The following is a 72,089-nucleotide window of genomic DNA, read 5'->3' on the forward strand; positions in this document are numbered from 1 at the left end:
TCTTGGATCAGCTGCTGGTGCTGGGTGACCATCTGCTGGAGGAGTTGCTGTAGCTGCTGCTGCTGAGTTGGCCGTTCTGTTGCATCATCCATTTCAATGGTTGCTACATGTCCATACTGCTGGGGAGGCTTTGTTTTTTTAAAGTCCTGACCTGCTCCCTTCCACAGGGGTTAGCCTGATGCCTGTATTCACCAGCAAATTTGTAAATGAACTGTTTAGATAGTGCTTACTTGTGGCCAATCGGGCATGACTTCCCCTCTCAAAGTCCCTGAAAGAGGAAAAGAAATAAAGAAATGGAAAAAGATGGGGTGGGGGAAGCAAAAGTAATACATATATTTCAAAAGCAAAAATAATAAATAATTGTTTTAAAGTTTTATTTAACTCATTTAGGTTCCTCCATTGTATTGGGTATCTCAGGCAGAAAAGGAGAGCTGGAAGGGAGGAAATAACCAATCCTGACTTCAGAGCTGACCAAGCGGCTAAAGGATCTTCAGGCAGTTTGGAGCCCTGAGGAGAAAGGGGAACATGCCAGCATGTTAATTATTACATTTTAAACACTGACTTGTGCCATATATATGTGGAAAGGTAAATTCCCTGGTGCATACCATAAAAGTACAGGAAAAGGTACAGTAAATTGTATTTTATTTTGAAAATCACTTTAAATCTACACATGCATAGTCACAAACCTCCCTTTCACCAACCCCCTTTGTCACAAACCACCATGCAACCTGCCCATCTCCTGCACTTAATTAGCCCTTCTTTGACACTCAGCTTCCACAGCCTGCACTCACATGACCCCTCCAGTCAACAAGAGTAGCATATAAGAGGCTTAAAGACCTTATCTCCCTCTCACACACAAACAACCATACACAAACTGTCTAGAGACATATAAAGTTGACTTTAAGGGCTCGATCTTAAAAGCTGTGATAAAGGGGGGAGGGATAGCTCAGTGGTTTGAGCATTGGCCTGCTAAACCCAGAGTTGTGAGTTCAATCCTTGAGGGGCCGAATTAGGGATCTGGGGCAAAAACTGGGATTGGTCCTGCTTTCAGCAGGAGATTGGACTAGATGACCTCCTGAGGTCCCTTCCAACCCTGATATTCTATGAAATCCTGGAGGTGCAGAGTGCCCATTGTGAAGTTAATAGTAATGGAAGGTATTAACTACTTCTGAGGAGCTGATTAGCACCTTACAGGATCAGGTCCTAAATCCACTCTTCTCTGGAAGGAAATAGATCTGGACTCTTGGTTTCACAGATCCAAGCTGGTTTTGATTTGATTCTTATCTGCTTCTTCAAGCCCTTCCAGGGCTGTTCCTCCAATAGTTCTTCTTCTGCACAGTATACACTAAGGGTATCTGTACACTGAAATATGAGGTGTGATTAAAGGACAGGTAGATATATCCACACTAGCTTGATCTGTGCTAGCATGACTAAAAATAGCAGTATTGACATGGCATCACAAGTTTCCACACAAGCTATTTATGTGAGTATGTACTACAGTAGCTCCTCATTTAACGTTGTAGTTATGTTCCTGAAAAATGCGACTTTAAGTGAAACGATGTTAAGCGAATCCAATTTCCCCACAAGAATTGATGTAAATGGGGGGGTTAGGTTCCAGGGAAATTTTTTTTTGCCAGACAAAAGACATTATATACATTTTAAATCATTTTAAACAAGCAATTTAATATAGGTATAAGTTTTAAACAAACAATTTAATACTATAATCATCACTGCTAAGAATGAAGCTTGGTTGAGGTGGTGGAGTCAGAAAGTGGAAGAGGATGGATTGTCCGGCTGCTCCTCTTGCTGTTCTTGCAAGCACAGGCACTGACTTTGCCAGGGGCAGGGGGCTCAACCCTTGGCCCATCCAGTCCACCCCTTCCCTCAAGCCCCCACCCTTGACCTGCCTCTTCTCCCCCTTTACTTCACACTCTGCATCCTTGCTCCTCCCCACTCCCTTCTGAATGCTGCAAGCCAGCTGATTGCTGTGGGCAAGAGGCAGGGGAGGGAGAGAGGGGGGAGGCATGCCGAGTACTTGCTCCCCCCCCCCCCTGCCCGGGGCAATCAGCTGGTTTGCGGGACAGGAGGGAGGGAGGAGGAGTGAGGACTTGGCATGCAGGCTCCCCCTCCCTTCCCTGCCACCTGCCCGGGGCAATCAGTTGGTTAGCATTGTTCAGGAGGCAGGGCCTGTGCGCCGAGTCCTCGCTTCTCCCTCCTCCCCCGCAAGCCAGCTGATTGCTGTGGGCAGGAGGCGGGAGGGAGGAGGGGAAAGGCGCTGATCCACGGGGTCTGCCGGGGGGCAGGAGGCACTGTGGGGATGGGGGTGGGGCGAAGGGAGGCTGTCAGCTGTGGAGAAAGCAGGCAGCCAAACAACGTAAGAGTGGAGCATTGCATGACTTTAAATGAGCATGTTCCCTAACTGATCAGCAACAAAACAACGTTAACCGGGGCGACGTTAAGTGAGGAGTTACTGTACTCAGAGTCCCCAGTGGGCTTCTACAGCCTGCACTGAAGTCCATGCTACCGTATCTACACTGCTCTTTTTAGCTGTGCTAGAGCAGGTAAAGCTAGGACATGCTGCAATCAGAGGTTGGATTACAGTGCAGACATACCCTAGGGCTATGTCTACACTATGAGCTAGGGGTGCGATTCCCCTGCTGTTCGTGTATACATACTCCTACTAGCTCTCATCAAATTAGCATGGATACAATTAGCAGTGCAGCCATGGTAGCACTGGTAGCAGCAGTGGAGGCACCGCTGAGCCACGCCAAGTACAAACCTACCTGAAACCAGTACGTATGCAGCATGGCTCGCCTGGGCCTCCACTGCCCCTACCAGCGCTACTATGGCTACACAGCTCTTTGTACTTCTCTTAGCTCTATGAGAGCTAGCGCAAGTATGGGTACATGAACAGGAGGAGAATCACAACCCTACCTTGTAGAGTAGACCTACCCTCGAGGCTAAGATCCTGTGCTATGCTTCTAGGAGGCACAGAAGGTACAGCCCAAGGGTTGGGAAGCACTAACTTTGTGCCCTCCCAGTGATGGGCAGTTGCAGGGACCCAGTTATGCCCTTGGAATAATTTAGGCAGCCTTGGGGTACTTAAGTCATAAGAACAAAATTTGAACAGTCTGTATATGTCAGTCGAACCCTAAAAAACACCCAAACTCCAAATGAACAAACAAAAAGCATATAGTATTCACAAAAATTGTAAAGGAGCACAGAAAGTCAAGAGGAAGAGACAAAAACAGTGGCGAGAAGAACTTTATCTGGGGATACACTTTGGAATAATACATTTCAAAGATTTACTGGACTATAAAATAAAGGGGGGACAACTCCTTAGTTATCCATCACTTAGGTGACAAAGTGAATGTTGTGTGAATGTTGGATCCTCCTGTCACAAAGGCTGGAGATGCTGGTAGCTTAATGTCTCAAAAAAGCTGAAAAAGCTATTTAGGCAAAGATTGTGGCTTGCTAAAGTTAAGGCTTGAACATTGAAAAGCACAATTTATATTGTTTTTTATGTAACCAGACCCATCTCTTTTCTCTTGCTTAGTATCACTTAAATCTATGTTCTTTATCAATAAGCTTATTCTCAGTTTTATTATAAACCATTTCAGCGCTATTATACCGAAGTAAAGTAGGAGTTCTGAGCTAAAATTTAATAGCTTCTATGAGAGTCCAGTGAGAGAGACTGGACATTGCAGAGCGATGTCTCTGGGGTACATGGGAATGGGAGTTCATGGACTGTTATCTGCAACGCAAGGTTAAGACTCGCAGCGTCCTGAGGAGTTTGCTGGTGAGGCAGACAGACTGGTGTGGCAAGAGCTGACACACAGTTGAAGCCCCAGCAAAACTGATTCTTGCTGAGGCACAGAAGTAACGCAGTGATGTAAGGCTCTGGGTGCCCTGAGGAGAGTGTCACACTGACATAATCCAGTGACCCTTTCAATGTATTTTTATTTGTTTGATCTTCAGAAAGAACTCCCTTGTAAAACTGACAACTCTAAATGTAATTATGACATGTCCTGGAACAATACATTGTATAATTATAGAACCTGGCATCATGCAGTAAAGTACAAGTAAGTCTGTATCAAATACCAGTATAACATTAGCATTTTCTCTATCAGTCTGTACTTTGCATATAGGATAAGTAAATGTAGTCTATGTTGCTATAGTTGCTCAATTGAAATAATGGCCTAATTTACCAAGTAGCTGATGTGAAAAGAGAAAGAAGATGAATGTTATTGTTAGTGCATTCTTCAGATAGAGACTGGCATCATAGGAATCAGTGCCCATTCTGCATTAATTCTACAACATATTTTGACGGTTCACGTTTTGCCTCTGGTTATTTGCTTTTTTTCTACTGACATTTATTTTGTATTTGATTTATTGTTTTGTTCCCCTCCCTCACAATGGTCTTAATTTAAAGATATAAGGTAACATTTCCAAAGCTCCTACCCAATGTAGGAGCCTAAGTCCCATTTTAAAAAGTTTCTTAGGGCCATATTTTTAAAGTAATGTAGGTGCCTAAAATGCAGATAGGCTCCTAGTGGGATTTTCAAAAGTGTCCATGTGCTCAGCACATTTTGAAATCAATGGGAGTTAGGAACCTAGCCAACCTATCTACATCTTTAGATGCCTAAATAGCATGGAATGTCTGGCCTTAAGTACCTAAATTACTTTTGGAAATAAGACATAGGAAGGGGAAATGGGCAAAGTTTTTTGCATTTAAGCATGTCTGAGGTCCTGCAAATTAGAGCCTCTAATTTAAATGGGGGGTAAGGATGATGGAGGGCTGCCTTTTGGTAATTCTGCCGCTCAACTGTGATTTATAAGGCCATGATCCTGCAGTCAGATCTGCTAGGATAGATACCTGTTCCTGTTTGGATCCACTGTAGCTTTCAAGAAGTGTAAAGCTCTATACTAGTGAATATGATTGTGGAGCAGGGGGTCTAAGGTTGTAATTCCATCCTGGGGTTTTGGCAGGGGTGCTGGAACAATTTGTATAGTAGGGGTGCTGAGAGCCATTGAACCAAGCTATAAACCCTGTCTGTAATGGCAACCACTTCAATCCAAGGAGGAATGCAGCACCCCTAGGACCCCTGGTTCTAGCACTTATGGGTTCCGGTGATGTTATAATCCATAAAAGTGAAGCTAGAGTGAATTCTTAGTGTTACTAGTAAACCCCAAGGCCAAATGGTAGCCTCTATTCATAAATCTTTATTGCAAGAGTACATTATTTCATTAGAGATGGACCCAATTGCCATGGTTTCCTTGCCTACTTTCAGCTCGTGCTGTTAATTTTAATCCTTGACTCATTAATTTTTGGTGCTCTTTTGAGGCTTGCTCATTTTCTCTTTTTAAAAATTGTATTTATTAGTTTGGTTGCCTATTTTTCTTTTTTGTTTTAAAGTCATTATTTGATTCTTGTTTACTTTCCCTTTTTTGTTTTGTATCCTTTCTCTCTCTTTTTTGTGTGTGAACAGCCCATGCTAATTTTTAATTAATGCTTTTCCTTGCAGCAATAGCTCACCACACAGCTTCTATGTCTCTCATATAGCAGCCCAATCTGTAACTGCAGTATGGGAGTCTTAAGGATCCATGCTTCTAAGAGAGGGGAAGACTGGAGTAGCATGGAAGTGTTAGCTCTCCTTGCAGATGCTCTGAGATCTATGGGAATGGTAATGGCTTTCACAATGGTCTTCAAGTCTTTCCCCTTCATGCAGTTATAAATCATACCCTGCTGAGGGGTAAAGGCAACAGCTGCTCTGTGAGGTCCTGTCTACACTAGAAATTAGGACCCATAATCCTCCAGTTTGCAGCTCCACTGATAGTAGTAATGTTGGAGGCTGTAGTGTAGACAGGACTGAGGCATTTTTACCATCATGTTGTCTAATCCAGAGTCCTGTTTACAATACAGCCTATGCCATTGTTCCTGCCACTGAAGCTGTAGTGGTGATCAGTTATGGATCCTAAATTTACCAGTGTAGACGTGGCCTTTGTTCATGATTACTGAGTTTTGGAGGACTTTTGCCTTTCAGATGGGTTTTGCAGGGATCAGCTGCAGTGACTATTGAGAATCCCAAATGTCACCTCTGCTGAGTGCGATAAGGAGTTTTGCTTCCCAGTCCCTGTACTGGAGAAGCAGGGTGAGATTTTCTCACAAGCCTATTGCCTCCTGCTTACTCAGTCTTTTAAGATTTAGTTTTATAATGATAGTTTGTAACACTGGTCTAGCTTGTTCCTGTACTGTCATCTTCCCAGACATCAGGCCAGGAGGACATTACAGATACTAACCTCTTGAACCATTCAGTTATCTATTTAGATCTTTCATTGACAAGCAATTTTTTTCTGAAATAGGAACAGGACAAGTTTAGACCCTCCAACTTATTATTAATGCTTTTTAGTAACAATATCTAGCAATGCATTCATGCCACTTTTAATTTTCAAAGCATTGTACAAACAATAACCTAATTAAATTAAATTCCTTAATTTAGTAGTTAAGACCTTGTATAAACCACATTTGACATTCAGCTTCCATTAAATCTCTTGCTGACAGATGCTTTAATTGATCTAGATTTGGCAAAGGCTCTGGGCCAAATTCACTCATTGCCTAGAAACTAGAAGAAATCAGTCCCCAGCAGCAGAAAGTCCACAGGAGTGGATGTGTAACTGCAAGCTGTCTCCATTGCCACTTTAGGACATGGAGCAGGCCAGCACCATCCACACAGTGAGGATGTAAGGCCAGGCCAGATTGCAGATGTACTGAAATGGTTTATAGAAATTTTAGAGTTGACTTCCCCTGTAGCAGAAATTTCGGGGATGGGTCAGCAGAAGTACCTCAGCCTGCTCTCTCCTTGGTGAATTCCACCTTTTTGTACCGGCTGAATCATAGAATATCAGGGTTGGAAGGGACCTCAGGAGGTCATCTAGTCCAACCCCCTGCTCAAAGCAGGACCAATCCCCAATTTTTGGCCCAGATCCCTAAATGGCCCCCTCAAGGATTGAACTCACAACTGGGTTTAGCAGGCCAATGCTCAAACCACTGAGCTATCCCTCACCCCCAATTGGGATAGCTCAGTGGTTTGGGCATTGGCCTGCTAAACCCAGAATTGCGAGTTCAATCCTTAAGGGGGCCATTTAGGGATCTGGGCCAAAAATTGGGGATTGGACTAGATGACCTCCTGAGGTCCCTTCCAACCCTGATATTCTATTAAATGAACCTGATCCAGTATATGAATATATTATAGCTGTGCTTTTGAAAAGGCAAAACTTGAAAATGTTCCCATCTTTTCACTATATTTGCATTTATCTATGATTAGTTTATTGTGAGATACAACCCAACTGTACCTCTTAACCCAACATACAGTTTAAAATTAATAATCTCTTAAAAAACAGATAATGTTTATTTTGTCTTCCCTCTCAGTAAGTAAAATGACATTCACTGTGCCTTGAACCAACATCCCTCATCTATTCAGTATGAGAAGTAGTTTAGAAATTATATAATTATGTAACCTTGTAAACAGTCTTGTTCAAATGGCATTCTGCCTACTTTTACAGAGGAGCAGTCAGCAACTGGACTGACACTAAGGACTGATTTCATGACAACTTGGCAACTCTTGACAATGGCTAGAACACATTAACTGCTTTTTGCTGGAAAATGCCAGTTAAGGGGTTTGGGATTTTTGTTTTGTTTTTCTGTTTAAAGTTTATGCAGTGCAGAACCTTTATTAGCATAGTACTTGTTTACATTTATTTTGCATTTACCTCTGTGCCAAGGAGTTCTATTTTATTATACTTAATTCCGGACACCCTTCTCTGATGGTTTTCAATTGCAAGGAGTGTTGCCTTGTAGTCAAGGGCTTAGGCCCTTTGACATACTGAGGACAGTTTTGGTAAGGGAGTCCAGGCTTCCCCATTCCTTCAGAGTCCAGCCCAGCCCAGGGCCCTGTGAGGGTGACAAAAGTGTCTGACACCCAGGAACACCTAAGGCTGCCCTCCCTGAGACACCTTCTACCACCCCACTATTGTCAAAAATTCACAGTTTGCAACAGAAAAACATGAAGGTGATCAGCTCAGTGCTTGGCACCTCTTTGCAGCTGGGCATGGCAGCTCTCTCCCTCTTGGGGCAGCAGCTGCCTCTTCTTGTGTCTTGACCCTCCAGCTAGGTCAGTTCAAAGTCTTTCCCCTTAAGCGGTAGTCCATAAACAAAACACAAGGAATCAACTCAAATAAACTGGGCTAGTAGGTGAGAGGGGGGAATGTCTCTCTCTCCAGGTATAACAGAAGCAGGCCCTCCCTTTCCTCAGGAAGGGACCTTCAGACAATCATTGAGGGAAAGATCCTGCTTTTTTTCAGGAGCTGCAAGGTAGAGGTACCTTCTCTTCCCTGGGCTGCCCAAAAATGAACTGTTCTGCTCCCTTTTAACTCCTTCCCTCGTGTGTGCATCTCTTGCAGGTGTGGCAGGGTAGGGCAAGGACAAAGCAGCACCTTAACCCTTTGTTGCCCAGTGTGGGGTTTGTATAACGCATCACACTCCCTCTACCTCAAGATAAAACCTGGGGACCCAGGGCCATTGGGATGTTCCCCCACTCCTGGGAGAAAACATCAGCATTTTGGTGAACTTTTCTGACTCTATACTGAATTTGGAAAATCATCATCTGGAACCTGTTAGACCAGTTGACTGATATGCATGCTAATTCTTGAATTCAATCTGCTAGTTGGATTGTCCGTTTCTCTAGACGGCAGACAAGCTGCATCTGCGTACTTATGGGGGATGTGTCATGAATGCTGGTCCATTGTCCCCCACACTGATTCATTGTCCCCCATTTCACCATCTGTGGAAGGCATGCTGGCACCAGAGGAAGCTGGTTTTTGCTGTGCTCGTAGTACATGTGATCAAGTACTGGCACTTACAACTTTAATCGAAAATAGATTCTAACATAAACTGAAGACTGGTTCAGTTTTCCTTGACCTGACTGCAGCATACAATATGGTTTGGCATATGGGTCTTTTGATTAAATTGTCTACAACTATGCCAAGTTGGTTAGTATGTGCAATGGCTCTCTTTCTGAGAAATCACCATCTCTGTGCACATATTGGTGATAGAACAAATGCTTGGAGACACCAGAAGAATGACCTCCTGCAAGGATCATATTGTCTCCAACATTATTCAACTTATATTCAAATGGCCTACCATATACTGGGTCTCACAAGTTTGTTTATGCAGATGACATATGCCTCGGCATTCAGCCACACTCCTTTGAAGTACTGGACAGAGTTCTGAATGCAGTATGGTGACTATGGCTGATTATTGTTGTCTGTGGCACCTGATACCAAGTGGAAGTAAGACTGTGTTGAGCGTCCTCCATTTCCATCATGCACAAGTGGGCAGAGAACTGGAAGTCTTCTTCCCTTGAATATCGTTGATAAGAACACTGTGGCTTGGCTTGACCAGATTATATATGCCAAGTAATACTGAATTCGGAAAGAATAGGGCTGGAGAGACAGGTACTAACACATAAGCTGAGCATTTGTGTCCTTCATGGCATTTAACAACCTCAAGGGGGCATGGTCGATGACAAGCTTGAATGGGTAACATCGCTGAGAGTCCACAACCAATTTAACAGTGAGACCTTCCTTTTCTATTACAGAATCTGCCTGTTCCGAGGGAAACAGCTTGAGCTCAAGCAGAGTACTGGGAATTCCTCTCCATTTATTTCCTGGGACAAGACGGCACCGAGTCCCACTTCTGAAGCGTCAATTTATAAAATGAATTATTTTGTGAAGTTCGGACTGAACAAGACAGGCTCTTTACACAGGAATTCTTTTACTTTCTGAAAGACCTTTTTGCAGGCCTTGGACCAATATACTTTCTTGAGGCTACTATGCTTAACTAGGTCTGTGAGAAGTGCTGTGATCATTGAAACCCCTGGCACAAATCACTGGTAGTAGCCTGTGAGCCCCCCAAACCTTTTGACTTACTTCTTCTTGATGGGGCATGGAAATGCTTTGAGGGTCTGGAATTTATACATGAGGGGTTGGACTTGGCCTTTCCCTAAGTATATCCCAGGTAGGTGATTTCTTCCCTCCTAATCTTGGGGTTTGTCATGAGCCTAGCCTGCCAGAGGGACCATAAGATGGCAGCAACATGTGTGAGACATTCCTCCAACTCTCGACAGTAGATGACCACATCATCTAATTAGGCAGCTGCATATGAGCCATGTGGTTGCAGAACTCGTTCTTTGAGCTGTTGAAATGTTGCTGGGGCACCATGGAGGCCAAAAGGCATAGTCTGAAACTGATAGAGGGCAAATGGTGTGGATAAAGCAGTCTTCTCATGTGATTCTGGTGTGAGCGTGATCTGCCAGTACCCCTTTGTTAGGTCTAACATGGTGATATACCAGGCCTCGCCCAGCCAATCTAATAGTTTGTCTATTCAGGGCATGTAGGCATCAAATTTGGAGATCTCATTGATATTTGTGAAACCTATGCAAAACTGGATGGTGCCATCCAGCTTTGGGACTAAGACAACCAGGCTTTGTCAATGTGAGATTCTTCAGGGATGCCCAGCTCCAACATCACCTGGACGTCTTGCTTCATGGCCCCTCACATTTTTTTGGAGAGTGGCTGGGGGGTTCTCCCAGACAAGCTGCCTGGGTTCCATTTGAATGTGATGGCGCATTAGATGTGTCTGCCTCAGCCCGGAGGAGAAAACTGTTGAGAATTTTTTTATGAGGTTTCTCATCTGGGCCCTCTGTTCTGGGCAGAAGTGTTCCCCCATCTGTACAGGGTCTGGGGCTAGTGTGGGGGGCACTTGAGGCCCCAGTTCTGGCTTAGTGGGTCAAGGGGCAAGAAATAAGCCTTCTCGCTCCTTCAATTATTTTTAGAAGGTGAACCTAATATATCTGTGGGGGTTTCCTCTTGTTGGGCTGCCTAATCTCACAGTTAACTGGCACGACTTGGTGAACCACTTCATTGGGTTCTTGCCATTTCTCAGGTAACTTGGACTCCAGATTTGGGAGAAGAAGGAGTACCAAATCACTTAATTTAAATACATGCACACATGCCCCTTTGTTGTGGGTTCGCTCCTGGGTCTGTTGAGCATCGAGGAGTTTTTCTTTGACAGAGGCTCCGAGGGTTTCAAGCCTTTCCCAGAGCTTCAGCACATACTGTAAGACATTCTCAGTCCAAGAAGCCTGCCCTTCACACATCTCTCAGACCAGGTCGTGAATTCCCCAGGGTTGTCTCCCATACAAGAGTTCAAATGGGGAGAACCTAATAGATAACTGGGGGACTTCCCAAATAGAGGGGAGGGGATCAGCTGATTCCAATGACAGAGGTCCTCAGGCATAAACCGTTTTTAAACATCTCCTTCAGGGTCTAGTTGAATGATTCAACCAGACCATTAGTCTGTGGGTGATAGACCAATGTGCAGAAATTCTTTATTTTTAGAAGATCACAGACCTGTTTCAGCAGCCTTGATCCATGAGGATCTCCTTTGGTACCTCTACTCAAGCAAAGACTTTCTGCAGTTCTGCAGCAATCGTCTTTAGAGTGGTGTTGCACAGTGGGATTGTTTCAGGATAGAAGGTAGCATAATCGACTATTATGAATATGTGTTTGTACCCCTCTGCACGTCTTTTCAAGGGGCCAATGAGGTCTATTCCAATCCTTTTAAAGGGGATGTTGACGATGGGGTGGGGGATGAGAGTGGTTCTTCCCTCCCCCGCCCCCATTGGTCCTACTAGTTGGCATTCAGGGCAGGAAATGCACAACTTAACAACTTTCTGGTGCACTCAGGCCAAAAGAAGTTATCTAGGCTGCCTTATTCCAACAGGGGGAGGCCTAATCCAGAGCTTCTCCAGTAAGCAAACTGATCACTAGTCCTACCCTGCGATACATTCAATGGCAGTGCTGGAAAAGGAGACAGCATTGGTTAAGGAACTCCCTGAAGTCAAGGAGGTCCCCATCAAAATGTTCAGTACTGCAGAGCTCAGTTTGAAGGGCAGTGGCTTAGCCCAGGCCTGAAATACAGAAATTTCCCCCTGGGACCATGCTAGCTGCTCATGGAGTGTCTGATTTTCCACTAGGAGCTGCACCACTTGGGACTGCAGCAGATGGTTCTCAGTTTGATGTTGCATGACCCGCTCCTGGAGATCCAGTACCTTATGGGGTCTGGTGGGTGATGGTAGACCTGCCCCTTCCATATTCCTGTTAAAGGGTTCCCACAGAGGGGGTCGGAAGCGGGTCTGGAAAAACAGATAGAACCCTGGCCAGGATTCTGAAATACTTCTTTTGGCCCAGGATTCACCAAAAATTAAAGATTTCTGCAAATCCTGCCCCAAATGCCAACTAATAGGACCTAAAGGAGTCCTCTTTGTCAGCATCCCATTTGAAAGGGTCAGGATGGACATCATTGGGCCCTTAGAAAAAAGTGCAGCTAGGTAAAAGCACGTATTTGTTATAGTTTGATTTTACACTAACTGCTATCCTGGGGCAATCCCACTGTGCAAACCCAATTAAAAGACTATTTCAGTTGAACTGCTAAAAGGCTTTCTCAGAGTAGGAGTACCTAAGAAAATCCTCACTGGTCAAGGAACTGTTGACCTGAATTTATGGGCAGGTTTATTATGACTCACCACTGATCTGATCAGAAGACATTTAAGGTTCTTGTCCCAATTCAGGCTACAGGGATAGAGAACACATAGAGTTCACACATCGTGAGAGGACTCTTGGAGTGTATGGCAAGGACACTTATACTGAGGATAATACCAACTTGTTAAGGTCTTTATTAAAATGAATGAAAGAAGAATTAACGTTACAAAACACAGAGTCACCAAGAAATAATACAATTCTATGATCCTTGGTGGTAAATATCTATTCTAAAAGACTACTTAAGCTAGCATACTCACACCCTTCCCTGAAGACCTGGTGGTAGGAGACAGAGGACCAGCCTCATCTCTGGCATGCCCGAGGAACTGATGGTCCAGGCTTCCCAAATTGGTAGGGACTAGGTTCGAGTGTTGAGTAGCTAGCCTGTATTGCGAAGCTGAGTTGATAGCTTGACAGAAGATAGGAAAAAGCGACTACCCTGCATGGTTGTTTGCTCTCTTATAGGGTCCCGGTACTGCCCACTGCCAGAATCTAGGCCCAACCTACCATGCCCAAATCTTATTTCCTCACCCACATAAATCTTTGGGTACACTTACTCTATAGGTTAACATATTATGACATTGTAAGAGGGTGCTGGCCAGGAGGTCCTGAGCCAGCCCTCTGTTAGCCCAGCTCCAATTAAGAAGCATTAATTGGAGCTGGCTGAATATGCCTTGCCTAATTGATAGAAGAGAAGCACCTGCGGGCATCATTAGCCAGGGGCTATATAGGGCTGGCAGGAAGGAAGCAAAGGGGGGGAAGAAAGGAAAGGGAGGAGCCAAGGGCTGTGTGTCCCTACTTGCTGGAGAAGCTAGCTGTCCCCAAGGTTGCTAGTTTGGAGTGGTCTGTAAATAGAAGCTGGTGGGAACTGACACTGTAAATAAAAGGCACTGGTGACTGCACCCAGAAGAGGTCTCTGGCTGATTTGTGGGTGTAGGGGTCCCATAGTGTGAAGGCAAACAGGAAGATCCCCTTACATGTGGGGGCTTGTCTGGGATTTGAGAGTCAGTGAATGTGGTTGGCAGCCCAGATATGGAGAAGACCCTGCAATGGCTGTTCAAACAGCAGGAGCAGATGCAGCAGGCCCTGCAAAGTTTTCAGTCCCACCAGGCTGAGAGACAGGCCTTACTGACCTGGCAAGCAAAGCAACAGCAGAGTCTGTGAGAGTTCATACAGGAGCAGACCGGCATGCAACAGCAGCTCCTGCAAAGAGTGGTGAGTTCTGCAGGAGGGGATGCCACCCAGCTGCTAAGCTGGGGACTCTGTAAAATGAGCCCAGTGGATGATCCGGATGCCTTTCTCAGGACCTTTGAGCGGATAGCCACGTGCACCAGGTGGGAGAGGGCAACCTGGGCCCTCTGACTGGCTCCATACCTAACGGGAGAGGCACAAGCAGCCTATATGGCCTTGAGCAACGAACAAGCCCAGAACTATAAGGCAGTGAGGGTGGCCATTCTAGACCGGGTGGGCCTGTCAACAGAGTGGTACTGCCAAAAGTTCTGGGTGACCTGATGGATGGTGGCTGTGGGCATATGCCCAGAGACTAATGGACTGGGCCACTCGCTGGCTGAGGCTGGATACGTGCATGGTGGGTGAAACAATGGACACGTTGGTCCTACAACAATTGCTGCAGAGCGTCGCCAAGAACATCCGTGTCTGGGTGAGGCGTCACCAGCCTGTCACTGTCGAGGCAGTGGTCAGGTTAATGGAGGAATATATCGAGGCAGAGGGCCCCCAGAGGGAGCACTGACCCTGTAAAGACAAGGAGTCAGGGAACAAAGAGGCAGAACCTTTTTCTGGGCAAGGCCCAGAAAGAAAGGGGGAGCTCTGAGGAGCGTCCAAAAGGCCGGCCAAGCTTGTTTGCTGGCAGCGTGGGAGACCTGGACACACAAAACGTAACTGCCTTGATATGGAGTGTGGGTGGGCTGAGTTTTGTGGCTGGACTCTAGCTGGGGGGCAGAAAGGGGGGCAGAAACTGTCCACCATCCAGTGAGGATTGGGAGGAACACCCAAACAGGCCTGATAGATACCGTGTCAGCCTGTTTGCTTGTACAGAGGGGGCTGGTGAAGCCGCACTGGCTGATCGCGGGGGCAAGGCTGGCCCTCGAGTGTATTCATGGGGACAAGAGGTCCTGCCCGGTGGCCCAGGTGCCCCTAGAAGTGAGGGGCCACTTCAAATGGAAGCGGCTTGGGGTGCTGAAGGGGCTACCATACCCAGTGGTGTTAGGTAGGGACTGGGGCCCACTACCTAGGAAGAAGCGGCGAGGTGCCCTGAAGGAGGAGGCAGATATCCCTAGACCAAGGATCCCAAGTGGGAAAGATGAGCAAAGTCCCAGAAATAGCAAAGAAGAGAACCCTAGACAACAGAGCCCAGATCAATCAGACCTGCAGGAAGGGTGTACAGGGGAGCCGGCCAACCTCAGCCCCTTGTAAGATGAGAGGGGGCAATTGGAACACTCCACAACACCACTCCCCGGGGAGGGGACCCAGAACCAGCAGGGTGGTGTAGGGGAAACGGAGGCACAGAGGGTCCTTCAGGATGGTGGGATGGATTCTGACCCCCTTCCAAAAATAAAGGCAGTACAGGGGATGGGACACCTGCAGGGGTGCGACTGCTGTGACGACCTGCAGGCAGAGGTGGAACTATGGGGGCAGCCACCCCCCGAGCAATGTACGTTTTGTGGGTGGGAGATGGAAAAAACCCCAGGGGAGGATGCCGGGCATCGCCTGGCCAAGAGTGGGGAACTTCCCTGGAGGACCCCCCCGGGCAGAGGGGCTGAGGTCGACCGGACCTGGCGGTTCATAAGGGGGGAGGCCACGCCTAATTGATAGAAGGGAAGCACCTGCGAGCCTCATTAGCCAAGGGCTATATAGGGCTGGCAGGAAGGAAGTGAAGGGGGGAGAGAAAGGAAAGGGAGGAGCCAAGGGCTGTGTGTCCCTGCTTGCTGGAGAAGCTAGCTGTCCCCCAGGTTGCTAGTTTGGAGCAGTCTGTAAATAGACGGTGGGAGCTGACACTGTAAATAAAAGGCACTGGTGACTGCACCCAGAAGAGGTCTCTGGCTGATTTGTGGGCGCAGGGGTCCCATAGTGCAAGGGCAAACTGGAAGACCTCCCTACAGACATAGACTCATACGTATTAGTATTGATTATCTCATTCCTGAAACCGTTAACCGTGGCCTAACTCAGGACTACCATGTCCTTTGGTGTGTGCCCTGTCGTTACCAGTCTGCTCCAGACCAAAGGTAAACAGATTCAGTTCTTTGTTTAGTTCCCCGAAGTAGAGGGGGGGAACCAGTAGTCCATTTATCTATGCCAAAGGTTGCAAACACTCAGACTAACTTGCTCTAGCTAATCATACAGGATACAGGCCTGTAGATTACATGCATTACAGCCAACTATTATGGCTAAATCTCATTAACAACAAACTGGCATTCAACATAAACAAAACCCAAGAAAATACTATGATTCACTAATAATAAGATAACAAAATAATATGAATCAAACCAAAAGAAAACATATTGTGCAATAAAACAAGCTAGTAAGTTGGCCTTATGGGCTACAGCACCAACCTTACATCTTAGGGGCTGAAAGAAGTATGCAATCTACTAAAAATCAAGTCTTTATGTCCATCTGTCTATCACCCACCAATGGATGGTCTGGTTGGACAATTCAACCAGACCCTGAAAAGAATGTTAAAAAAAAATATTCCTCAGGATCCCTGACATTGGATCAGCTGATCCCTCCCCTGTTATTTGAGAAGTTCCCCAGTCATCTAGTGGATTCTCCCCATTTGAACTCTTACGTGAGAGACAATGCCAGGAAATACTTGACCTGATCCAAGAGATGTGGGAAGAACAGTCTCCTAGGATGAAGAATGTGATAAAGTATATTCTGAAACTTCAGGAGAGGCTCGAAACCCTAGGGTCCTTTGCCACAGAAAACCTCCTTAGTGGATACTTCTTTCATTGCATACTTCTTTCAGCCCCTAAAATGTAAGGTTGGTGCTGTAGCCCATAAGGCCAAATTTACTAGCTTGTTTTATTGCACAATATGTTTTCTTTTGGTTTGATTCATATTATTTTGTTATCGTATCTTATTATTAGTGAATCATAGTGTTTTCTTGGGTTTTGTTTATGTTGAATGCCAGTTTGTTGTTCATGAGATTTAGCCATAATAGTTGGCTGTAATGCATGTAACCTACAGGCCCAAGAGAGAACCTATAACAAAAGGACGTATAGGTGCATGTTTAAGCTGGGAGATCGGGTTCTTCTTCTACTTCCAAGTGTATAGTCTAAGTTACTTGCCCTAAATGGCAAGCCCATACAAAGTCGTACCCCAAGTTGGGCCAGTAAACTACAAAATCAGGCAGCCCAATAAGAGGAAACTAACCTAGATCTACCACGTTAACCTTCTGAAGCCATGGAAGGAGCAAGAGAGGTTATTTATTGCTCCTTATCCCCCTGAGCCAGACCCAGTCCCCAAGTGTCCACTTCATTGGACCCAGACCCTATACAGATGCGGGAACACCTCTACCCAGAACAGAAAGCCTAAGTGAGAAGCCTTGTAAAAGTTTTCTCAACAGTGTTTGTCTCCCAGCCAGGGTGGAATCATCTCATGCAACACCATATCCAAACAGAACCAGTACCTTGTCCAGGAGAACCTATGGTCACTCCCTTCAAGAATGTGGGAGGCCATGAGGCAAGAGGTCCATGTGATGTTGGAAACAGGGGGCATTGAAGAATCCTGCAACAAATGGTGAAGTCTGGTTGTATTGGTCCCAAAGCCAGGTGGTACTATCCAGTTTTGCATAGGCTTCAGAAAAGTCAAGCCATCTCCAAATTCGATTTTTACCCATGCCCCGAACGGAAGAATTACTAGACCAGCTAGGTGAGGCCTGATATATCACGTTAGACCTAACCAAGCGATATGGCAGCTCCCATTCACGTCAGAATCACAAGAGAAACCTGCCTTTGCCATGTCGTTTGGTCGCTATCATTTTAATACTATGCCCTTTGGCTCCATGGTGCCCCAGAGATATTACAATGGCTCACAGATGCTGCTTGACTGAAATATACTGTGTGGTCTGTTTGTTTGGGGGACCATGTGCTGACCATGTATGTGCTGAGCCTAGTGACCTGCTAGGCAAGGCTGAGAGCTTCTTAAGGAGGCTTTGATCCTAAAACCCTTTAGCACCCATCAACTCTTAACCAGGGGGCAGGGCTACTCAGGAAGACCAGGGGTTTAAAAAGCCTGCTCCTAAGCGACCAGAGGAGCTAGGGAACAGGAGCGGCTAACCAGGGAAATTTTGCGAGGGACTTTACAGGGGGACTGTGAGTGGGGGCTAGATACACTTACCATTCTTTAAACTTAAAGCCAAAAACACCCCCTGATAAAAACAAAACAACAACAAAAGAACAAGCTTCAGGAGTAAAAAGATAATGCAGGCGGAAGTCCAACAACAGAGTAGGGGCTATCCAGTTTATTGCACCAAATGCAGCATATATGATTACCTGTGGGCAGGTGGCTTATGCGTGCATTCGGTGCAAGGAGCTCCTAGCCCTCAGAGACCATGTACAGGCTTTGGATACTAAAGTGCCTGAACTGGAGGAGCTAAGGGAGACAGAGCAGTACGTAGATGAGACTTTCCAGGACACAGTAGAATGGTCCCACACCTGGTCTGACAGCCTCTGTGCTGTTGAGGAGGATGTCAGTTCAGGGAAGGAGGATGTCATAAACATACAGCTAAGGGTAGCCTAGAATTTCTCCTTACCTGTAAGAGGCTAAGAAGCTCAAACAGCCTGGTTGGCACCTGACCAACAGGACCAATGGGGAAAGAAGATACTTGCAAATCTTGTGGGGGAGGAGGGGGGGAAGGTTTTGTTGTGCTCTTTGTTTTGTGTGGGGGTTCTCTCTTGGGACTGAGAGGGGCCAGATAGAAATCCATCTTCTCCAACCCATCCCACTCCAAGTCTCCAATATTGCAACCAGTATAGGTAAGCCAGGCAAGGCGGATTAGTTTATCTTTTGTTAACTTGTGAATTTTTCCTGTGCTAAGAGGGAGGTTTATTCCTGTTTTCTGTAACTTTAAGGTTTTGCCCAGAGGGGAATCCTCTGTGTTTTGAATCTGAATACCCTGTAAAGTATTTTCCATCCTGATTTTACGGGGATGATTTTTACCTTTCTTCTTTTTTTTTTTTAAATAAAATCCTTCTCTTAAGAACCTGACTGATTTTTCCATAGTTCCAAGACCAAGGAGTTTGGATCTTTGATCATTTTGTAATCAATTGCTTAGGATATGATTCTCAAGCCTCTGCAGGAAAGGGGGTGTAAGGGCTTGCAGGGATTGCTGGGGGAAGAGGAACTCCAAGTGGTCCTTTTCCCTGGTTCTTTGTTAAATCACTTGGTGGTGGTAGTGTTACTTAAACCCAGGGTACAAGGGAGAATTTGTGCCTGGGGAGTTTTTAACCTAAGCTGGTACAAATAAGCTTAGGGGGTCTTTCATGCAGGTCCCCACGTCTGTACCCTAGAGTTCAGAGTGGGGAGGGAACCCTGACAGAGGACATCCAACAGGAGCAGAGGGAAATGATCCCATACTGGGGACCCTCCTTCCAGATGATGTTGTGGTATCCTCTCGCACTGAGGATACCTCTCCAGTGGAGGGAACTCCAGTTATTAGGAAGAGCTATGTATTAGTAATGGGCGATTTGATCATTAGAAACATAGATAGCTGGGTTTGCGATGACCAGGAGAACTGCATGGTGACTTGCCTGCCTGGTGCAAAGGTTGCGGATCTCTCGAGGCATCTAGATAGACTTATGTGTAGTGCTGGGGAGGAGCCAGGGTTCATGGTTCATGTAGGTACCAGTGACATAGGGAAGGATAGGAGAGAGGTCCTGGAGGCCAAATTTAGGCTGCTAGGTAAGAGATTGAAATCCAGGACCTCGATAGTAGCATTCTCTGAAATGCTTCCAGTTCCACACACAGGGCCAATTAGATAGGCAGAACTGCAGGGTCTCAATGTGTGGATGAGATGATGGTATAGGGAGGAGGAGTTTAGATTTATTAGGAACTGGGGAAACTTTTGAGAAAGCGGGAGCCTATACAGGAAGGATGGGCTCCACTTAAACCAAAATGGAACCAGATTTCTGGCACTTAAAATTAAAAAGGTCATAGAGCAATTTTTAAACTAAGGGCTGGGGGAAAGCCAACAGGTGCGGAGGAGCATGTGGTTCAGAGAGAGACATCCCTTAGGGGAGGATCTATTAATGGAGATCTCAATGTCCTAGTAAGGAGGAGAGTATGGAAGATGATAAAATACAGGTAGGATCTGATGAAAAACAGTCAAATGAAAAAAAGTCCCATTCAATTATGTCATGTAATGGCAGACAGCTAAAAAGTGACAAGTTTTTAAACTGTTTAAATACCAATGCTAAAAGCCTAAATAATAAGATGGGTGAACTAGAGTGTCTCATATTAAATGAAGCTATTGACATAACAGGCATCACAGAAACTTGGTAGAATGAGGATAATCAATGGGACACAGTAAAACCAGGGTACAAAATATACTGGAAGGAGAGAACAGGTCGTGCTGGTGTGGGAGTGGCACTATATGTGAAAGAAAGCATAGATTCAAAAGAAGTAAAAATCTTAAATGAACCAAACTGTACCATAGAATCTCTATGGATAGTAATTCCATGCTTGAATAATTAGAATATAGCTGTAGGGATATATTACTGACCACCTGACCAGGATGGTGATAGTGACGTGAAATGCTCAGAGAGATTAGCGAGACTATTAAAATTAATAACTCAATAAAAATGGGGGATTTCAACTATCCCCATATTGACTGGGTACATGTCACCTCAGGACGGGATGCAGAGATAAAGTTTCTTGACACCTGAAATGACTGCTTCTTGGAGCAGCTGGTCCTGGAACCCACAAGAGGAGAGGCAATTCTTGATTTAGACCTAAGTGGAACACAAGATCTGGTCCAAGAGGTGAATATAGCTGGACTGCTTGGTAATAGTGACCATAATATAATGAAATTTAACATCCCTGTGGCAGGGAAAACACAACAGCAACCCAACACTGTAGCATTTAATTTCAGAAAGGGGAACTACACAAAAATGAGGAGGTTAGTTAAACAGAAATTAAAAGGTAAAGTGCCAAAAGTAAAATCCCTACAAGCTTTTTAAAGACACCATAATAGAGGCGCAACAGAAATGTATACCCCAAATTAAAAAACATAGTAACAGAACCAAAAAGGTGCCAATGTGGGTACACAACTGTCAAGGTTCCTTCCCCACTCTAAACTCTAGGGTACAGATGTGGGGACCTGCATGAAAACCCCCCAAGCTTACTTTTACCAGCTTAGGTTAAAACTTCCCCAAGGTACAAACTATTTTACCTTTTGCCCTTGGACTTCCACTGTCACCACCAAACGTCTGACTGGGTTTATTTTTGAGAAAGCGTTGTTTGGAAACGTCTTTCCCCCCAAAATCCTCCCAACCCTTGCACCCCACTTCCTGGGGAAGGTTTGGTAAAAATCCTCACCAATTTGCATAGGTGACCACAGACCCAAACCCTTGGATCTTAAGAACAAGGAAAAAAACATTCAGTTCTTACAAGAAGAATTTTAATAGAAGAAACAGTAAAAAAGAATCACCTCTGTAAAATCAGGATGGTAAATACCTTACAAGGTAATTAGATTCAAAACACAGAGAATTCCTCTAGACAAAACCTTAAGTTACAAAAAGACACAAAGACAGGAATATCCATTCTATTCAGCACATCTTATTTTCTCAGTTATTTAAAGAAATCATAATCTAACCCATATCTAGCTAGACTACTTACTAAGTTCTAAGACTCCATTCCTGTTCTGTCCCCAGCAAAAGCATCACACAGACAGACTCTTTGTTTCTCCCTCCCTCCAGCTTTTGAAAGTATCTTGTCTCCTCATTGGTCATATGCCAGCGAGGTTATCCTAGCTTCTTAACCCTTTACAGGTGAAAGGGTTTTTCCTCTGGCTAGGAGGATTTTAAAGGTGTTTACCCTTCCCTGTATATTTATGGCAACAACAAAGTAAAAGAAACAGTGGGAGGCAAAAAGGCATCCTTTAAAAAGTGGAAGTAAATCTTAGTGAGGAAAATAGAAAGAAGCATGAACTCTGGCAACTGAAGTGTAAAAATGTAATTAGGAAGGCCAAAAAAGAATTTGAAGGACAGCTAGCAACAATTTTTTTTCAGTGTGCAGCAGCAGTCAAAAAAAGCGAACAGAATGTTGGGCATCATTAAGAAAGGGATAGATAATAAGACAGAAAATATCATACTGCCCCATATAAATCCATGGTACGCCCACATCTTGAATACTATGTGCAGATGTGGTCGCCCCATCTCACAAAAAGATATAGTGGAAAAGGTGCAGAAAAGGGTAACAAAAATGATTAGGGGTATTAAATGGCTTCCTTATCAGGAGAGATTAATAAGGCTGGGACTTTTCAGCTTAGAAAAGAGATGGCTAAGGGGGAGGGGATATACTTGTGGTCTACAAAATCATGACTGTTGTGGAGAAAGTAAAAAAGGAAGTGTTATTTACTCCTTCTTATAACACAAAAACTAGGGGTCACCAAATTAAATTAATAGGCAGCAGATTTAAAACAAATGAAAGGAAGTATTTTTTCACACAATGCACAGTCAACCTATGGAACTCCTTGCCAGAGGATGTTGTGAAGGCCAAGACTATAACATGGTTATAAGATAAAAAAGAACTAGATAAATTCATGGAGATATAGATCCATCAACGGCTATTAGCCAGGATGGGCAGGGATGGTGTCCCTAGCCTATGTTTGCCAGAAGCTGGGAATTGGGGATGGATCACTTGAAGATTACAGGTTTTGTTCATTCCTTCTGGGGAAACTGGCATTGGCCACTGTTGGAAAACAGGACACCGGGCTAGATGGACCTTTGGTCGGACCCAATCTGGCCCATCTTAATGTTCTTTCTCTCTCTGTGACTCCTGAGCACTGGCGCTAGGAACTGACAGCGCTGCAAGGGCACAGGGTGCTACCGGACAGCTGCGGCAGGCCTATTAGTCTTGACACAGACCAAGTCCGCACGCCCACTGCAACAACCTCTGCATGGCAACCAGGGCACCACGCCCCTCAGTCAGGTGGCTTCTCCGCGGCATCTAATGGCCTGGGCAGATTGACCGGAGCGTAGCTGCGCTCACGCCCGGCGACTCCCACGGAGCTCGCCTTGGGTTGTTCCAGGGGCAGAGCAGGAGCCCGCGGGGCCGGCCGGGGAGCTCCCACCCTCCCTGGGGCGCTTTCCCCTAAGGTCGGGCCTGGCCCGCCGCTGGGGCGCAGCGCTAGAACCCCAGCTTCGCCCTGCCCCCTGACGCTCTCGGGCGCGCGACCGGAAGTGGCAGCTGACCCGGAAGTGGCGGCGGCGCAGGGCGATGGCGGAGAAGTTCGACTCGCTGGAGGAGCAGCTGGAGAAGTTCGTGGAGAACATCCGGCAGCTCGGCATCATCGTCAGCGACTTCCAGCCCAGCAGCCAGGCCGGGCTCAACCAGAAGCTGTGAGACCCCCGCCGCGCCCGCCCCCGGCTCAGTGGCCCCTGCGCTGGGCGGCTGGGGGTCTCCCCGGCGGCCGAGCGCTGCGCAGCAGCGCCGGCCCCTTGCAGGCGCCGTGGGGCCTTATGGGAAGCGGGCGTGGGGACACTCGCCGGACGAGCGCCGGCCTTAACCACTTGTGGGTGGGGAGGCCTGCGGTGCCTCCTCGCCTGCAGGCGCTGTCTCGCCTAGGAATAGTCAGGACGGGTCTGTCGGTGCTGGACCAGTGTCCACATGTCAAGTAACGCCTGTCACGTGGCGTGGTGATCAGCAGGGAGCAGGTCTCTAACGTGCAGTTGCATTGGTGTGTGAAGAGCAATACTTAGGTTTAAATAAACTGTAAACTAAACTCTGAAGCATGGTCTATTAGCATGATTCAACAGGATGGAGTGGTGCCAAGTGTGCAGCCTGACGGGAAAATATACTGATTTCCAAACCTGTTTGTAGTAGGGTCAAATCTGGGACATGTGATTGCAACAATAATGATCTATTTTGTGAGTGTCCTGTGAGGATTAATTATTTTAATTTACCTGTTTGGAAGGGACTCATATACTCAGGATGGTGTGCTGTGTACCAAAGACCTAGGTTTAGAAGTGCATTAGGAATCCAGGGCTGTACATGGAAAAGGTGCCATGAGAACCTCCAGAGAACCTTTTCATTCCCTTGTTTATTCTTGCAGCCTCTTGTAGGTAGCAACCCAATAGCAGTGAGATCAGTTATACTTTGAAGCTGAGAAAATATAGAAGGGTGTTTGTAACTAATTTGGGTCTGGTTTTATAGCCACATGATTTTTCTCTTCCCAGGAATTTTATGGTTACCGGCTTGCAAGATATTGACAAGTGCCGACAGCAACTTCACGATATAAGCGTACCTTTAGAGGTTTTTGAGTAAGTAACTTTACATCTAGGGAGCAACCTCCACACATCATCAAATTGAAGAGACAGTTAATCTTGTAGTGTGAGACATTTCCACTGCAGTTTTTATGTTTTGTTTAATTTGACTTTAGAAATATTCCTAAAGAATCTGAAGGAAAAAGAGTAAGACAAATTATGAATTATCCATCTATTTTCACGTCTGTTTATTTTGTCATTAATGTTTGCATAAATTGCATAACTCAAGGCTGGGAAAGAGCTTATCTAATTCAGTTACTTGGTACTGTGTATAGCTTTCCATCTCACTCTGGTTCTTTATTCAGGATTCAAATCTTGCTTTAGATTACAAGTGAAAACTAGTTTGGTTTTTATCAGAGCCCCTGTTTTTGTACGCCATAATCACTGCATATATTTACATAATTGGCAGTCAGTTGTTAATTTTGCATTCACCTGTTATACTCTTACTGATCTAGTTTTGGGCCAAAGTTTAATGGCAGAGCTATGTGAATCAACTTATACTGCTCAGTGAGTTAGCACGTTAGTCATTCAATTTCATGAATTCTAAATTACCTCAAATGTGACAAGCTGAGAAATGTGTATAGTATTGCTACTTGTAGATGGCTAAACCAGGTGGTTTCAAAACTTTCTTATAGTTCAGTCTATATTTTAATAGTTTGAGACAATATCTTTCAATTTATTTTCAATCACATAACATCCTTGTGGCAACTATAGTAATTGTTTCTGTGACATAGTAAAATTGGGGAAATACTAATGCCTTTTTAGCACTTTCTAATAAAGTAAATGTGTGACCTTTTTAAAAGAAGATAATTTGAATATTTGGTTTTTTTCATCTCCCCACTTCTGTCTACTCAGTTCTTCCCTTGATGTTCTAGCTGCTTTATTCCTTTCTCCCTGTATACCACTTTGCTACGGTTGTCACATCACTTTGCTTTGCTCTCACTGCTGGTCCATTTGCTGATGGTGACTCCTGTTTCTTCTCCAGCTTTCATGTACTTACTGGTGGTCTGGAGAGAGTTAGCTAGTCACATGGTGCTGATTCCCAGCACATTCTACAATCCTCTAGGCTCTTCACAAGGAAAAGTCTGGACACTTAGAAGCAGCCGGCCATTGAAAACCAGCACCAGATGTTTTCAGATCACTGGCAGGTGCTCCTTGGATCACAGTTTGGGAGCTGCTGGCCTAATCCACATATTAGAATGCATGCTTCAGATGGAGGAACACAAAGCATACTTGTATATCCCTTTCTTTTACTCAGTGTAATTGAGCTTCTCATTGCTGTATTTAGTGAAGATAAGGAATATCTTAACCTACATGATACACTTACATGGCATCTTTCATATTTCCAGATACATAGATCAAGGCCGTAATCCCCAGCTTTACACTAAAGAGTGTTTGGAAAGGGCTTTGGCTAAAAATGAACAAGTAAAAGGCAAAATTGACACTATGAAGGTAAGATGAGTATAATGTATAATGAGTATAATTTGGGGGGAGGGATAGCTCAGTGGTTTGAGCATTGGCCTGCTAAATCCAGGGTTGTGAGTTCAATCCTTGAGGGGGCTGTTTAGGGATCTGGGGCAAAAATTGGGGATTGGTCCTGCTTTGAGCAGGGGGTTGGACTAGATGACCTCCTGAGGTCCCTTCCAACCCTGATATTCTATGATTCTATGATGTATTAAAAATATAATTGTGTTCTTTATAATAAGGATAGGAACCATATTTAAGTATTTGTAAGCCTTGTCGTCTTTTTGGAATGATTATCAGATTTTCTTCATTAAATGGGTTGCACTGCGGCTTATTTCCAGTCTATTTGTCTTAACTGATAATGTTGCAGCTTGTCTTGTAGTTATGGTCTCTAATTCTATGGTAAGGTTAAATACAAAATCAAACTTTCATTTCTATAGCCATAACACACATCTAATCTAATCTTCTTTATACAGTCTGTTCATAGAGCTGCCACCTCGCTTTGATATCTAATGATGGAAAGTGTGCTGTGTAAGAGCTAGTTGGTTTTGTTACAACTGCTATTCCATAGGTACTGAATGTATAATTTCCTAAGCATGGCTATGGTGTGCAAATTCACCATAAAACAGTTCTAAGAATAGAAAAACATGGAGGATACTTTCTAATTATCTCTTTCTAATAAAGTAAGATGCTTTCTGTTATTTGATAGTTACCCTTGTGTGACCTAAACAGTTCCCCAAAATTCAGGGTTCTGTGGGTTGTATTGGTCAGGAGGAGAAACTGTTGATTGAGCTTGGTATCTTCAATGCATTCCTGCTTATTTACAAAAAATTCAGAGAGTCATGTTTCCCTGAACATAGCAGGAGTCAAACAGGAGAGAGTTTCTTTGCTCACAGTTCCAAGCCTCTTTCAACCAGCACTCAGCATAAAAATATCTCTAGGCTTTTATCATGCTCCCAGGCAAGCCTTTGTCCTTGACTTTCTGCTCTTTCACTGATTTTTTTGTATTCTTGCTGCTTCCCTGTCTCATACACCGCTGCTAAAGCAATATTCAGTGAAGCCTCTCCATCCACATGTGCCTTGCATGTGTCCGTGTTTTGGCTGGAGGCTGCTATTGTTCCACCTTTCTGGTTTCATAAGAGTTTGAATATTTTCCTACTTCTCGTGAGTGAAGGGCAGTTTAACCACACCAGTTTCAACAAGGTTTAACCCAACCCATAACAGTATTTTCCCCTTGTGTGATGCTAAAGGGATTAAATCAAAGTTTAAAAAAAAAAAACCAAACCCACTCTTAAACCCACGAGTGGAGGACACTTAATTAACTTTTAGTAGTAACAGCAGTCTGCACTTATTCCCCTTAAATAAAAGCATTGTTATGTTTTCCAAATCTTGTTTGGCCTCATTGCCTTTGGAACACTGATGTGTGGATAATAGTTATAGATGTATAACAAGAAACTGTTGTACCTAACAGTAAAATACATCTTTTGTGAATTTTATCATCTTCAGTATGAGATGAGGCACACAGTGGCAGATGATATTAAATGGAAGTTCAAGTTGATGTTAGTTAAAATGTGTTTGCCTGAATTAGTAGTTTCTTTTCAATAAGATCGTGGGCATCCTGTTACATAATGTTTAATCAGCCTTAGGAATTCATTACTGAAAGATACTGAGACAGTTTAGCAAGATTCAGAAAAAATCTGCAGCTGAAGATTAGCTAGATTTAAATACGCACAGAGGACAGCAGCATGCGTGCTACAAGACATAAATTGATCTCCAGGTTTCAGTGGTCTGTGTTCATCCTTGTGATGTAGCCTTACATACTTGGCTAAGTGCATTATTCTTTTTATTCCTTCTGAAGTGCTGGGTGTAAGATGCTCTTTTTGGGTAGAATATCAGGCTTGGTGGACCTATTGTGATCTAGCATAATAGTTTTATGTTTAACTATACAAGTCGTATTTCTGATGGAGAGGGTGTGACTGGAGCATGCTGTATGCTGGCTATATCCAGTTATTGGACACCATAGTACAAATTAGAGAAGCTCCTAGGTTGCTCTAATCTGGTTTCAGGGTTGGGGTAAAGATTCAGGAAGCCATAATTGGTTGGTTCTCAGCATCTTTCCCTCCCTTACTAGAGATTTCCTACCCTTGTTCTGTGATTGTGTGAGGGAAGGAAATCCGCTATGCTTTGCTAGGTGCTTCCCTGGTCTCAGGCAGTATCAATCAAACTTCTATTGTTTTCTCCCTGAAGCTCCCACAGCCTGGCAGGGAAGTCAGAACTATTCTCTCCTTCCCCTGTGGTGCACCAAGCGGATGAGTTGCTGAGCTGTTGCATCAGGGAAGGGACAGCAGTTGCTCAGAGGAACTTGGCTCACATCAGAGTTGCTCTTGAGGCTTCAAGAGAAGAGCTAGGAAGCACTGGGGGAAATGGTGGAAAGGGGGCTGATTAGGCTTCTTAGTTTACAAACTTCAGGACATGGTTCAGCACACTTTCAATTAAGTAAGTGCCAGTTTTCTTCTTTAAAATGATAGACTTGAGGGCCACAAATTGGACACCACTGTGCCAGAGCTTATCAAGAGTCTAGTTTCCTTACCTTTCTTGAAAGAGTTTGATTGCTAGTTTAGTTTATAGAAAATATAAAATAGATTTCAGGCAGTTACTATGAATAAGGGTCTTGTAGGACTTGTTTTTTCTGACTTGAATACCATTCAGTGAGGTCAAGGAATGGTAGACCTGGTTGACTATTATTTGCAAATATTTCAGTGAATAACTTATTCTGTTTGACTGGCTCCAATATATGGCCAATTTTTTTATATTCTAAAATCTTTTTTCATTCTAGAAATTTAAAAGCTTGTTGATTCAAGAGCTGACTAAGGTCTTCCCAGAGGACATGGCCAAGTACAAAGCTATTCGAGGAGAAGAACCTCCTCCTTAAGACTGCCTTTGGTATGTTCTAAGATGCCTAATATTTTCATGGAACTGATAATCTTTTGTGAAAATGTTGAGCTCACTGGACAGAAGAAGTTCTTCAGTCTTCCTACTAGGTGTGGTTATGGGCTGTGAGGGAGCCTGATTACCACGCACTGTTTTTGGGTGGTTTTGTTTTGTTTTGGAAGCCATAATGTTTTCCTACAGACTTTTATGCATCTAAAGATTGCATTTGAAACTTCCTGTACTACTGTGTTCTTTCCACAAAAGTTGTTTGAGGCATGTGTGAGACTTGCAGGCTATTGTACGTCATTTCCCACAAAGTACATTTCTAGTATGGAAAAGAATTATGATCGAGTGCCAGACTGGATAAATACACTTCTTTTGGAAGCTAGTTATACTTGATTATTAAAATAGGCTACAGCCTATCTCATGTGGTGGTTTTGGGGGGAAGGGCAGGAATGAGAATTGACTACTATTAACTAGCTCTTTCCTGATAGTTTATAAAAGCATGATTGGACAGGACTTTTTTCTTTTTGCTAAATTTCTGCTGAAATGGAAATCCATTGTCAGGTGCTGTACATCCATGTAACTTTGTCAACCACAACCAAAAAGTCCCCTTCAGTCCTGTGAATGGAAGGACAGGTGGCTGAGGATGGAAAAATTGAACATTTTCAAGGATGGCCTCCCAGCCGTGCATGCATTTTATTCAGCATTTGATGCAGAAACAAATCTTTTATTAAGTGTATTGCATTTTCTTTGGGCAAAATATATAATAAACACTTTGAAATGAATTTTGTAGCTAGTTCTTTTAGTATGTTTCTGTTCCATACCATCTGTGACAGTCTGTACCTTGGGGGAACATATTGTATATTCTCCATATTCTTCATTTTCATATAATTGTGATCTTACCTTACAAGGCATGCTTTATATGTATCAGGGGAAAGGTTATGATCTGCTGAAAGTCATTTCTCTATCCATATATATGTATATCATTAATGCATATGAAGTTATGAGAATTGTGTTGTATGGTGGTCACTAAAGCATGCTGTAAGTTGTGGAATCAGCCAGATATTCGCTCCCAGAGGCAACAACAAGGAAAGTAACCAATGCCCAGGCGGGGTGTCAAATAACCCATCAACAGCCATTGTCCAGCAAGGGAGCTACAATGCAATGACTCACCTGCATGAGGCCCCACCAGGGGAATTGCTCAACCTTGCTTGGAGACTCCGCAATGCCCCACAGACATGCCTGGACTCGTGTTCTATAAGCATATGGACTGAGAGTATAAAAGAGGCAGAGTTGACATATTCTGGGCCCTTCTCCTGCCCCCACCTATGTTGCAAGCAACCAAGACACTGAGAAGAAGATGACAAGGCTCCAACACAGAAGATTGGCCCAGGCTTAAAGGACAAACCCGTATATTGAGGACTGCAATATCCAGTGGGGTGAGGAAAAACTGCTTAATCTAGTTGCTGCCCAGTCTAATAAGGTTGAGAGTTTAGACTGCATGCTTATATTTTATTTTATTTTGGTAACCACTCTAACTTGTTATGCTTTGACTTATAATCACTTAAAATCTATCTTTATAGTTAATAAACTTTGTTTGTTTTTGTTCTACCTGAAGCAGTGCATTTGGTTCAAAGTGTGTTACAGGCACCCCTTGGGATAACAGGCCTGGTACATATCAATTTCTTTGTTAAATTGATGAATTTATATAAGCTTGCAACATCCGGCAGGCATAACTGGATACTGCAAGACAGAGGTTCCTAGGGTTGTGTCTGGGACCGGAGATATTGGTTAGTGTCATTTGCTTGCAAGTAGCTTACATGCCATTGGCTGTGCGTGAACAGCCCAGGAGTGGGGGCTCTCACAACAGAGCAGAGTAAGGCTGGCTCTCAGAGTCAAGGATTGGAGAGGCCTAGGAGATCACCAGTCCAGATAACACCAGAGGGGAACGTGTCACCATCCCAATATATTTTTCAATAAAATAATAGAGAGAGCTTGTACAAATTAGCACAAGTCGCAGCTACTGTTTATTGTAGATGCTCCTTGCAGGAAAGATTAGTTTAACAGGATCACCATGCAGCGCTATACTGCACATAGTGAAAGGCTAGCTTCACAGTGGAAAAGGCTGAAAACGTCCCTACTTTTACTGTGTTAGGGAGGCGTCCAAATAGTAGCAGATATGCCTCTTGTTCTAATACTTAACATTTCATTGATGTTGGTCTGTATATTGAGATTTAATTTCAGTTTGTTTAAAATCTTGCTGAATTATTTGATCTCACTTGTTACTGTAAAGCAGCTCTCTTACCAGCAGCATAAATAGAGAATACAAAGAGATGTTATGTTTGCATTTGTTTCAAGTGACTTATATAACTCATGAAGGCCACACTTGCATATGCAGCACCTGCATGTATTCTGTATATGCTATGAGCTTTACAGCAACTGTTCTAGCTCCTGTTCATATTTAATAAAACTAGAAACAGCAGTGTTTCCTTAACAAAAGAGAGGGTAGGAAGACAGTAAGTTGAGGCAGTATAAATTTCAGATTGCAATAAGTATACATAGTATTGTGGGTGATTAGAAAAGAATTCAGAACGGGGAACTTATTTGTTTCAGATTGATAATAGAATCATTTGAGGAAGGATAAACCAAAAAAGGTGATCTGGCTAAAAATAAATATAACTTAAGAGTATTTGCTTTCTCACTATAGTTAGAGACTACCTTATAGTCACAAATTTTAAACCTATCTACTTTGTTTAATTTCAGTCAACTTACACATGTACATAAAACTAATAATAGAAATTTAGGGAATGTCGTTATTTTGAAATTATACCTGAATCCAGTTTTTAAAGCAGAACAGAAATCTTTCAGTTTGAAATTGTTGTCAAAGATGGAATGAATCCAACTCTATGGCATTACCTTTTGAATTTTGCATCTATTTTGATTTATAAAACTCTGTGGTAAAGAATATAAATATAGAGTATAAACAAAATCTTCCACTGACCTCCAAGGGACACTTGTTGTTGTTTGTTTTTTGTTTGTTCATAGAGGCAAGCAGTATGTTCTCCCAGTCCTCTGGAAAAACTTGTTTAATTTTTTTTTCCTCATTCTTGCCTCTCATGGTTTAAAAATGCCCTGTAAGAGAAAAATGTGATTATGGTGTATCTCTAGCTAACCAATGCTCTGACTATTTTGTCACTTACTCATGATGATCCCTATTGGGGCCAAAATCTAGTTCTATATATAGAATTCTAAAAGACTAGGGTTGGAAGAGACCTCAGGAGGTCATCTAGTCCAAACCCTTGCTCAAAACAGGACCAACGCTAACTAAATCATCCTAGCCAGGGCTTTGTCAAGTCGGGCCTTAAAAGCCTCTAAGAATGGAGATTCCACCACCTCCCTTGGTAACCCATTTCAGTGCTTCACCAACCTTCTAGTGAAATAGCTTTTCCTAATATCCAGCCTAGACCTCCCACACTGCAACTGGAGACCATTGCTCCTTGTTCTGTCATCAGCCACCACTGAGAACAGCCTAGATCTGTCCTCTTTGGAACCCTGCTTCAGGTAATTGAAGGCTGCTATCAAATCCCTCTTCTGCCCCCCCCCCCATTCTGCAGACTAAATAACCCCAGTTCCCTCAGCCTGTTTGCGTAAGTCATGTGTCCCAGCCCCATAATCATTTTTGTTGCCCTCTGCTGAACTCTCTCCAATTTGCCCATATCCCTTCTGTAGTGGGAGGCCCAATACTGCATGCAGTACTCCAGATGTGGCCTCACCAGTGCCGAATAGAGGAGAATAATCACTTCCCTCGATTTGCTGGCAATGCTCCTACAAATGAAGCCGAATACGCCATTAGCCGTCTTGGCAACAAGGGCATACTGTTGACTCATACTCTGTTTCTCATCCACTGTAATCCCCAAGTCCTTTTCTGCATAGCTGCTGCTTAGCCAGTCTGTCCCCAGTCTGTAGCGCTGCATGGGATTCTTCCATCCTAAGTGCAGGACTCTGCACTTGTCCATGTTGAACCGCCTCAGATTTCTTTTGGCCCAATCCTCCAATTTGTGTAGGTCACTGTGGACCCTATCGCTACCCTCCATCGTATCTACCTCTCCCCCCAGTTTAGTGTCATCTGCAAATTTGCTGAGGGTGCAATTAATTCCATCATCCAGATCATTAATAAAGATGTTGAATAAAACTGGCCTGAGGACTGACCCCTGGGGCACTCTGCTTGATACCGGCTGCCAACTAGACATCGAGCCATTGATCCCTACCCGTTGAGCCCGACAATCTAGCCAGCTTTCTATCCACCTTATAGTCTATTCATCCAATCCATACTTTAAGTTGCAGGCCAGAATACTGTGGGAGACTGTATCAAAAGCTTTACTAAAGTCAAGGTATTGCTCCCAGTTATTATGATTTTTATAAACAATATTAACCGCAAAAATAAGAAAATGAGATTGCTTAAGTTTCATTTTTCTTGTAATTGTGTGAAGGATGTTAGCTCACTCTTTCATATTTAGCATGTATATACCCATCTTTCAACTGATCATTTGTTAAAATTGAGTAATGAGGTGGTCACTGTTTTAAAAAATATCCCTCACAAGTACTAATTTATTCCATGCATTTCCATAATTCCAGCACACTGGAAATCCAGTGATTTCCTATGAATATTTTTGATTTATTAGATTGCATATCATACCCATCACAATGATAGGTGATTGCCATGGTCACTATTTTTCACTTGATAACCATTTGATCCTATCCAGCAATCTAATTCTAGGTGGAATTCTGGCAGTGCTGCCTATACTTAGTTATCTAACACCTTCCATTATAAGACCCTGGTGTTTTCAATTGCTTATAACTTTAACCAGTTGTGCTGAAATTTTCCATGCCTCAGGCTACATTTTATTTTGAATGTTCAGTTAATTTCTGATAAGGAGGACAGAGAAGATTAAGTTTAAGATTAAGCTGTCTTTGCCAATGTTTTTTAAACAAAAAAAATTTAATTTATGCTTGAGCAGGGATTTGGATAATATCTTTGGGGCAGAGACCATCTTTCTGATATTTTTATAGTGCCTAGTATATTAGGGTCCTACTCCTAGGTAGGTCATCTTGTGGTCAGAAATGCCTTTTCCTGTCCCTATGAAAATCCATCCATATTCTGCCAAATTATAAGCCTCAGAAAACTGCCATTTGCACACATGAGTAGAACAGGAGCAGAAGGAATAAGAACAGAAGAGGATAGCCTGTGGGGAGGTCATGGGTGGACGAGGTAGACATGTGAGGGAGGAGGACCAGAAATGGTTTGTAACACACTGCCCTCTAGGACCTGGAATAGAGTCCAGTATTCTTTGAGTCCCACACTTTCCTGCTAACAACAAATAGCTGTGAAACCCATAATGTCTGCATTATGGTAGTCATCATGATTACATAGTGATTTTTCCATGGGATCAGGCCTCATTTGGTGCACAGTTTGGATGGTGGAAAGGAATGAATCAAGAACGTAGTAAATGAATTGGAAGCTGTGTAGTTGAAAGAGGCAGGGAGTGAAAAGATCTTCCTGTAGCTCACGAAAGCTTATGCTCAAATAAATTTGTTAGTCACTAAGGTGCCACAAGTACTCCTTTTCTTCTTGTAATTAAGGCAGTCAAGTGTGCCCCTGGGAGAATAGGATTCAATCCCTGCCTTTGCCAAGAGTCCTCATGTAATAGTGGGAAAGTCACAAACCTTCACAGTAGCTTCTATGCATTCCTCACTTTCTGGGTGTCCAGTTTGAGATACGTAAGGCATGATTTGAAAAGTGCTGAGCATTCTAACTGAACTCAGTGTAAGTTATTCTTTGAACAGCCCAAGGCATCCCAAACTGGGCACCCAAAAAAAGTGGATTTGATAATTTTGACCTAAGTCTCTGTGTATCACTTCCCCATTTTACAGCTTGGGATAACTATACCAATTCACAGGTGTGGTTATTAAGATAAATTAATATTTGTGAAGCATTCAGATGTTGACAGCACTAGAGAAAAGCCTATAAGCAAATTAATAATTTTTATTTGGTGCAGGGTTTGGATGCTTTGTGGTAAATAAGGCTGCATGTTGAACAGTGAGAATAAAATATTGAATAGCTATTTATTCACTGGCCTACATCCATCCTGTACACTGAATGAGGCACGGGTCCTGTAGAAATATTGTAATTAAAAGATGAATCAGGATGCATATGCAGAAGAGGGATGGCACAGGAAATCTTCTGGCATTTCCTAAGTTTTTTTTGAGTGGTTGACTTCGCACCCGTAGTCATCTTTTCAATGTAATTTTCAAAAAATGTAATAGACTTAAAAGTAGTATAACTGTAGCCTTAGCAAGACTGGGCCTTCATTTTCCTCTGAGCCGTAATGATTTGTGTGTGTTTCATGTGAATCTTAACATTGATTCAGTTGATTCTGCCTATTTCTTGGGGATTAATAATGGAAAGAACTGGTACCAAAATACAGGTTGAACCTCTCATCTGGCACTCCCTGGTCCGGCAACGTCTGTGGTCAGGCATGGGTGCCGACTCTGTGGGTGCTCCAGGGCTGGAGCACCCACGGGGAAAAATCAGTGGGTGCAGAGCATCCATCGGTGCCAAATTCCCCCCTCAGCCCCGTGCTTACCAACTCCTTTTTCTCCCTCCCAGCACCTCTGAAGTGCCACGAACAGTTGATTCGTGGCATTCAAGCTCCGGGAGGGAGGGGGAGGATGTGGGGCCGGCGTTGGAGCCTCCGGGCAGGGAGTCACACTGGGCGCGAACCCTGGAGGTGCTGCAGCACGCCCTGCACTCCTACTTCCTGCACTTATGGAGATCGGCTGGCACCCTGCATTGACTTCCCGTGGTTCGGCAGATTCTCTGGTTCTGCACTGGTCAGGTCCCGAGGATGCTGGACTAGAGAGGTTCAACCTGTAGTATCTTTTGAGAGTGTTCACTTTGTTACTGCCTAAAGTAGTGATAGGAGCCAAATATCCCATTTATAATCTTTTTATTAAATTAGTTGCTGTGATTATCTTCAGATGAGAATCTTCAGTCTGGCATTTTGTCCTACCTTTACCCGAACCCCTTTTTCATCAGTGTTTATTCATGCCAACATCTTGTTTACTGCTGCTTTACCAAAAATTGAACCACGTTCTTTAATGTCTTTGAATAATTCAGGGATTGATTATGAAGTTTTTGAAATACACATCTTTTGCATAAAGGCAAGTTTTCTGATACTTCCTATTTTTTCATTTGTTACTGGTTACTTATGAGTTTCGTAAAATAACTGACAGGGGTGACAAGTGTGGGTGTTGTTGCTGCTAGTGCTGCTGGTCTCAGGAGTTCCTGTGTATTGGCACCTAGTAGGGAGTACAGCTTGCTGATTCAGCAGATCTCAGTGTTCAGAAAGGTAGACCACTGGCTCGGTTCAGTGGCAAAGGTGCTCAGCCAGGTTTATTGTTGACAAAGCAAAGTCCTAGTACCCTAGCTCAGTGGTTACAGGTACACTAACACATGTATGCCTGAAACAAGGTACCAGCTCAATCAGCATAACATGATGCTGTCCCCTGGGCCAGTACAAAGTGGTCCCTCCTATGACTTCTCTTATGCATTGAAACAAACAAGTTACCTATTACACTCTAGATGTTGTTAGTTACCAGCTTTGTGCCTTGTACCTGCTAGTTTGAACAAAACAACAGGGGTCTGTGTCTCTCTTGTAACATATCTTAAGTGTTTGCTTACCTAGTTACTGAAGAGGTCTGGGTTTTCTAGTACCATCCTAGCTGTTCAGAAATGTGCTTACTTGGTTAGCAAATACCTGGTGTGTTGCTATTCTGCCAAGGCCAAGCCTACTTTGGTTCATATGTCCAAGGCTTACAAGAGTAAATCTGAAAAAATATTTAAAAGTAAATAAATAAAGTACATCTTGAATTATAGCTATTGACTTGCCTTTCAGCTTTGCCAGAAAGGGAGGGCTGTTAGGCAGCATTCATCCTATGAATTCTACCAAGAAACCTGTTTTGCCTAAGACGGAATAAATTGGAAAAATAAAACAATCAAGCTTTTTAATCAAAATATAAAATATTGCAGTTTGAGGGAGACAGGCTAGCCTAGAGTTTTAGACATCTTTAATATTAAAATCTTGTACAACTTTTATACTTTCAAACATTAATGATATTGGCCTGTGGAAGGCATGATTTATTTTGTCCACTCCTTCCTTTAGGACAGGGGCATGAGGGCCACATTGGGTTTCCGAAATTGTATGGAGGGTTGGTTAGGGGAGGCGGTGCCTCCCTAAACAGCCAGGCGTGGCACAGTCCCTGCCCCCATCCGCCACACACACACACACACACACACACACACACACACACACACACACACACACACACACACTTCTCGCCCCCTGACAGCTCCCCAGGACTCCTACCCCATCCAGCCACCCCTTCTCCCTGTCCCCTGACCGCCCCCGGACCCCCCACCTCTGACTGCCCCATGCCGCCCCATCCAACCCCGCCTCTCATTCCTGACTGTCCCCCCTGGGACCCCTGCCCCATTCAACCACCCCTATCCCCTGACCGCTCCCCGGAACCCCTGCCCCTGACTGCCCCCCACTGCACCTTTCAACCCCCCCCCCTTCCTGACTGTGCCCCCGGGACCCCTGCCCTGTCCACCGCCCTGTCCCCTGACCGCCTATGGACCCTCCACCCCTGACTGCCCCTGCCCCCTGACCACCACCCCCTAACTTCCCTGCCCTCTCTCCAACCTCTCCTGACCCTTTACCACGCTGTCTGGAGCACCAGTGGCTGGCGGCGCTACAGCCGCGCTACCCGAAGCACCAGGACAGGCAGCCGCATCGCCCAGTTGGAGCCAGCCACTGCACAGCACAGAGCACCGGGTCAGGCCGGCTCTGTAGCTGCGCTGCCGCCCACAGCATTGCGGTGGCAGTGCAGTGAGCGGAGGCTGCGGGGGAGGGGAAACAGCGGGGGAGGGGCTGGGGGCGAGCCTCCCGGGCCAGGAGCTAAGGAGCTGGGCAGGAGGGTCCCACGTGCTGGATGTGGCCCGCGGGCCATAGTTTGCCCACCTCTGTTTTTAGGATCAATTAAATAGTGGAAATCCTCCATGCATTCGGCAGGTTCTGTTTCTTTGTATATCATCAGTAATTGCTTCCAAAATAAACAAAGATACAACTTTTAAAAGAAATTACCGTTACACCCCTCTGGGTGTGGTGCTTTATTTTTCAAGTCATTGTCTGGTAATCCTTTCTGAAAATATTATGTTCTGTTTGTGCTTAGTTAACTTTGGAATGCTTTTGAGCTTATTCAGATAAGAGTAAAAGTTGATTCTTTTCTGAATCTACCTGTCCTTTTCCATGTAAACTTCAGTTGACTTCAGGAAGTCCAGAAAGTTCAGGAAAGCAGACTTCGACTCCCTCAGGGAACAGATGGCCAGGATCCCCTGGGGGACTAACATGAAGAGGAAGGGAGTCCAGGAGAGCTGGCTGTATTTCAAGGAATCCCTGTTGAGGTTACAGGGACAAACCGTCCTGATGAGTCGAAAGAATAGTAAATATGGCAGGCGACCAGCTTGGCTTAACGGTGAAATCCTAGCAGATCTTAAACATAAAAAAGAAGCTTACAAGAAGTGGAAGGTTGGACATATGACCAGGGAAGAGTATAAAAATATTGCTCGGGCATGTAGGAAAGATATCAGGAGGGCCAAATCGCACCTGGAGCTGCAGCTAGCAAGAGATGTCAAGAGTAACAAGAAGGGTTTCTTCAGGTATGTTGGCAACAAGAAGAAAGCCAAGGAAAGTGTGGGCCCCTTACTGAATGAGGGAGGCAACCTAGTGACAGAGGATGTGGAAAAAGCTAATGTACTCAATGCTTTTTTTGCCTCTGTTTTCACTAACAAGGTCAGCTCCCAGACTGCTGCGCTGGGCATCACAGAATGGGGAAGAGATGGCCAGCCCTCTGTGGAGATAGAGGTGGTTAGGGACTATTTAGAAAAGCTGGACGTGCACAAGTCCATGGGGCCAGACGAGTTGCATCCGAGAGTGCTGAAGGAATTGGCGGCTGTGATTGCAGAGCCCTTGGCCATTATCTTTGAAAACTCGTGGCGAACGGGGGAAGTCCCGGATGACTGGAAAAAGGCTAATGTAGTGCCAATCTTTAAAAAAGGGAAGAAGGAGGATCCTGGGAACTACAGGCCAGTCAGCCTCACCTCAGTCCCTGGAAAAATCATGGAGCAGGTCCTCAAAGAATCAATCCTGAAGCACTTACATGAGAGGAAAGTGATCAGGAACAGTCAGCATGGATTCACCAAGGGAAGGTCATGCCTGACTAATCTAATCGCTTTTTATGATGAGATTACTGGTTCTGTAGATGAAGGGAAAGCAGTGGATGTATTGTTTCTTGACTTTAGCAAAGCTTTTGACACGGTCTCCCACAGTATTCTTATCAGCAAGTTAAGGAAGTATGGGCTGGATGAATGCACTATAAGGTGGGTAGAAAGCTGGCTAAATTGTCGGGCTCAACGGGTAGTGATCAATGGCTCCATGTCTAGTTGGCAGCCGGTGTCAAGTGGAGTGCCCCAGGGGTCGGTCCTGGGGTCGGTTTTGTTCAATATCTTCATAAATGATCTGGAGGATGGTGTGGATTGCACTCTCAGCAAATTTGCGGATGATACTAAACTGGGAGGAGTGGTAGATACGCTGGAGGGGAGGGATAGGATACAGAAGGACCTAGACAAATTGGAGGATTGGGCCAAAAGAAATCTGATGAGGTTCAATAAGGATAAGTGCAGGGTCCTGCACTTAGGATGGAAGAATCCAATGCACCGCTACAGACTAGGGACCGAATGGCTAGGCAGCAGTTCTGCAGAAAAGGACCTAGGGGTGACAGTGGAGGAGAAGCTGGATATGAGTCAACAGTGTGCCCTTGTTGCCAAGAAGGCCAATGGCATTTTGGGATGTATAAGTAGGGGCATAGCGAGCAGATCGAGGGATGTGATCGTTCCCCTCTATTCGACACTGGTGAGGCCTCATCTGGAGTACTGTGTCCAGTTTTGGGCCCCACACTACAAGAAGGATGTGGATAAATTGGAGAGAGTCCAGCGAAGGGCAACAAAAATGATTAGGGGTCTAGAGCACATGACTTATGAGGAGAGGCTGAGGGAGCTGGGATTGTTTAGTCTGCAGAAGAGAAGAATGAGGGGGGATTTGATAGCTGCTTTCAACTACCTGAAAGGGGGTTCCAAAGAGGATGGCTCTAGACTGTTCTCAATGGTAGCAGATGACAGAACGAGGAGTAATGGTCTCAAGTTGCAATGGGGGAGGTTTAGATTGGATATTAGGAAAAACATTTTCACTAAGAGGGTGGTGAAACACTGGAATGCGTTACCTAGGGAGGTGGTAGAATCTCCTTCCTTAGAGGTTTTTAAGGTCAGGCTTGACAAAGCCCTGGCTGGGATGATTTAACTGGGAATTGGTCCTGCTTCGAGCAGGGGGTTGGACTAGATGACCTTCTGGGGTCCCTTCCAACCCTGATATTCTATGATTCTATGAATGCAATAATGCTTCAGCAACTCTAGTCCTTATGCATTTCAAATGAAAATTAGACCCCCCTCCCCGCCCCCCCCCCCAGAAAAACCAACATCATCATCATTATCACTTACAGATGCCTGTTGCTGTGTTAATCAGTAGGCTAAGTTTTCTGACTTTGTTTCCATGTTCAAAATACTCTTGCTTAGCATACAATTTAGCCAGTTTTATTGTTTAGCATCGTGAGCAACTAGTCTTTTTAATTTCAAAAACAAAACACTTAATTTGAAAAACAGGCCTGTTTAAAAAACTCTTGCATGTAAGGAAATGAACACTTAAGCTGCCCACACAAATGAGTTAAAGTACATTGAAATGCATATATCATCACAACTTAGTGTAATCAAAATTTCAGAACAATTACCTTATCCAGGAGGTGTAACTTGAATTTGAAAGCAAGGAGTTTTTTGTTTGAAGTTACAAGCTGGGAAGTCAATATGGCGTGAACTACAGAGAAGCGTGTTTTTGTTTTAAATCGCCTCCAACCTGGGTAGACTGATAGATTGGTTTAATCATCAATTAAAATCAGCAAGCAGAAAATCTTGATATAAATCAATTTTAATTGTTTTCCATTTGTATTTTATAGTTATTTTCCTAAGCATTTTTCATTGCTGATTTAATTTAAAACTAAATGCAGTTTTTATACTAGATTTGACACTGCTTTTGTTAACCAGGAGGATACATTAACTATACATTTAACATACATTTCTTCAGATTCTTAACTTCTGCATTTTTATTGTTAAATTTACTAGATAATTAACTTTTTACTTGTGATTTGTATCAAGCTTCATTTGGATGGAAACTGGAATTCAATTAAAGTGTACAGACAGCATTTAAAAAGTTTTATTTAACTAACAAAAATGTACTGGATAAATACAACAGATAAAACCAAGTGTTTCTGCACATCAGAGCTGAAAATACTGACATTTGAAACAGAAATATTAGTATTTACTCCATTTTAAAGACTGAAAATGACATACGTATTTTGTGCACTACAAGACAAATTGTACCATATTTATAAAGCTTGACCTTAAGTTAGCTATTTTTTCCCCCTGGATCTGTGTATAAAAACCCAGTTTTTAACTTATTACTTAAAGTTCGTGAAGAGGTCTCATTGATTCAATATCTCTTTGTATTTATTTAAATGATAAATAGATTATACTATAGAATCATAGAATATCAGGGTTGGAAGGGACCTCAGGAGGTCATCTAGTCCAACCCCCTGCTCAAAGCAGGACCAATCCCCAACTAAATCATCCCAGCCAGGGCTTTCTCAAGCCTGACCTTAAAAACTTCTAGGGAAGGAGATTCTACCACCTCCCCAGGTAACGCATTCCAGTGTTTCACCACCCTCCTAGTGAAAGTTCTTCCTAATATCCAGCCTAAATCTCCCCCATTGCAACTTGACCATTACTCCTTGTTCAGTCATCTGCTACCACTGAGAACAGTGTAGAGCCATCCTCTTTGGAACCCCCTTTCAGGTAGTTGAAAGCAGCTATCAAATCCCCCTCATTCTTCTCTTCCAAAGACTAAACATCCCCAGTTCCCTCAGCCTCTCCTCATAAGTCATGTGTTCCAGTCCCCTAATCATTTTTGTTGCCCTCCGCTGGACTCTTTCCAGTTTTTCCACATCCTTCTTGTAGTGTGGGGCCCAAAACTGGACACAGTACTCCAGATGAGGCCTCACCGATGTCGAATAGAGGGGAACAATCACGTCCCTCGATCTCCTGGCAATGCCCCTACTTATACATCCCAAAATGCCATTGGCCTTCTTGGCAGCAAGGGCACACTGTTGACTCATATCCAGCTTCTCCTCCACTGTAACCCCTAGGTCCTTTTCTGCAGAACTGCTGCCTAGCCACTTGGTCCCTAGTCTGTAGCAGTGCATGGGATTCTTCCATCCTAAGTGCAGGACTCTGCACTTGTCCTTGTTGAACCTCATCAGATTTCTTTTGGCCCAATCCTCTAATTTATCTAGGTCCCTCTGTATCCTATCCCTACCCTCCAGCATATCTACCACTCCTCCCAGTTTAGTGTCATCTGCAAACTTGCTGAGGGTGCAATCCACACCATGCTCCAGATCATTTATGAAGATATTGAACAAAACCGGCCCCAGGACCGACCGTTGGGACACTCCACTTGATACTGGCTGCCAACTAGACATGGAGCCATTGATCACTACCAGTTGAGCCCGACAATCTAGCCAGCTTTCTATCCACCTTATAGTCCATTCATCCAGCCCATACTACTTTAACTTGCTGGCAAGAATGCTGTGGGAGACCGTGTCAAAAGCTTTGCTAAAGTCAAGGAACAACATGTCCACTGCTTTCCCTTCATCCACAGAGCCAGTTATCTCGTCATAGAAGGCAATTAGATTAGTCAGGCATGACTTGCCCTTGGTGAATCCATGCCGGCTGTTCCTGATCACTTTCCTCTCCTCTAAGTGCTTCAGAATTGATTCCTTGAGGACCTGCTCCATGATTTTTCCAGGGACTGAGGTGAGGCTGACTGGCCTGTAGTTCCCAGGATCCTCCTCCTTCCCTTTTTTAAAGATGGGCACTACATTAGCCTTTTTCCAGTCGTCCGGGACCTCCCCCGATCGCCATGAGTTTTCAAAGGTAATGGCCAGTGGCTCTGCAGTCACATCCGCCAACTCCTTTAGCACTCTTGGATGCAACGCATCCGGCCCCATGGACTTGTGCTCGTCCAGCTTTTCTAAATAGTCCCGAACCACTTCTTTCTCCACAGAGGGCTGGTCACCTCCTCCCCATGCTGTGCTGCCCAATGCAGTAGTCTGGGAGCTGACCTTGTTCGTGAAGACAGAGGCAAAAAAAGCATTGAGTACATTAGCTTTTTCCACATCCTCTGTCACGAGGTTGCCTCCCTCATTCAGTAAGGGGCCCACACTTTCCTTGACTTTCTTCTTGTTGCTAACATACCTGAAGAAACCCTTCTTGTTACTCTTAACATCTCTTGCTAGCTGCAACTCCAGGTGTGATTTGGCCTTCCTGATTTCACTTCTGCAAGCCCGAGCAATATTTTTATACTCATCCCTGGTCATTTGTCCAATCTTCCACTTCTTGTAAGCTTCTTTTTTGTATTTAAGAGCAGCAAGGATTTCACTGTTAAGCCAAGCTGGTCGCCTGCCATATTTACTATTCTTTCTACACATCGGGATGGTTTGTCCCTGTAACCTCAATAAGGATTCTTTAAAATACAGCCAGCTCTCCTGGACTCCTTTCCCCCTCATGTTATTCTCCCAGGGGATCCTGCCCATCAGTTCCCTGAGGGAGTCAAAGTCTGCTTTTCTGAAGTCCAGGGACCATATTCTGCTGCTCTCCTTTCTTCCCTGTGTCAAGATCCTGAACTCGACCATCTCATGGTCACTGCCTCCCAGGTTCCCATCCACTTTTGCTTCCCCTACTAATTCTTCCTGGTTTGTGAGCAGCAGGTCAAGAAGAGCTCTGCCCCTAGTTGGTTCCTCCAGCACTTGCACCAGGAAATTGTCCCCTACATTTTCCAAAAACTATGGTTAGGGCTTAACACCAGCTTGCCATAAATTCAAATTTAACTGTAAAAGGATTACTTTTTAAATAAAAACTTTTTTAATTTAAATTTGTTAGAAATTGCTTTTTATACAAAAATCATTGATTTTTATCTGATTTTCAAATATTCTGCAGTCTTTGTGAAAACATTCTCCTTTTTGCCTACAGAGTAAATGTAATTTTCACACCAAACCAATTTTCCAAGCCAAAGTTATAGGAAGCTTCTTTGGCATAACTATAAAGGAGAAGCGCCTCTCAATAATAAGTTGCAAGACTTTTTTTTCTTCTTCTTCTTCTTCCTCCTTTATTTGAATGCTTATGCAGATGTGTCCCGCCTGCTGGAAAGGAAGGAGCTCTTCTGTTAGGGCTTGTCAGTAATAATGAAAAGATCTACCATCAATCAAACATTGCCACTTCCCCATATCTCATAAGACCCTCTCCCTTGGGGTATTACTTCCGGGGCAGAGATTGGCACGTGGCTGGAAGGAAATCATATGTCTCCACTAAGAACCCCATTCACTCCCCTACCTTGCAACCCTCTACAAATTGATGTCTGTTCCAGCCCTGTAAGACCTCTCCAAAAGCAGGAGTGACTAATCAGGGCAAGTTTCAGGGTGTGATGACCTGTCTGGAAGTGATGTGCCTCCTCTAAGAACTCCTTCCACTGCTCTATACCAATCCAAGCAGATTCCAGCCCCATAGGACATTCTGGAAGGGAAATGTGTACCAATTAGAATAAGTATTGCACAAGTGTCTAGGCCAGATACTCCATTCTCTGGAGTTTAACAACTGGCTGGTCAGCAGCACTGCCCCTGGAAGTTCCTTGCTGCATGGAGCAGGCTATCTTGTTTCAAGGGTGTGTTTTCAGAAATCATGGAAATGCTGAGAGGAAACATGGCAGCCTTTACCACCCCTGTGAGAACTAGGAGATTAGTTTGAGCTCTAAGGGTGCTAAATATCTCACAAAGTGCTACATTAGCGACAATTTGAGGAGGAGGGAGTGGCCATGGGTAGCCCTTTGGCCTAGCTGTTGGCTGGGTACACTGGAACCTGACAGCGAGACTCATGCTATTGTGAGTCAGACCAATGAGTGTGATGCCCGGCCACCATCTGAACCTGTGGAGGAAGGCAACCAAGCCTCCTTGGAGTCACCATCAGACAAAATGAATTAAGATGTTGCTCTGGTAAATAGACTATACAAGTGGAAGTCAGGGGAGTGGGGGGTTGTAATGGGGTAGGAACTGACCTGGGGTTGTGTAAATCTAAAATAGGACTTAAAACTATTTCTTTTTTGAAAAATCTGTCAGCAGTTTGCCATCACCTTTCTAAATGCCGTTGAGAATCCCCTAGGACATCCTGGAACAGATTCACTCTCAGTGGGAATATTATCTTGCATCAGCTGTTTTTATTTATGCCTCTAACAGAGATCAAGAGGAGATGCTGGATAAGAACAAAATGGAAGAATGAGCCAGCTTGGACCCTTGGATAGTATGAGTTCACAATGTCCATTTTCCACAGCATAAAATGGCTGTAAAATGATGTGTTAAACCATGTGATTAATAAAAGATTTTTGTTTAAATTTGATTGTGGCCCCTCCATACTAGTGTTAGTAAAAGACTTTACAACCAACAGCCATGTGTACACAGGAGGCTCTGTTAAAGAAAATATTACATCTCCAGGGAAGTTGGGAACTTCAGAGGCATGAATCTTCTTTTTCAAGCTGCCAGAAAACCTAGTAAAACTTTGACTAGAAGACAGATAAGAGCTTGGGTTTCAGAGCAGGATGCTTATGTTACACAAACCAGTATAAATAAGTTTTTAAGGAAATAAGACTGTTACTTCAGATGTGATGCATAATGGCAAGGCAGTGGTTTTAAGTGGATATGCAGCAGCTCTCCAAACACAACAGTGGTTTTAAGTACATCTTAACAGTGACAGAATGTCTATGTAAATATGCTTGGGCCTAAAAGACAAGATGGGTGGTGAAATATCCCAGGTCTTTATAACTGTTTTCTGGGACAGTTGCGTACCTTGAAAATTACAAACCGATTGGGGGAAAGAATTTCTAAACAAACCTTTAAGCAAATTGTTAAAGTAACATGTCCACCAGTTTGTTACTAATGAAGTCAAAGCAGGGGTGGTGGAGTGGTTTAACAAAACCTTAAAGTCTAAGACTTGGAGATGTATTACAACCAGCAATACCTTTCACTACATTGATGTGTTACCGGAGTTTATAAAGAGTTACATACAGTTCTATGAAAACTTTGATTGTATCAGACCTTTTGATATTAACTCCTCAAATTCTCTGAAAGTATGGAAAATGGTTTATGGAGAAAGTTTTAAAATAAATCAGATTGTTTCCTCTTTTAGAGAAGGCCACTATATCTAAAAAGAAAAAAAAATTTTTCAAAAAGGCTATGAACAAACATTTATCACTGAAATATTCATAGTGGATGAAGCCTTAACCAAGGGACAGAGAACTGTATACCAATTAAAAGATTATGGAGGTGAGACAGTTACTGGATTTTTTTTACCCTGAAGAATTAAAAAGTTAACCCACAACAGGATAGGATTTACAGGATTGAAAAAGGCCTAGGAGAGAAAGAAAGGGTGAGGACAGAAGTGGCTACCGGTGAAATGGTTGGAGTGGCCCGATAAATTTGTTGTATGGAACACATTTTCAACTCTGACATTTAGCTGTAAAAGAAAACAATTATTCCTGTAAAAAGAGGAAAAAATGAATGGGGAGGGGGGGTTATATCACTTTTAGCAATGCCAGCTCTGAGGTTTTTTTGTTTTTTTGTTTTCAGAACAGTAGCTTGAACTTTGCAGTACAGCAGGTTAAGTCCTTGGATCTCGCAGGGGCCTAGGAGGTGGTGATAATAGAAATGCAGTACCCCCACAGCTGGAACAATATCAATAAAGCTACCCTTCTGAAATTGCCTTTGGCGAGAAGAAATGGAGTTTCAACCTGTGACAAGGCTATCACTTGTCCATACCCAAATTACTGGATTATATGAATAATACTATGGCTAATCATTCAGGGGAACTACCAGAGCTGGTTATGAAATATGACCCTGTGGGTACAAAAGTTAGACTTAAATCTTCTGATGTTGCTTATGCTTTTTCTATAGGCAGGAAGCTAGCTAATATATTGGGTTTGGCCCCCAATTGCAGTGTCCAAAAAAGCCCCTTCTCAAGAGACATTACGGGGGTTTCAACTCCTTGTATCTATACACAGACATCGTAGAACACCAGTTTGTGGGGGACTTTATGTTACGCTGCATCCCCATCTGAGGAAGGATCAATGAGTTTGTCACCATTATGTATGATAAACAGCATTATATCACAGTCAGTAAACATTACATCAAAACCATCACCATTGAAATAAAGACAGACCAGAACAGACATCACTTTGCCAAAAGCATAATGACATCATCAAGCTGCACCTACTCCTGGAGAGAGAGAAGGGTTTTTAAAAAACAAAATGCTATATGGACCTGAAAAATTACAGGGACCCAACCATCTACAGAAACTTCACAAAGCATGGGCTGGATAGGCCCTTCCTGATATCATGAGGGGAATGTTCTGTAACCTCATTTAAGAAGGGGGCAGCAATTATTAAACCCCATATAAAAACACACACAAAACATAGCCAAAGATGTAGTAGGCCGGGTCTGCTGAGCTTTTCTGGATAAGGTGGGTGGTTACCCACCTGGCCTTAGACGATCGGCAAGATCTAATGTATATTAAAAGGAGACTTAAGAGAAAGAGAGGTGTGATGCACAGGGTGCCCAAAACCCTTTAAAAAGAAGAACTTTGACATGCAGGGCCAGCCATAAGTGAAAGACCAAGAGAAAACCTGGGAGAAAGAGAAAACACTGTCCATCTGGTAATTAACATGGCTTTTTAATCAACATGGCTTTTGTTCACTGTGGATCTGAAGAGTGCATCAAATTCAAATTTAACTTGTTTCAAATAGCTCCCGCATAGACCAGCATTGAGAAAAGTATATACATTAAGGTACCACCTCTGTTGGCTGTTACAAAGAATGCCCCACTCAGCTTTCTATAGCTGGGAATGTCTTAGATCAGTGGTTTTCAAACTTTTTTTTCTTGTGACCCAGTTGAAGAACATTGTTGATGCCTGTCAAAGTTCCTTCCACACTCTGAACTCTAGGGTACAGATGTGGGGACCTGCATGAAAGACCCCCTAAGCTTATTCTTACCAGCTTAGGTTAAAAACGTCCTCAAGGTACAACCTTTGCCTTGTCCTTGAACCCTATGCTGCCACCACCAAGCGTGTTAGACAAAGAACAGGGAAAGAGCCCACTTGGAGACGTCTTCCCCCCAAAATATCCCCCCAAGCCCTACACCACCTTTCCTGGGGAAGACTTGATAAAAATCCTCACCAGTTTGCATAGGTGAACACAGACCCAAACCTTTGGATCTTAAGAACAATGAAAAAGCAATCAGGATCTTAAAAGAAGAATTTTAATTAAAGAAAAAGTAAAAGAATCACATCTGTAAAATCAGGATGGTAAATACCTTGCAGGGTAATCAGATTCAAAACATAGAGAATCCCTCTTGACAAAACCTTGAGTTACAAAAAGACACAAAAACAGGAATATACATTCCATTCAGTACAACCTATTTTACCAGCCATTTAACAAAAGGAAATCGAACGCATTTCTAGCTAGATTACTTACTAACTTAACAGAAGTTCTGAAGTGTATTCCTGATCTGTTCCCGGCAAAAGCATCACACAGACAGACACAGCCTTTGTTCCCCCTCCCTCCAGCTTTGAAAATGTCTTGTCTCCTCATTGGTCATTTTGGTCAGGTGCCAGTGAGGTTATCTTAGCTTCTTAACCCTTTACAGGTGAAAGGGTTTTGCCTCTGGCTAGGGAGGGATTTTATAGCACTGTGGACAGAAAGGTGGTTACCCTTCCCGTTAGATTTATGACATGCCTGTGACCCAACATAATTATATCTTTTGACTAGAGTTTTCATAAAATCATAATATTGTAATACATTTCCGCTTAACCCACTTTACATAACTAAAACTAGACAAAGCCATTACTTTTAAACAAAACATATAAAGGCGATCTAGTTGAGTTTCACTTCCTTAATGTAACTGGTGGGCCTGTTTGTTCATCATGATCTCGTTCCAGTCAGGATCACAGGATGAAAGGGCTACCTGCATATCAGGTCCATTGTTCAGTCAGCTTCTTTCTTTGGTTTTTAATCTTGTCATAGTTGAAAATCCCACTTCACACATGTAGGTTGTTGCGAAAGGCAGTAACAAGAGCACACTTACTTTACTTAGCAGTGGTTTGTTGCAAGGATAGGTTCCTGGGTTAGTGGTTCCACACAACAAAGCCCGTTGCCAACTGTGTCCACATATCTATTCAGGAGACACCATCATAGGGCCTAATCACATCTGCCACAATATCAGAGGCTCGTTCACCTGCACATCTACCAATGTGATATAAGCCATCATGTAACAGCAAAGCCCCTCTGCCATGTACATTGGTCAAACTGGACAGTCTCTACGTAAAAGAATAAATGGACACAAATCAGACGTCAAGAATTATAACTTTCAAAAACCAGTTGGAGAACACTTCAATCTCTCTGGTCACTCGATTTCTTTTGGCCCAATCCTTTCTTTTGGCCAATTTCTTATGGCCCAATCCTCCAATTTGTCTAGGTCCCTCTGTATCCTATCCCTACCCTCCAGCGTATTTACCACTCCTCCCAGTGTAGTGTCATCTGCAAACTTGCTGAGGGTGCAATCCATGCCATCCTCCAGATCATTAATGAAGATAATGAACAAAACCGGCCCCAGGACTGACCCTTGGGGCACTCCGCTTGATACCAGCTGCTAAGTAGACATGGAGCCATTGATCACTACGCATTGATCCCGATGATGTAGCCAGCTTTCTATCCACCTTATAGTCCATTCATTCAGCCCATACTTCTTTAACGTGCTGGCAAGAATAGTGTGGGAGACGGTATCAAAAGCTTTGCTAAAGTCAAGATACATCACATCCACTGCTTTCCCCTCATCCACAGAACCAGTTATCACAGAAGGCAGTTAGGTTAGTCAGGCATGACTTGCCCTTGGTGAATCCATGCTGACTGTTCCTGATCACTTTCCTCTCCTCTAAGTGCTTCAGAATTGATTCCTTGAGGACCTGCTCCATGATTTTCCCAGGGACTGAGGTGAGGCTCACAGGCCTTTAGTTCCTTGGATCCTCCTTCCCTTTTTTAAAAATGGGCACTACATTAGCCTTTTTCCAGTCATCCTGGACGTCACCTGATCACCATGAATTTTCAAAGATAATGGCCAATGGCTCTGCAATCACATCTGCCAACTCCTTTAGCACCCTCGGATGTAGTGCATCCGGCCCTATGGACTTGTGCTTGTCCAGTTTTTCTAAATAGTCCTGAACCACTTCTTTCTCCACAGAGGGCTGGTCACCTCCTCCCCATTCTGTGCTGCCCAGGGCAGTAGTCTGGGAGCTGACCTTGTTCGTGAAGACAGAGGCAAAAAAAGCATTAAGTACATTAGCTTTTTCCACATCCTCTGTCACTAGGTTGCCTCCCCCATTTAGTGAGGGGCCCACACTTTCCTTGACCTTCTTCTTTGACTTATGAGGAGAGGCTGAGGGAACTGGGATTGTTTAGTCTGCGGAAGAGAAGAATGAGGGGGGATTTGATAGCTGCTTTCAACTACCTGAAAGGGGGTTCCAAAGAGGATGGATCTAGACTGTTCTCAGTGGTAGCTGATGACAGAACAAGGAGTAATGGTCTCAAGTTGCAGTGGGGGAGGTTTAGGTTGGATATTAGGAAAAACGTTTTCACTAGGAGGGTGGTGAAACACTGGAATGCGTTACCTAGGGAGGTGGTGGAATCTCCTTCCTTAGATATTTTTAAGATCAGGCTTGACAAAGCCCTGGCTGGGATGATTTAGTTGGGGATTGGTCCTGCTTTGAGCAGGGGGTTGGACTAGATGTCCTCCTGAGGTCCCTTCCAACCCTGATATTCTATGATTCTATGATTCTTGTTGTTAACATATCTGAAGAAACCCTTCTTGTTACTCTTAACATCCCTTGCTAGCTGCAACTCCAAGTGGGATTTGGCCTTCCTGATTTCACTCCTGCATGCCTGAGCAATATTTTTATACTCCTCCCTGGTCATTTGTCCAGTCTTCCACCTCTGGTAAGCTTCTTTTTTGTGTTTAAGATTAGCAAGGATTTGACTGTTAAGCCAAGCTGGTCGCCTGCCATATTTACTATTCTCTCTGCACGTCAGGGTGGTAGAATGACACTCTGTGTTTTCTTAAGGGACTTTGTCTCTATTTGCCACTGATTTTTGTTTATGGTACAGGGTTGCTGCACTTCTATCTTTTTAGGGATGTTCTCTCCTAAGGCTATGCTATAGTCCAGGACTAGATCTTTCAAACTGTCAAAATTGATCTTTTCGCAGCATGCTACATTCAAGGTAATCCCTTTGACTTTCATGCAGACCTTTCCTTCTGACAGCTTGCACCTGTACATTTTTGTACCATGATGTGTTTCTCTGGTGGGATTTCACTAAATAACCCCCCCCACACACACACACACAGAGGGATTCCAGTCTCCCTCCCATCTTACAAATACCACCAAGTTTGTGTCATGGTATAGGCAACACTCTTGCAACCTGTTTAGCAGGTTCTATAGTTTTAAGTGGGCATAAATGGTGGTGAAACAAGCTATGAAGATGTTTATATTGCCAGACACTGTATAGCATTCTTTTGCATACTTCCAAGAACACGGGCTGTTTCATCATCAATAAACTCAGAAGATGAAACCTCGTAAGTGGGGGGGGGGAATAGATACTGACATAATTTGTGAGGGTCTCTCACAATGTTGGTATTAGACAGGTTGTTCTTTGGTGAAATTTACCCCACAGAGAATTAAAAAACAGTTTTAGCAATTTTTATGATCTCATGTTGGTGGAAATGTGTGACTTTTCTCTGGTAGAAATCATTAATGTACTTCTTTTGTTTTTCTTCATCCATGCATGATTTAGGATATCCTGAAGTCTCTTCTTTCTGATGGAGGTGTAATTTTATGTACTCAAAAAAGAGTTTGTCAGATTTTTCTTCAAAATTCCAAATTTCATATATTTTCACCATCATATAACCCTTTGCTATACCCCTTCAATTCCACAGTGCAACAAATCCCCATGATGGCCCTGTCCTCATAAGTGTGGGTGCATGTCTCCCGCTGCTCAATTTCTGCACAGGTACGGCATAGCAGGAATGTAAGTTTGCCACCCACTCTGATAAGTAACAATGGGGAAAAGGATGTCTTCTGAGGGTCCACTTTAACTTTTGCAATTCCAAAATTATTTGTGAGGGAGCCAAATTTGTCATGAACAATTTTGGAGTGTTCAATATTTTTTGGTTTTATTTACGAAAGGGTACAGACTGATAAAACCATAATTGTGGATTTCTTCACCGGGTTTAGGTTTGTAATACAGGCAAATAGCATTAGTCCTCCCCCCAATAAGAAGATTCTTTGGCATTAGAGGTTCAGTCATTTGGGCTTTGTTTAAGAAATCTGAAAGCTCCCAATCTGTTTCTATCATCACATTCCACCCATGCTCCCAGAAGTTTTGAGTTCATACCCCTGTCTTTTGAGTTAATCAGTTGTGAGCTGTTTCTTATACTAAAAAAACCCTGAAAGTTGTCCCTATCGTAGTGTTCTACGTTTTTTTCACAATAACAAGTGACACAGCCATGGGAAAAACACCCATTTAATTTGTAGGCCATACATTCCCTGTCAATGACAGTGTAACCATCCAGAAAGTAGGGTTCTATCTGTAATTCCCCATCCTGTAATGCATGCAATATCTGAATATTTTCTGTGTGTGTGGTGTACAACAGCCACTGAATAGCTGGAGTCAAATATCTCTTTCTGTCTGTAATAGTTGTCTGGAGAGAGAAGTGTTATGGTGTTGGACTGTAAAAACAGAAACCTACATGTAGCTGTGCAGACAGATGCCAGTTTTATGTACTGGAAATCATCTATAAACAATTTTACCTTTACCTCTCTGAATTTACCAGACTCTTTCCCTGCAACATCTCCCACAGGCGGCGACTTTTCAAACTGCAATAGGTTGCTCGACCCCCGGCTCTTCCCCAAGCCCTGCCCCCATTCCACCCCTTCCAGCAAGGCCCTACCCCCGTCCCACCTCTTCCCACCCCTGCTCCACCCCCATCCCACCTCTTCCCGCCCAGTTCCGCCCCCTCCCCTGAGCATGCCATGTCCCCACTCCTCCCCATCCCTCCCAGCCTCCTTGAATGACACGAAACAGCAGGCAGGAGGCACAGGAAGGGAGTGGGAGGTGCTGATCAGAGGGGCTGCCGGCGGATGCTCAGCACCCACCATTTTTTCCCCATAGGAGCTGCAGCCCCGGAGCACCCACGGAGTCGGTGCCTATTATATCTCCCATTTGTCATTTTCATGATTTCTTCTTTGTACAGGCTGCAGGCCCATGTCAAAATTTTGACATCCTGCTGATAATAATATACAAAGCGCTTTCTGCAAGTCAAATGTCTTATACTGGTTGTCCCAAAACTAGTCTAGATATTCTGCTATTTACCCATCATTCTGTCAATACCATGGTGCCCCACCCCTGACATAGATCCCACATAATTTTGGGTTTTTTTAAGTATTAAAAAAAGATATGGGAAATACCTTCACAACAATCCAACTCCCATCTCCCAGCTGATAAGCTTCATAGTTGAAAAGTTTAGAGTCTATAAAATGAATGCCTAAGGACTTTAACTTTCACGAATACTCGTTTACCATCATGAGTAATCAGTTCTGTAAACATCTTTTCTGTCGGTAATTGTCTAACAACGAAGTGTGCATGTGACAGAATATACTCCTTTATTCACTCCCTACACAGTATTGTAATCATCGTTGTAGAAAGAATGCCTTGTGAGATATCATTTGAAAATTCATAATTTGCTGATGAGTATTGTCTAAAATCTGTGTGGCACCATTATATATGAAGTTATAAGATTCCCCAGTATGATGTTATTAACACATGTTCCAAATCCCAGAGCCCAGGCAGAAGTCAAGTCTGTCTTAAACAAAGGAAGGAATGTGTGCTTTCCTTAATTTGCATTTAAGCAGTAAACAGGGTCATCAAGCAGGGAAAGAAAACAAAGGAAGCTCAAACAGGTGAGGAAAAAGCAGCAGGCAACATCCTTCCCCATAGATGTTTTGTCTCCTGGTACCCAGCTGGAAATGGTTTTCAAGAGGGGGGCTGAAACTATAAAAAGGAGAGACCAATATCCCAAGGCACCCCTTCCTCTCCTCCCGCCCACCTCATTCTCCGCACCTGAGAAGACAAAAGGAAACAGCCATTGGATTCTGCGGGAGCGCTCTTAACCTGAGAGTTTGGTCAGTAATCTCCTGGAGCATGTGGTGAGAGAGTTTTCTTTGCAACTAATATAATTTGTTAAATAGATAAAAGTAAGCATTTTATCTTTATTTTTTTGTAACCATTTCTGACTTTTATATCTCATTACTTGTATTCACTTTAAAATTTATCTCTTTGTAGTTAATAAACTTGTTTTACTGTTTTATGTAGTCCAGTGTATTTAAACTGAAGTGTCTGGGTAACTTTAAGGAAATAAAATGGCATATTATTCCCTTAAACTTAAAGGAATAACAGTCCTAATATATTTGTACTGTTCAGGAGAGGGCAGGGCAGTACAGGACATACATTTCTGGATGTACATTTCTTGAAGATCCAGGGCTGGGGTCACTCTGCAGTATAATCAAGTCTGGTCAGAGCAAGGGTGTAGCTGGCAGGCTGAAGTTACACATAAACACTCAGGGTGTGGCTTGCATACTGGAAGGCTGTTTGTGAACAACCCAAGTGGGAGCTACTACACCAAAACATTGTAAGGCCCCCAAGGTTGCAGGGCAGGGGTGACATAGCCCTCCACTAGTCTGGAATGTGCCCCAGTATGTCACAATGCATCATAGCCTTTTCTGTGTTATGAATGGGTAGTCCTGGAATTATTTTCCAATAAAGGTCTTAAAAAAGCCAGATGTGTTTCTCTCTTAAATTCCCAGAATTTGTCTGGCTTTAGGCACATGCAACCGTGTCTCCTGCATGCATTCAAAATAATAAAATACATACTTTTCTGATAATTCAGACTTTCTAATGTTGTCCATAAAACACAGGTGACTGTCTACATCACCAGAGATCAGGGCTTAATACTGCTTACAGCATCTCAATTTGCATTTGTGCCCTGTGTTCATATGAGATGACACTTGGCACCTAAACTTTAGGACAGGCATTCAACCTAGTTTTCTGATGCCAAGTCTATGTGTCTGTCTAAGCACTGCAATACAGTGTTTACCTGCAATACAGCTAGAGCATTGTCTGCACATGTTGTGATCAAGCAGAGTCGGCACTCAAACCTGCATGTGTGTCTGTGACTATACAGTCTGTAGCAAAGCACAATAATTTCTCAAATCAAAAAGCTTTTCACATCCAGAACCCCAAAATAATGTTCATCATGCAGAAGGCTGAAAAAACTCTCAGGATGCCAACCTGCCATTCCACTTTTTCTGTATAAAGCACCACTTGTATGTTGACTTGTAAATGCTGTTCAAACACTGCTACATGGCTAAGCATGACCTTTTTTTTAATTTGATCACCCCACTTTCTCATGCAGCTTTCTCATTCTGCATCTGAGGGTTTCCCATCAGATCTGACAGCCAAGACACAGATTATTACTGGTGTTAGTTAGGTCTACTAAATACTGTCTCTTTTTATTGATGATTAGACTGTTGGGGATAGAATTTAAACCTATGGCCACCTCCACCCTTGTTTTTTACAGTTGTCACAACAAGGTGTAATATCCCATCAAAATGTCTCTCTCTATTATACTCTATCAGTTTAAAGGTCTGATTTAAGAAATCTTCAGCAGACAAGTCATCCCTGGTTCTTCTTCAAGTAGTGTCCCTATGGGTGTTCTACTGTACAGTAACTCCTCACTTAACGTTGTTTAACAACGGTTAACGTTATTACGTTGCTGATCAATTAGAAAATATACTTGTTTAAAGTTGTGCAATGCTCCCTTATAACATTGTTTGGCAGCGCCTGCTTTGACCACTGCTTGCAGAAAGAGCAGCCCATTGGAGCCAGCTGGTGGGGGCTTGGAACCATGGGAGCCCCCTTATCAGCTCCCCTAAGTTCCCTGTGCGGCTGTCAATTGTCGGGCAATTCAGCAGTCCCTCCCCCCATTGCTGTGTGCTGCTCCTGCCAGCTGCCTTGGAGCTACTCTTGGGAGCTTCCTGCTTGCTGTGCAGAGCGGGGGGGAAGAGGGGTACTAATGTCAGGGTATCCCCCTCCCCCCTCAGAGCAGGGAGGGGACAGGACAGGGCTCAGGACGAAGGGAACTTGCTGGCAGCAGATGCTGTCTCAACTTGCTGATCTACTTTAAAAGGCAGTGTGCTTAGAGTGGGGTCAGCGTACTTAAAGGGGCAATGCGTGTTTCTCTCACACATGGTGTATGTATCTGTCTCTCTTGCTCCCTCTCACACACACACACGGTGTGAGTGTCTGTCTCTCTCTGCCATGCTTTGTCTCCTCCCTCCATTTATGCTGCCTTGTAGAGTGTGAGGCTACATTAACAGCAAAGTGTTAACCCTTGAGGGCTCAGCTGAGTGCTAGTTCATCATTTAGCAGTAAGGCATTCCCCAGGAAATATCCCACCCGTCTGACTCCTCCACCTCAATGAAGCTCCACAATCATCATTGCAGCGAGGAGTTAATATAATTGTATGTGCACCTCTGCACCTCTAATCAGAGATTTTTTGGTAGCAGTGTCCGTTGAGCCTGCTGATGCACTCTTCCTCCCTCATGGTCTGCCACAAGACTATTTATTACTGTGCAGGCGAACCCTCCCTCAGTTCCTCCTCAACTGGCCTTTGGCTTCCAACAGAGCAAGCAGTCCTCCCTTCCTTAGCTGCATCATTACCATAAGTAGTAGTTATTTTTGTTTCTTTTGTTCTCCTTAATAGTTAGTGACGGGTTTCAGAGTGGTAGCCGCGTTAGTCTCTATCAGCAAAAACAACAAGAAGTCCTTGTGGCACCTTAGAGACTAACAAATTTATTTGGGCATAAGCTTTTGTGGGCTAAAACCCACTTCATCAGATGCATGGAGTGGAAAATACAGGAGCAGGTATAAATACATGGAAGGATGGGAGTTGCCTTACCAAGTGTGAGGTCAGTCTAATGAGACAATTCAATTAACAGCAGGATACCAAGGGAGAAAAAATAACTTTTGAAGTGGTAATGAGAGCGGCCCATTTCAGACAGTTGACAAGAAGGTGTGAGTAACAGTAGGGGGAAATTAGTATTGGGGAAATTAGGTTTAGGTTTTGTAATGACCCAACCACTCCCAGTCTTTATTCAGACCTAATCTGATGGTGTCCAGTTTGCAAATTAATTCCAATTCCGCAGTTTCACGGTGGAGTCTGTTTCTGAAGTTTTTGTTGTTGAAGAATTGCCACTTTTAGGTCTGTTATTGAGTGTCCAGAGAGATTGAAGTGTTCTCCTACTGGTTTTTGAATATTATGATTCCTGATGTCAGATTTGTGTCCATTTATTCTTTTGCATATAGACTGTCCGGTTTGGCCAATGTACATGGCAGAGGGGCATTGCTGGCACATGATGGCATATATCATATTGGTAGATGTGCAGGTGAACGAACCCCTGATGGTGTGGCTGATGTGGTTAGGTCCTTGATGGTGTCCCTTGAATAGATATGTGGACAGAGTTGGCACCAGGGTTTGTTGCAGGGTTTGGTTCCTGGTTTGGTGTTTTTGTTGTGTGGTGTGTAGTTGCTGGTGAGTATTTGCTTCAGGTTGGGGCTGTCTGTAAGCGAGGACTGGCCTGTCTCCCAAGGTCTGTGAGAGTGAGGGATCGTCCTTCAGGATAGGTTGTAGATCCTTGATGATTTGCTGGAGAGGTTTTAGTTGGGGGCTGTAGGTGACGGCTAGTGGCGTTCTGTTACTTTCTTTGTTGGGCCTGTCTTGTTGGGCCTGTCTTCTGGCTCTGTCAATCTGTTTCTTCACTTCACAAGGTAGGTATTGTAGTTTTCAGAACGCTTGATAGAGATCCTGTAGGTGTTTGTCTCTGTCTGAGGGATTGGAGCAAATGCGGTTGTATCTTAGAGCTTGGCTGTAGACAATGGATTGTGTGATGTGGTCTGGATGAAAGCTGGAGGTATGTAGGTAAGTATAGAGTTCAATAGGTTTCCGGTATAGGGTGGTGTTTATGTGACCATCACTTATTAGCACTGTTATGTCTAGGAAGTGGACCTCTTGTGTGGACTGGTCCAGGCTGAGGTTGATGGTGGGATGGAAATTGTTGAAATCTTTGTGGAATTCCTCAAGGGCCTCCTTCCCATGGGTCCAGATGAAGAAGATATCATCAGTGTAGCACAAGTAGAGTAGGGGCATAAGGGGACGAGAGCTGAGGAAGTGTTGTTCTAAGTCAGCCATTAAAATGTTGGCATACTGTGCGGCCATGCGGGTACCCATAGCAGTCCCACTGGCTTGAAGGTATAAATTGTCCCCAAATGTGAAATAGTTGTGGGTGAGGACAAAGTCACAAAGTTCAGCCACCAGGTTTGCCATGATGGTATCGGGGATGCTATTCCTCATGGCTTGTAGTCCATCTTTGTGTGGAATGTTGGTGTAGGGGGCTTCTACATCCATAGTGGCTAGGATAGTGTTGTCTGGAAGATCACCAAAGGATTGTAAAAAGAAAAGGAGTACTTGTGGCACCTTAGAGACTAACCAATTTATTTGAGCATAAGCTTTCGTGAGCTACAGCTCACTTCATCGGATGCATTCAGTGGAAAATTAACAATATTGTTGGGTGAGTTAAGGGAACCACTGTTGTGGCCCCTTGTGGCATGTAGGAGTTTAGATAATTTAGTGTCCTTTTTCCTCTGTAGAGAAGCAAAGTGTATGTTGTAAATGGCTTGTCTAGTTTTTGTAAAGACCAGCCATGAGGGAGTTTGTGTGGAAGGTTGGTTTTTGAAGACAGTTTCTAGTTTTGAGAGTTCATTCTTGATTTTCTCCTGTTTGTTGTATAGGATTTTGATGAGGTGGTTCCTCAGTTTCTTTGAGAGTGTGTGACACAATCTCTCAGTATAGTCTGTGTGGTATGTTGATTGTAATGGATTTTTTACCTTTAATCCTTTTGGTATGATGTCCATTTGTTTGCATTTGGAAAGGAAGATGATGTCTGTCTGCATCTACACGAGTTTTTTCATGAAGTTGATCGATTTCCACTTCATATGGCTAAATTCAGTGCCTTGCATGGTGACAGGTTTCAGAGTGGTAGCCGTGTTAGACTGTATCAGCAAAAACAACAAGAAGTCCTTGTGGCACCTTAGAGACTAACAAATTTATTTTGGGCATAAGCTTTCATGGGCTAGAAGCCATTCATCAAATGCATGGAGTGGAAAATACAGGAGCAGGTATAAATACACTCTCATTACCACGTCAAAAGTTATTTTTCCTCCCTCGGTATCCTGCTGTTAATTGAATTGTCTCGTTAGACTGACCTCACACGTGGTAAGGCAACTCCCATCTTTTCATGTATTTATACCTGCTCCTGTATTTCCTGCTCCATGCATCTGATGAAGTGGGTTCTAGCCAATGAAAGCTTATGCCCAAATAAATTTGTTAGTCTTTAATAGTTAGTGTTTCCTTTTTACTCTGTCTGTATTAAAGAAAGAAAAAGAACTTCAGTTTACATTTCCTGCTCCCCCACTCCCCATGTTTAGAAGACACTATGTATTTTCAATTTTAGAAAAAGAAGAAAAGAAGATGAGGAGGAAAGAAGAAATTTCTTCTGCATTCCTCACTGCTAGAGGATGATAGACCCCACCCAGGGGCATGCCCAGCTCCAAGAGGTGCCTCTCCTGCAAGGAGTTGATTCTTTGTGTCTGGTGCCTGGGAGAGTCCCACAGAAGTGCTTCCCCTGCCACAGCTAAAGTTCTAGTCTTGCAGGAACTGGGAGCTGAAGTTAAAACTCCTACTTATGGAGAAGGCACTTCAGTCTCCAGGTGCTGACACGAGATCATCCCTGGAACCTTTAACTTCAAAGGGGGTAAAATCGTGAAAACAAACAACAGACTCCCCCTGTTCGTAAAAAAGGGCTCCTAGTAATTGGCCGACCAGAGGGGTTCCTCATTGCTGCCACTTCAGTACCGATGGCACCAGCAGCTCTGAAGCACGGTACCCAGAAGGGAGCCTCTACTATGACCTCTGCTGCACCACCTGGGGAAGCCAGGGGCTCAGGCTCTGAGGCAACAGTACCTCACCCTAAGGAGAAAGACAATTACCGTACCATCTCTTAAAGAACAGCACAGAGAAAACTTTTGATATCAGGTGTGACAAAACTCCCATCTAGGGAGTGCCCTGCACCTTCTCAACCATCAGTATTGACAACATACCACGGGCACTCTTCTGTGTTACCAAGTGAGCCCACAGTACCACATAAGCTCTGCTACTCTGGAAACCTTTGACCCCAGTACCCAGGAAAAGACATTTACTGTACCATCTCTAAAAGAACGGCACCAACAAAACTTTCAGTACCGGGCCTGACATAGTTCTTATCTAGGGAGTGCTCTGCACCTTCTCAACCATCAGTACTGAGAAGGTACCACGGACACTCCTGATACTGAGTGAGCCCACGGTACCGCATGAGCTCCAGTACCATGGAGACCTGATGGGTGGGGAAGAAGCACAATCCCCATTACTCGGTACCTGCACATCCTGGCACCCAAAATCACTCTTGGCACTGGGCCATGTACCACCAATACCCCAATCAGCGCCATGTTACCCAGTGCCGAGTCTGACAATGGCCAGGAGGTCTTTTTCCTGGCCCCTTGTGGTCCACCATCACAATACAAGGGTCTTCCTCAATTCCATTGAGCCAACCTACGATCATGGTATGGGCCCCCTGGGGTAACCCCATCGCCAATGCCCTCCCACCCCTCATGGCCATATTGCAATCCTTGGGTGACGTACACATCCCACATGTTGTGGCTGTCCAGTGTCTCTCAGAGAGAGTCCAACAGATGGTCTCCTATAGCCTGGCCATCCAGAGCCCCCGACCCAGGGGAGGAGGAAGCTTTTTCAGAACAGGAAGAAGGGCTGGAACGGGAAGCTACCCCTCCAGCAAACTTCTCCTCATCTCCATGAGATGAGGCTGTAATGCCTCCCCCCCATCACTAGGTGATGATTTTAAGAACTTTCTGGATCTTACCAAGAGGGTGTCAGATAAGCTGCAGATTCCCCTACAGGAGGTGGCAGATACACATCACAAGTTGGTGGATATTCTGCAACCTCTTCCTTATTGAGAATTGCCTTCTCAATTAATGAGGTGATTCTAGATCCTACCAAAGTCATCTGGCAGACACCAGCCTCCATTTCACCAACCAGCAAGAGAGCCAAAAAAATACTACATCCCTCCCCAAAAGGCAGACTTCCTGTTTCAACATCCGCAACCCAACTCCATTGTAGTGAATGTGGTTAATGCACGAAGCAAGCAACATCATGCCAAGTTGACCCCATACAATCGGGCTTGGCAAGATGGCGTATTTGACGGTGACATTACAGTTCAGAGTTGTGAATTACCAAACTGTCATGGCCAAATATGATTTTATTAATTATGGGAAACTCAATGCATTTCTGGAACATTTACCGGAGACACAAAAGCAGCAGTTTCAGGCCATTCTCAGAGAGGGTCAGTTAATAGCCAGACTGGTGCTAGAAGCAGCACTGGACATAGCCGATACAGCGGCCCTCCTGGTCTCCATGACAGTAGTAATGAGTAGTAGTGGGTTTCTTGGCTACACCTTTCTGCAGAAGACTTCCAGTTGGAAGGACCCAAAACTCTTCGCAGAGAAGACAGATTCTTCTCTCCACACCCTGAAGGATTCCCAGGCCACATTACACTCCCGAGGGCAATGTCTACACTACTGCAGGATTGACACTGCTGCGATAGATGCACAGGGGAGAGGGGGTCGATTTAGTGGATCTAGTGAATACCTGCTTAAATCAATGGCAGAGCACTCTCCGTTTGACTCCGGTACTCCACCGGGAACGAGAGGAGTAAGGTAAGTCAACGGGAGAGCGTCTCCCATCAACCCAGCACAATGTAGACACCACAGTAAGTCAACCTAAGCTACGTCGACTCTAACTATGTTATTCAGGTAGCTGGAGTAGCATAACTTAGGTTGACTTACCACGGTAGTGTAGACATAGCCTAGGAACCTACGCTGCGGGACAGAAGAGAAGATATACCTCTCAGCCACACCACAGGTCACAATCTCCTCAATACCTACCATCTCAGTGCTCATACGAGCAGCAGCGTGAGAGGACCAGGGCTCAAAATCCGAAGCAGTCTGCACCCGAATCTGTGGCCTCTCAGACTGCCTCTTCTAAGCACTTTTGATGGGTTGGTCGAGGGCCTGAACAATTATACCTTGCTACATCAGCTGCCATCTACACACCTGTCATGTCCCTTCAGCAGTCACCTGGCCCTCTTTCACAGCGGTTGGGAGAATATCACCTCTGACAGATGGATCCTGGAGATTATTTTGAAGGGTTATGCTATTCAATTCATGTCCCTCCCCCATTCCAACCCTCCTTCCCTGTCTTCCTTCAGGGAAGAGTGAGGGAGGATTTGATAGCAGCCTTCAACTACCTGAAGTGGGGGGTTCCAGAGAGGATGGAACTAGGCTGTTCTCAGTGATGGCAGATGACAGAACAAAGAGCAAGGGTCTTAAGTTGCGGGGGGAGGTCTAGGTTGGATATTAGGGGAAACTATTTCACGAGGAGGGCGGTGAAGCACTGTAATGCTTTACCTAGGGAGGTGGTGGAATCTCCATCCTTAGAGGTTTTTAAGGCCTGGTTTGACAAAGCCCTGACTGGGATGATTTAGTTGGGGTTGGTCCTGATTCGAGCTGGGGGTTGGACTAGATGACCTCCTGAGGTCTCTTCCAACCCTAATCTTCTATGATTCTATGACCCTTCTTATGAGAAACTAATTCATCAAGAAATATATCATTTGTTATGCCTAGGGGCAATAGTGTTAGACACGCAATAGAGATGCGTGGGGAGGTGGGGAGCAAGCAGATACCAGACACAGTGTTGGTATATAATATTCTAAATGCTCTTTATTGATTACAAAACAAACCTTACTCACTCCACATTCACACCTCAAACATACTATACAAGAGTCCAAAGGTCAGAATGGTCCTGATGGCCAGTTGGGATGCCTTCCGATCATAAGATCATAAGATGCAGGGAGCCGGCGAAAACCACATCTATATCCACACGGGTCTCTGGATCAATAAACAACTCAAATGTGCAGAAATCCTAGGCAACCATTTATAGTCCATTCCATTGTGTCATCGGTTCTTTGCCTTTGTTTACTAGGCCTTCTACCCACACAATTCCAAAGAGACAATCCTGGGTGGTCTGCCATGATCAAGGAATACCATTTCCTCCAATTCTTATACAATTTTATACCAGTCCAGGTGTTGTTGTTTCCTTTTCTGATGATTTTCTGTATTTTTCTCGGAACACAAGATTGGTTTTGCACAAATAGTTCCAATAGTCCTTGACCTTAAGTTCTTGCTTCAGTTGCTAATTTGCAACACACGTATTCATGTCAAGCACACAACATTCATACCAGGCCTCAATGACATATAACATATTACATGAATATAGGAATCACAGTATATGTGTGTGTGTGTGTGTATCTCAAAATAGAACCAGTCCCGGTGCATCTCAGGAGCAAGGTGTTTTACTCCCATTATTTCCTGATCCCCAAGGTGAAGGGAAGTTGGAGGCCCATTCTAGATCTAAGGGCATTAAACAAATACAGGAAGGCGCAGACGTTCAAGATGGTCACGCTAGCAGCCATTATTCCAGCTCTAGAGCAAGGAGATTGATTTCTGGCCCTCGACCTACAAGATGTCTACTTCCATATCTCAATACAACCATCACACAGGAGATTCCTACTGTTTACCTTTGGGTATGACCATTATCAGTACAGACTGTTCCACCCAGGGTATTCTCCAAGGTTCTTTCCATTGTAGCAGTGCACTAACCCTAGTACAGCAATTGGAGTTTATCAGCGCCAACCTTGATGCAGTAAAAGCGAGAGCGTTCCTCCCACTACACAGACCCACCTGGGACAGATGCCTTCCTAATAGGCTGAAGAGTTCACCTACTCAACCACAAGATTCAGGGGAAATGGCCTTCCATAGAAGTAATCCTCCATATCACTCATTTGGAGCTAAGGGTTGTCAGGAACACCTGTGCACGCTTTCTGCCTTTCATCAAGAACACTCACATAAAGATCATGATGGACAATATGACCCATATGTTTTATGCAAATCACAAAGGAGTTGCCAGATCTCCCTCCCTCTGCACGGAAGCACGCAAACTTTGGAATTGGTGACTCCATCACAATGTGCTCATCTCAGCTGTCTATCTACCAGGGATACAGAACATGACAGTCTCAGTCAGAATTTTTCTCATGACCACGAATGGGAACTGAACTCAGAGGTGCTTTGGGATATATTTGCCCTTTGGGGAACTCTGACTACAGATCTCTTCGCTACTTACCAGAACAAGAAATGTCCTCGTTACTGCTCCAGGGCCAGCTTGGGGAAACATTCACTGGGAGAGGACCTCATCCTCCCTTGGGACGGGGACCTCTTGTATGCCTTTCCCAGTTTCCTCTTTTATCCAAGGTCCTGTTGAAAATTCAGCGAGACAACAGACTCCACTCCGAAGTCCCATATACAGTCCCATATACAGTTTCCTATAACTGTTAACTCCTTTTTGTTTCCCTAGCAAGTGTTGTGGATACTGCTCGGGATATCAGGTGGCAGTCCCAAAGGGGTTTCTGTGATCCAACCCGTCACATCCATCACATTTTTAGCCTTTTAAAGTATTTTTACAATGACCCTGGCCCATAACTTTTTGTCAGCAATTTGTTTTTCCTATAACTGTTAACTCCTTTTTGTTTCCCTAGCAAGTGTTGTGGATACTGCTCAGGAGTCACCTATAGTGGAGCACCCATAGGGACACTACTTGAAGAAGAAGAAGAAGAAGTTACTCACCTTGTGCTGTAATGATGGTTCTTCAAGACATGTCCCCCTGTGGGTGCTCCACAACCCGCCCTTCTTCCTTCTACTTCGGAATTCTCCATAGGGCTCTGTGGTAGAGAAGGAACTGAGCAAGGAGAGGGGGTTCATCTACGCAGTGCTAGAAAGCCTCGAGGCAGACCACGAGGGAGGGAAAGCACATGTGTGGGCTCAATGGACACTGCTACCAAAAATCTCCGATTTAGAGGCACAGGGACGCAAGCACATTTACAGTGGCGCACCCATAGAGAGGCACATCTTGAAGAACCATTGTTACTGCACAAGGTGAGTAACTTCCTCTTCTTCCTGCTGAAAACAAAGGGTTGTTTAAATGGCATGTTTCTGAATGTAACTGAACAAAATCATCTGGGGATAGCCTATAATTAACATAATCAAGAACTAACTGGACCCCCCCTGTGTATGGGTTCCACAACCTGCTGGCTTGAAATTATTTGCTCCAGATTGACAAAACAAAATTCTTCACAATACAACAATCTGCTAAATCTAGGTGATTCCGAATGCCAACTTCTCACTCGCTTCCTATACACAGATGTTTGGGGGACTACATCTGCATTTTCAGGGTTATTTGGGGGTTCCTCTGCAGAATCATCAGGCATACCTGCTACATCAGACACCGTTTGAAAATCATCCTCCAACAGGCCATCGCTCTCACATGACACATCAGGAGTGGCTGAGAGCCTCTCTACAGAAACTTCTGGGGAATTTTCTAAATCAAACTATGTAAGAGTCACCACTCTTAGGCCCCCACTCCAGGCCCAGATCCCCCATTCGCATTCTCAGACATGTCAGTCTGAGAGCCTCTTCCCTCCCCATTGTGACAGGGCACTCCATATGATGTTATGCAAATATGCTGTTTAGTGTGAATATAACGTAACTGGAATATGCTTCATGTAAAAGATCTCTTGTAAGGTATCATTACAAAGCTTATAAGCTACTGAGTGTGTTCATCCTATTTGTATGAAAGTATCATTCTTGTATCTGAAACTAGAAATATGAAATATAACTCTGAGGTCCTATTGTAATTATGCAAAGTGTGGGCCATTAATGGTGGCTTGGAATCTTGATGGCTCCCATTAACCAGGACAATTGGTTGTAAATGGCTCTATTTACTTGTAAGTCTTCCTGTATACCGAGTGCTGGCAAGTCGGTAATGAAGTCTTACAGTGACATGTGATCATGTCACCTGAACTGGAATCCATCTTTAACCTGGTGCTTTTCCATTTAGAAGGAGGGGTGGGAACCCAGAGAGGAACAAAGGATTCCCGCCTTGTGCAAAAGATATATAAGGGGTCATGAGAAATCCCCTAGCTACCACCTGAGCTGGAACAAAGACTGTACCAGGGGAAAGGATTGGGCCCAGACTAGGAAGGCATCCAGTCTGTGAAAGAAGCTTATTGAAACATCTCTGAGGGTGAGATTTTATCTGTATTCAGTTTTCTACTGTATTAGGCTTAGACTTGCATGTTTTATTTTATTTTGCTTGGTAATTTACTTTGTTCTGTCTGTTATTATTGGAATCACTTAAATCCTACTTTTTATATTTAATAAAATCACTTTTCATTTATTAATTAACACAAAGTATGTATTAATACCGAGGGGGGCAGGGGAGAGAGAAACAGCTGTGCATATCTCTGTATCAGTGTTATAGAGGGTGAACAATTTATGAGTTTACCCTGTATAAGCTTTATATAGGATAAAATGGATTTATTTGGGGCTTGGACCCCATTGGGAGCTGGGTATCTGAGTGCTGGAGACAGGAGCACTTCTTGAACTGTTTTCAGTTAAGCCTGCCGCTTGTGGGGGACGTGGTTCAGACTTGGATCTGTGTTTGCAGCAGGCAAGCATGTCTGGCTCAAACAAGGCAAGGTACTGAAGTCCCAGGCTGGCAGAGAAAACAGGCTCAGAGGTAGCCTAGGCACATCAGGTGGCAGTCCCAAAGGGGTTTCTGTGGTCCAACCCGTCACACCCATCACATTTTTAGCCTTTCAAAATATTTTTACAATGACCCTGGCCCATAACTTTTTGTCAGCAATCTGTTTTTCCTATAACTGTTAACTCCTTTTTGTTTCCCTAGCAAGTGTTGTGCAACCCTGTTCTTACCCCTAGCATAATCCCCTCTCAAACCCTGCACATTCCCCTTTTACATCCCTTTGTCTGTGCAATCTTGCTACCCATGCCTAGTCACATTTGTTTATGCTACAGGTTAACCCTTGAAAAACTTTCACATTTTTAATGTCTTATGTATGCCTTTTGCCCTCTGGAGATCCGGCGTTGCAGCTACCAAGACAAAACCATCTATCACCTCTCTCTTAAGAATGATAATCCACAAAGAGCTTTAACAAATCTGTCACTGTTTCTGAAGAATGTTTCACCAAACATTTCACCTGAAAACATTTTTGTAGTGTAAACTTTCAGTCCCTGTTTTTTTTATCCACAACCCCTAAAGCACATGCTCTGGGTTTGTGAATCTTTGTGTTTTCACTCAGTTTTCTCAGGGCTTAGTGGGGTGTTGACCGCTGAAGAACTGGAGGTGTGTTAGCATTGTTGCTTGTTATCACTGTTTTTGTTTTGTCTTTTGACTTGATGTATCTGAGCATTGGACTGTCTTGATGCTTTGCCTGTGCTCTTCTGCAGCTTTGTGGTGGCATTGTTGTTACATTTAACTCTATAATTTCTCTTTCTCACTAAAATCCACCCATGCCTATGTATTTGCTTAAAAACAAAATCCCTTAAATGACCAAACAAATAACATGTATTAACTGGGGTTCAACCTAGTAAGCTGTTGATGCTAGAGCATTTTCCTTTTCAGCTGTCTCTTTCTTGTTTCTTTTGAGCTTGTTTACATGACAGTCGAAGGGTCTCTCCTGATAACATTATTACAAAACTAACACATTCTGGGGTGCAACCCAGAACAGTGAGACGTTGTGTCACCTCTGTTACCTTGGGTGCCTCACAATGATTTGCTGTTGTAGCGCTCAACCTGAGCTGCTTAGAACCAGTATACAGGTCACACCCTCAGTGTCTGCGTGTTAGCCAGCCCTGGGTCAGCAGCTCTGACCCCAGCAGCCTGCTGACAGCTTCACTCTGGCTTCCACCAGCCTTGGTTATGGCTTGCACGGTGACTCCAACACACTCCCAGTCCTGAATTTTCCCAAAACTGTGTGCTCTGCAATGTCCAAGCCCTCTCCTGGATGGTTCAGAGAAATAATGTGTTCACTTGCTCCTTTAAGGAGACAAAACACAGCAGTTTGACACATTAACTGGAGCTGACATTTGCTTTAGTACGAACACAGCACCGTTGGTTTAGATTAAAATAAAACAAGTTTATTAACAAAAGAAAATAGGATTTTAAATGACCCCAAGTCTGAGAGATAAAGCTAGAAATGGTTATAAGCAAATAAAAGTGAAAAAGCATCTAAAAGTATAAAACTAAAGGAGTACTTGTGGCACCTTAGAGACTAACCAATTTATTTGAGCATAAGCTTTCGTGAGCTACAGCTCACTTCATCGGATGCATACTGTGGAAAGTACAGAAGACGTTTTTATACACACAAACCATGAAAAAATGGGTGATTACCACTACAAAAGGTTTTCTCTCCCCCTTCCCCACTCTCTTCCTGGTAATAGCTTATGTAAAGTGATCACTCTCCTTACAATGTGTATGATAATCAAGGTGGGCCATTTCCAGCACAAATCCAGGAGAAATCCAGGAGAAAACCTGGATTTGTGCTGGAAATGGCCCACCTTGATTATCATACACATTGTAAGGAGAGAGATCACTTTACATAAGCTATTACCAACAGGAGAGTGGGGTGGGGGGAGAGAAAACCTTTTGTAGTGATAATCACCCATTTTTTCATGGTTTGTATGTATAAAAACTCTGGCCACTGCAGGGAGCCCTGGGCCCTTTAAATTGCCGATGGAGCCCTGCTGCTGGAGCCCTGGGGTAGCAGCGGCGGCCAGGGGCTCATGTGGGAATGAGAAAGTTGCTGGATGGGAACTTGACCCCTTGCTTCCAGTCACCCCTGTACAATTCATTTCTGCCCCACAATGTAGCTATACGCCATAGTGTGGATGCAGCTTGCTTTTCATTGCAGCATGTAGCTGCACATACCCTACTTACCGCGCTGAAAGTAATGTATAGTGTAGACATAGCCTAACAGCACATGGCTCTCCTTCTCACTTGAATGAAGCAAAGTAGTATGAAATGTACTTTTTCTGTGTAAACTTTCCTATTCATTAGCTCATTCATAGCAACTGGATAATATTCCTTTGTCATGCAAGGTCATGCAGCTCTTAAGGCCTGATCCAAAGACCACTGAAGTCAATGAAAATCTTTCTACTGATTTCAGTGGGCTTCAGATCAGACCCCAAATGGGGTCAAACTTGGGAATATTTTTGCTGATCTGAAAAGTAAGTATAAATACATTCTGTTAAAAAGTAAATAAACAGGGTGTATATTACAATGACTCAAAAGCAGCCTAAACCTATATTTCAGCATCTTAAGAGATCAAGCTCAGGGATGGATGGTAAACACAGTAAGTTATCTCTTGGATACTGAACATCTGCCCAAAGAAACGTATGCACTATACATCTTGATGCAGCTCTTCAGACTTTTTCAAATGTGTTAAATAAAATTTTTCAGCACATAGACATATTCCTGAACAGAATTTTTCTCTTATTTTATATTGAAAAAAAATAATAAAAAAAACCCCAAGTTAATATATATACTAATTTTCAGGGGAGAGGAAGGATAAGGAACAACTGGAATGTGTGATATGTTGACTTTGTGCCATATTTCTTGCTGCATTCAGGCATATGCTAGTATTTTTCCTTTAAAAAGTGGGCCTGAATAATTACATTTAGGCTAAGAGAGAAATTTATAATCTGTAGGAAAATTCTATTGCTTATTTCTTAAAATGCTTCCTACTTTCCTGTCCCTCTAAAGAGCAGCACCTTTACACAGTGGTTTTACACTAAAATTCTGCCCAGCAGCATGGTGCCAGAAAAATATCAGTGTATTTATTTCAACACAAATGTACTTTTATGAAAAAGGTAATTGCCTCCTGTCCATCGAGCTCCCAAAATTGCAGAATACTTCAGTTTCTTAACACAGTTTGAATAACATGTTTCAGCTGAAGTGCAAATAATTTAGATTTTTTCCTTTAAAACGTTTCAAGTCAAACAGTAACAGTGGGTTCTTTGTGAGAAATGAGTGCTTCCGAGAAGGGAATAGAGTCTGACAGATAGTAAACACAATACCCTTCTGAGTGTTCCTCTGAGGGAAGGTGTCTTTCCCCCCACCTCCTCCCAAATCATGCACATTATATTTAAAGGAGAAATGAACTGCTTTTTCATAAAGAAGTGTCACAGCAGTTGGAAATCTCAAACTATTAATAGATCATAGGTAGATTAACAATGACAAGAAAACCTACAGTTTCAAAGTGAATTGAAAAGACTTTTATTTGTTCAGTCCCAAGATTGGAGTCCTTTGTTTCTCATGTAGAAGTTGACACTAGAAAAACCTAAACCTTGCAGAAAGCTGCATTTTTTTACATGGTGTTTGTTGTGATCAGCACCAATACTTGTAGATGAAAAGCTGAACTCTGAATGGGTACCATAAAATGTCTTCCAGTTCACCCCTACAAGGGATTGATTTGTAAGCATATGTGTATTCTACTAAGGGAGTGGGAATTTAAAAACCTGTTTAATATATATACAAATGCATACAAATGCATATACAAATATATACAAAGTTTGCCTTTAAAAAGCAAATGACCCCTATGGAACAGCTGAACTTAAAAAAAAAAAATTTAGAAGCAAATGTGTTTTTATACCATATCTTATATTTATTTTCCCTTCCCTTATTACTAGCCTTTACATTAAAAAATAATCTAGCTCATTTGTCCCTGATTTCTCATGCTGTCTATGATCTCACCATTGGTTGCCTTGGAGATGATAGTGATGTCACATAGCATTATGACTTGGATTTTTAACTAGCAGAGAGCTTCAGCTGTCTGATGCTTTAATGATCAGTAAAATAGGGTTTGTTTCAAGTTTCGTAGTTACATTTAGGGTACTTCTACACTGGAATAAAAGTTCCTCAGTACAGCTGTGGCTCATGGAGCTCAGGCTGTGGGGATAAAAATTGCTGTGTAGACATTTGGGCTCAGGTTGGAGCCCAGGCTCTGGGACCCTCCCCTCTGGTTGGGTCCTAGAGCTTGGGCTCCAGTCTGAGCCCTAACGTTTACAAAGCACTTTTACATATTTCAAAAATATGCTTATATCTGTTAGAGAGTATGGGCCTGTTCCTACTACCATTTGAAGTCAGTGGAAGGGGAGGGGAGGAGAGGATTGGTTTTGTGCATATAAATTAGAGCTGGCCAGGAATTTTTTCAAACAGTTTTTAATCAGAAAATGAGAGTTTGTCAAAACAAAAACTTTCAGTGGGAACATACCAGTTTCAGAAAAAATTGTTAGGGAAGCTTTTGCAGGTCTGGGATGGAATTTCTGGTCAAAACCACAAGAGACAGACAAACAGTGCCTGAATAGCCAATAGTGTAGTGGTCTGGGCACTCACCTGTCATGTAAGAAGGTACAGATTTATGTCTGTCTTTTGCTTGATTTAGACCAGGGACTTGAATTCTGACCACCACGCAACTGGCAGTTCAGGGATGGAGATCTCTTAGTATCTCCCATTGGAGCTTTTCTACATAAATAATTGACTACACATTGGAAGAAGGAGTGTCTTTTCCCTCTTGGCTGAGTGCCCTGACCTATAGAATCAGCCTCTTGCTAGTCCAATGACTATTCCGATCCCTGAATTGCCAGTTGCCTGGGATACTCATTTCTGTGAATGGCAGAGTAGGGTCTTGAACCAGAGTCTCCCAACTATTCTGGTTGGTTGGTCTTACATTGTCCCTCCCAGTTTGTTTGAAAAACTTCAAAAGGTTTTAGTTCATCCTGTTGCTGGCACCCAGTGCCGAGAGGCAAAACAAAAGCAGGGGTTTGTTACTCGGTGTGCGTCACCCAATAATCACAACGGGGTGGAGAAGCAGAAAAGTTTATTTGACGCTTCAAAAAGGTACAGGGAGATTAGAATCTCAAA

The 72,089-nt window shown here is 43.7% G+C and overlaps 1 protein-coding gene across 2 annotated transcripts; it reads left to right on the forward strand.

Annotated features, from left to right (window-relative positions):
* The first annotated feature begins 22,947 nt into the window (after positions 1-22,947).
* Positions 22,948-45,170, forward strand: MED10 (mediator complex subunit 10). 2 transcript variants are annotated; one of them, XM_074943205.1, is made up of 5 exons: positions 22,948-23,234; positions 24,072-24,155; positions 25,508-25,610; positions 28,459-28,565; positions 45,120-45,170. In XM_074943205.1, the coding sequence occupies exons 1-4, from the start codon at positions 23,113-23,115 to the stop codon at positions 28,552-28,554; spliced, it is 405 nt and encodes a 134-aa protein (XP_074799306.1). In that variant the 5' UTR covers positions 22,948-23,112; the 3' UTR covers positions 28,555-28,565; positions 45,120-45,170. The 2 variants fall into 2 exon arrangements, with proteins under 2 accessions (XP_074799306.1, XP_074799305.1); XM_074943204.1 differs by lacking the exon at positions 45,120-45,170 and having other exon boundaries at positions 22,951-23,234; positions 28,459-30,111.
* The last annotated feature ends 26,919 nt before the right edge of the window (positions 45,171-72,089 follow it).

The sequence above is a fragment of the Natator depressus genome, chromosome 2, assembly GCF_965152275.1.
Source record: "Natator depressus isolate rNatDep1 chromosome 2, rNatDep2.hap1, whole genome shotgun sequence".
Classification (NCBI taxonomy): domain Eukaryota; kingdom Metazoa; phylum Chordata; order Testudines; family Cheloniidae; genus Natator; species Natator depressus.

Excerpts from the sequence above, each read along its gene's own strand:
- MED10 (XM_074943205.1), top strand. The coding sequence starts at position 23,113 with ATGGCGGAGAAGTTCGACTCGCTGGAGGAGCAGCTGGAGAAGTTCGTG. Across the intron at positions 23,235-24,071 it reads GCCGGGCTCAACCAGAAGCT|GAATTTTATGGTTACCGGCT; the intron begins GTGAGACCCCCG and ends TTCTCTTCCCAG. Across the intron at positions 24,156-25,507 it reads GTACCTTTAGAGGTTTTTGA|ATACATAGATCAAGGCCGTA; the intron begins GTAAGTAACTTT and ends TCATATTTCCAG.